This window comes from Triticum urartu, chromosome 6 (genome assembly GCF_003073215.2).
Source record: "Triticum urartu cultivar G1812 chromosome 6, Tu2.1, whole genome shotgun sequence".
Lineage (NCBI taxonomy): Eukaryota > Viridiplantae > Streptophyta > Magnoliopsida > Poales > Poaceae > Triticum > Triticum urartu.
In genome coordinates this window covers 541,646,615-541,718,703 of record NC_053027.1, presented here as the reverse complement: position 1 = coordinate 541,718,703, position 72,089 = coordinate 541,646,615, and the positions used below count along the sequence as shown (strand labels likewise).

Genomic DNA, 72,089 nt, shown 5'->3' with positions numbered 1-72,089 from the left:
CCACAAGAACGACCTTTAAAGGCGTTATACCAGGTGTAGAAGCCAACTGTACAGGCTCAGTAACACTTGACGTGGTCTTCGGATCCCCGGACAATTTCCGAAGCGAAGAGTTAATCTTCGATATAGTCCCGTTTTGCAGTGGCTATCACGCCCTGCTCGGACGAACCGCATTTGCAAAGTTCAATGCGGTGCCGCACTACGCATATCTCAAGCTCAAGATGCCAGGCCCTCGAGGAGTAATTACGGTCAACGGAAACACCGAACGCTCCCTCCGTACGGAGGAGCATACGGCGGCTCTCGCAGTGGAGGTACGAAGTAGCCTTCTCACGCAATTCTCCAGTCCGGCCATTAAAAAGCCAGACACTGCCAAGCGTGCCCGGAGTAACCCACAGCAGGACCTCCTGGCACACTCTGAGCAAGCGTAGCAATGCGGCCCCAACCCCAGCTATCGCGACATAGCGAAACCAGTACCTCACGTACATAACTACGCCCTTGAAATACCATGGGCACAGGGGAAGGGGCACAATAACGGCATGCCCAGAATACGGCTTAAAACGTACTAGGGGCTGCCGGATTCTCTTTTTAATTTTTTTCTTACCTTCAGGACTCCATACTTCGGACGACCTGTTCGGCAATTCGACTGCCGCACAAACGATGCAAGATCCAGGGAGGCAGACAAGCCATGCTGCACTATGGAACTCCCAGGTGGTCTCTGTTACGAGCGGTATACCTGTTTTAAATACAATTCCGTGGCCTGCCCCCGGTCAGGACATACTGAATAGTCCAATATCTTTTGCTTACCGCACTATTTGTATTGTTCGGCTTTGATAAATAGCCTTTATATAAAGAATGCATAGCTTTTGTCTATTTTCTGCATTACTCTCTTTTATATATGTTCATTAATGACATGTTGCACCCGTACACTGTGGTACGGCAAGTACGCCAGGGGCTTCAGTACCCTTTAATATGGTGTGAGAAGTCCGTACACTTTCACAAGTGCGGCACCCCGAACTTATAGCACTATATGCATCGGCTCCGAATCATGATTTGGGTCAATAGTTGGGTTTGCCCGGCTCCTATGTTTTGGTGCCTTACGTTTCGCTATATCGCCTAAGGTAGCACTAGGAGAACCACTGCGATTGTGCCCCGGTTGAGCTGGGTTAAGCACCTCAGTGGAGAAAGCTAAAACTGACTATCATGATGAGGCGAGAGACCGGTCGCTGTTCGAGAGGTTTTTTCAAGTCCCTAAAGACTTATGCCGCTTCGAGCGAGGAGCCGGATTTGTCCGGCCAAGGCGTGGATAGCGCCCCGAACTCGGTCTTCCGGACTAGGGGCTTCGCCGAAATTTAAAATTATAAAGTTCTATGGCTAAGTGAGAGTGTTCAAGCATTATAGTCCGATTTCCTGGTTCGTTGTGCTGAGCGCCTCCCTCGAAGGACCCAACTATGGAAAAAGAGCGCTCAGGTTTATCCTGAACACCCCAGCACTAGTGGCATGGGGGCAGAAGACGACGACTGGCCATCTCTCAATTTTTTGATAAACGGACGCACAGAAAATAATATTTTAAATTCAACAAGCATTGCTTAAGCGCCTATGAACAAGTTTTCAGCGCACAGTATAAAAACGAGCAAGTTTATTCAAAAATTACATCCTTGGTACATTCATCTGCCACAAGGCGGGCACCCGCAAGAACATCCTTGTGATAGTTCTCGGGCTTGCGATGCTCCTTCCCCGGCGGCGGCCCATCCTTCACAAGCTTCTCACCGTCCAGCTTACCCCAGTGCACCTTTGCATGGGCAAGGGCCCGACAGGCACCTTCGATGCAGACGGAGCGCTTGATGACCTCGAGCCTTGGACAGGCCTCCACTAGCCGCCGCACCAGCCCGAAGTAGCTCCCAAGCAGGGCCTCTCCGGGCCACAGCCGAACTATGAAGCCCTTCATGGCCTATTCGGCCACCTTGTGGAGCTCGACCAGCTGTTTCAGCTGGTCACTCAAGGTCATAGGGTGTCCGGCCTCAGCATACTGAGACCAGAACACCTTCTCCGTCGAGCTGCCCTCTTCAGCTCGGTAGAATGCGATGGCGTCGGATACGCCGCGGGGAAGATCTGCGAATGCCCCTGGAGAACTCCGGATTCGGGTAAGTAACAAGTAGTTTACTTTTATATTTCTGCTTTGCATAAAGAATGCCTTACCTGTTGCTATCTTATTAATCTCTTCCAACTCTTGGAGGGCCTTTTGGGCTTCGGCCTTGGCAGACTTAGCAGTCTCAAGGGCCGTCGCGAGCTCGGACGCTTGGGTCTTTGACTCAAGCTCCAAACTCTCATGTTTTTTCATGAGGGCCTGAAGCTCTTGCTGCACCTCGCCGACATGAGCCCCAAGTTTCTCTCGCTCGGTGCGCTCCGCGGCCGTTTTCTTTACTGCCTCGGACAGCGCCTGCTTGAGGGTCGCCACCTCAGTCGTGGCCCCTATAATAAGCAGTGCAATCCTGTTATTTTTTGCAATCACGCCTCTCTATAGGCACTTTTTCTGTAAGGTATTTCCTACCTTCTTTTTCCTCGAGCTGCCGCTTGGCAAGGCCGAGCTCTTGCTCAGTCCGCTTGAGGTCCTGTTTCAGGACACCCACCTCCGCAGTCAGTGCGGCAGTGGATAGCAGCGAAGCCTGCACACGCATATTGACTCTTTATTATTAGACTCCTGCGAAATTTACTAGATCCTCTATTTAGCTTTTCTTTCCGAACGCCAAACAGAGCATCAGGGGCTACTGTCTATGCGGTTATATTTTTACATATTTTTACTTACCTCGAAGCCCGTTAGGAGGCTAGCGCAAGCTTCACTCAGTCCGCTCTTGGCGGACTGAACCTTCTGGATCACCGTACTCATAATAGTACGGTGCTCCTCGTCGATGGAGGCGCCGTCAAGCACCTCGAGCAGATTGTCCGGCACCTCCGGTTGGACGGAGGCCGCCGGCTCAGAAGGCTTGCTCCTCTTGGAAGGAGTTCGCCTACCGCGGTCCGGAACTGTTGAAGATTCCGGCGCGGTGTCCGGCGCAAAGCCGGATTTGGAGCCCTGGGGGGTCTTGTCCCCTTTACTCCTGGGGTCCGGGAGGTCGCCCTGCGGCTCCTCCAGGACCACATCCTCCTGCCCCGGAGCTCATTGCGACACCACTTCGGCGTCGTCCGCAGTGCGGGGGGGAGACAACGGGCGGAACTGAGTTCACGTCCGATGAATCCAGGGAGCCGCTCGACGACTCGTTGAGTTCGGCCCGGGGCGGGCTGCATAATTACGTTCGACATTAGGGAAAGCTGTGCAACAAAGGAACATCATGAGTTATTCTGATATCCGAACTTACGATTTCGCCGGACGCTTGGCCCTGTTTGGCCACTCCTCTTTGCCCTCTTCGGTGTTGGGGGTGTAGTCCGGCGGAGGGGTCTTCCTTTTCCTAGACCCCTCGGCCTCCCCCGTTGGGGCGGCCTTCCTCTTCTCTCCTCCCCCCGCTGGGGGGGAGAGGTTTCTTCTTCCTCCTCCTCGTCTTCACGGGGGGAGTGCGTCTCAGACTCGTCGGACGACGAGTCCGACACCACCATATGCCGGGAACTCTTTCGAGTCCCCGTGGCCTTCTTCTTCTTGGCCTTCTTCTCCGGCACCACATAAGGTGCCGGAACCAGCAGCTTCGCTAGTAGAGCGGGGGCTGGGTCTTCGGGAAAGGGAGCCGGACAGTTAATCGATCCGGACTTCGCCCGCCAAGCCTATCAAAGGTAAGGGAGCTTAGATCCCGCATAGAGTCAAACTATGAAAAAACTTAACATCCTGTAAAAGGTGAAAATAGCTTACCTCGCTAGCGTGACGCTGCGAGCTGTATCCGCGGTCCTCGAAAGCGGATGTGGGACCCTCGGCGCCTTTGGTTAGCACCTTCCAGACATCTTCATACGTCGTGTCGAAGAGCCTGTTAAGGGTTTGGTGCTGCGCCAGGTTGAACTCCCACAGATTAAAGCCCCGTTGTTGACACGGGAGGATCCGGCGGACGAGCATAACCTGGACTACATTGACGAGCTTGATCGGCTTGCTCACCAGGGACTGGATGCATGTCTGCAATCCGGTCACCTCTTTTTCGTCGCCCCACGACAGGCCCGTCTCTTTCCAAGACATAAGCCGCGTGGGGGGTTCGGATCGAAACTCGGGGGTTGCGATCCATTTCGGATCGCGCGGCTCGGTGATGTAAAACCACCACGATTGCCACCCCTTCAGGGTCTCCACGAAGGAGCCCTCAAGCCATAGGACGTTGGCCATCTTGCCCGCCATGGCGCCTCCGCATTCCGCCTGGCTGCCGCGCACCACCTTGGGCTTGACGTTGAAGGTCTTGAGCCAGAGGCCGAAATGGGGGCGGATGCGGAGGAAGGCCTCGCACACGACGATAAACACCGAGATGTTGAGGACGAAGTTCGGGGCCAGATCGTGGAAATCCAGGCCATAGTAAAACATGAGCCCCCGGACAAATGGGTGGAGTGGAAAACCCAGTCCATGGAGGAAGTGGGGAAGGAATACTACCCTCTCATGGGGCCTTGGGGTGGGGAGAAGCTGCCCCTCCTCGGGAAGCCGGTGCGCGATGTCTTTGGACAAGTATCCGGCCTTCCTTAGCTTTTTGACATGGCCCTCCGTGACGGAGGAGACCATCCACTTGCCTCCCGCTCCGGACATTGCTGGAGAAGGTCGAGGTGGGAAGTGCGGGCTTGGGCGCTGGAGCTCAAGTGCGCAGGAGATGGATAGGCAAAAGAGGAAGAAGGCATAGGTAAAAGGGTGGATCCTTATCCCCTTATATGGGCGGATGCGGTTGTGCGTCCCCACCAGCCTAGTAAAACTTGCTTGCCTCCCAAGCGCCGTGATAAATGGCGCGGTTGGGTTACCCACGTCCGTATTGATGAGAATCCCGTAAAGGGGGTACACGATCTCTGCTTTGACAAGACGTGCCAAGAAAACCGCCTCGCAAAACATGCTGAGGTGGAAAAGTAAAAACGATTCGAGTAAAGAACTTGGCCGTAGTGTGATGACGCACTGCGGAATACGTCGGCAGATTTGATTTGTGTCAATATTATTCTCTCTATGGCATTATGTGGAAACTTATTTTGCAGACCCGGACACTACTCTTGGTGTTTTCAATCTTCTACGAAGGACTTGGAGGAGGAACCTGCCTTGCAATGTCGAAGACAATTTGCGCGCCGGACTCGTCGTCATTGAAGCCTGGTTCAGGGGCTACTGAGGGAGTCCTGGATTAGGGGGTGTTCGAGTAGCCAGACTATACCTTCAGCCGGACTCCTGGACTATGAAGATACAAGATTGAAGACTTCGTCCCGTGTCCGGATGGGACTTTCCTTGGCGTGGAAGGCAAGCTTGGCGATGCGGATATTCAAGATCTCCTACCATTGTAACCGACTTTATGTAACCCTAACCCTATCCGGTGTCTATATAAACCGGAGGGTTGTAGTCCATAGGCAATCAACTCCATACACAACAATCATACCATAGGCTAGCTTCTAGGGTTTAGCCTCCTTGATCTCATGGTAGATCTACTCTTGTACTACCCATATCATCAATATTAATCAAGCAGGAGTAGGGTATTACCTCCATCGAGAGGGCCCGAACCTGGGTAAAAAACATCTTGTCCCTTGTCTCCTGTTACCATCCGGGCTTGACGCACAGTTCAGGACCCCCTACCCGAGATCCACCGGTTTTGACACCGACAGTTATCATTATTCTTTAAAGCATACATGTCATCACAATAATCATCATAGATAGGGGCATGCTTTCATCATAATAAATTTGCTCACCAAAACTTGGGGGACAAAAAATATCATCTTTATCAAACATAGCTTCCCCAAGCTTGTGGCTTTGAATATCATTAGCATCATGGATATTCAAGGAATTCATACTAACAACATTGCAATCATGCTCATCATTCAAATATTTAGTGCCAAACATTTTATAGATTTCTTCTTCTAGCACTTGAGCACAATTATCCTTTCCATCATACTCACGAAAGATATTAAAAAGGTGAAGCGTATGAGACAAACTCAATTCCATTTTTTTATAATTTTCTTTTATAAACTAAACTAGTGATAAAACAAGAAACTAAAAGACTCGATTGAAAGATCTTAATATATACCTTCAAGCACTAACCTCCCCGGCAACGGCGCCAGAAAAGAGCTTGATGTCTACTACACAACCTTCTTCTTGTAGACATTGTTGGGCCTCCAAGTGCAGAGGTTTGTAGGACAGTAGCAAATTTCCCTCAAGTGGATGGCCTAAGGTTTATCAATCCGTAGGAGGCGTAGGATGAAGATGGTCTCTCTCAAGCAACCCTGCAACCAAATAACAAAGAGTCTCTTGTGTCTCCAACACACCCAATACAATGGTAAATTGTATAGGTGCACTAGTTCGGCGAAGAGATGGTGATACAAGTGGTATATGGATAGTAGGTAATAGTTTTTGTAATCTGAAATTATAAAAACAGCAAGGTAACTAATGATAAAAGTGAGCGTAAACGGTGTTGCAATGCGTTGAAACAAGGCCTAGGGTTCATACTTTCGCTAGTGCAAGTTCCCTCAACAATAATAACATAATTAGACCACATAACTATCCTTCAAGATGCAACAAAGAGTCACTCCAAAGTCACTAATAACGGAGAACAAACGAAGAGATTATGGTAGGGTACGAAACCACCTCAAACTTATTCTTTCCAATCAATCCGTTGGGCTATTCCTATAAGTGTCACAAACAGCCCTAGAGTTCGTACTAGAATAACACCTTAAGACACAAATCAACCAAAACCCTAATGTCACCTAGATACTCCAATGTCACTCAAGTATCCGTGGGTATGATTATACGATATGCATCACACAATCTCAGATTCATCTATTCAACCAACACATAGAACCTCAAAGAGTGCCCCAAAGTTCCTACCGGAGAATCACGACGAGAACGTTTGCCAACCCCTATGCATAGGTTCATGGGCGGAACCCGCAAGTTGATCACCAAAACATACATCAAGTGAATCACGTGATATTCCATTGTCACCACAGATACGCATGGCAAGAGATACATCAAGTGTTCTCAAATCTTTAAAGACTCAATCCGATAAGATAACTTCAAAGGAGGAAACTCAATCCATTACAAGAGAGTAGAGTGGGAGGAGAAACATAAGATCCAACTATAATAGCAAAGCTCGCGATACATCAAGATCGTGCCAAATCAAGAACACGAGAGAGAGAGAGAGAGATCAAACACATAGCTACTGGTACATGCCCTCAGCCCCGAGGGAGAACTACTCCCTCCTCGTCATGGAGAGCACCGGGATGATGAAGATGGCCACCGGAGAAGGATTCCCCCTCCGGCAGGGTGCCGGAACGGGTCTAGATCGGCTTTTGGTGGCTACGGAGGCTTCTGGCGGCGGAACTCCCGATCTATTGTGCTCCCCGATCGTTTTAGGGTATATGAGTATATATAGGAGGAAGAAGTACGTCAGGGGGGGCACGAGGGGCCCATGAGGGTGGAGGGCGTGCCCAGGGGGGTGGGTGAGCCCCTGCCTCGTGGCCTCCTCGTAGATCCCCTAACGTGCAATCCAAGTCTTTTGGGCTTCTTCTGATCCAAAAATAAGTTCCGTGAAGTTTCAGGTCAATTGGACTCCGGTTGGTTTTCCTTTTCTGTGATATTCTAAAACAAGGTAAAAACAAAAACTGGCACTGCGCTCTGGGTTAATAGGTTAGTCCCAAAAATGATATAGAAGTGTATAATAAAGCCCTTAAACATCCAAAACAGTAGATAATATAGAATGGAGCAAATCAAAAATTATAGATACGTTGGAGATGTATCAGCCTCCTGCATGTGATCCTCCTAAACTACTCCTGGTCGTCGTTAGCGGGCTGCACGTAGTAGTAGGCACCTCCCGAGTAGTAGTATTCGTCATCGACAGTGGTGTCTGGCTCCTGGGCTCCAACGTCTGGTTGCAACAATCGAGTATAGAAAAGGGGGAAAAGGGGGAGCAAAGCAACCGTGAGTACTTGTCCAAAGTACTCGCAAGCAAGGAGCTACACTACATATGTATGCATTGGTATCAAATGGAAAAGGGGTATCATATGTGGACTGAACTGCAGAATGCCAGAATAAGAGGGGGATAGCTAGTCCTTTCGAAGACTACGCTTCTGGTAACCTCCATCTTGTAGCAGAAGAAGAGAGTAGATGGTAAGTTCACCAAGTAGCATCGTGTAGCATAATCCTACCCGGCGATCCTCTCCTCGTCGCCCTGTTAGAGAGCAATCACCGAGTTGTATCTCGCACTTGAAAGGGTGTGTTTTATTAAGTATCCGGTTCTAGTTGTCATAAGGTCAAGGTACAACTCCAAGTCGTCATGTTACCGAAGATCACGGCTATTCGAATAGATTAACTTCCCTGCAGGGGTGCACCACATTTCCCAACACGCTCGATCCCCTTTGTCCGGACACACTTTTCTGGGTCATGCCCGGCCTTGGAAGATCAACACGTCGCAGCCCTACCTAGGCATAACAGAGAGGTCAGCACGCCGGTCTAAATCCTATGGCGCAGGGGTCTGGGCCCATCGCCCATTGCACACCTGCATGTTGTGAGGGCAACCGGAAGCAGACCTAGCCCCCTTAATACATGAGCATGCTTATGGTCCAATCCAGCACGCGCCGCTCAGTCGCTGACGTCACGAAGGCTTCGGCTGATACCACGACGTCGAGTGCCCATAACTGTTCTCGCATAGTTGGTTAGTACGTATAGGCCAGTAGCCAGACTCAGATCAAATACCAAGATCTCGTTAAGCGTGTTATCTTGAAGTCAACGCGAACGCCGACCAGGGCCAGGCCCACCTCTCACCTAGGTGGTCTCAACCTGCCCTGTCGCTCCGCCACAAAGATCCACATAGAGGGCCGTCGGGAAAGTATGTCCTTCCAGCCCCCAATTAGTGAATCAACCGCGGGTACTCAACGAGCCGACCCGACTTTAGTCACAACATATATATGTGTAGTAGGTATAGTATATACCTGTGATCAACACCCGACATGATCACGGCCCGATAGTATAGCATGGCAGACAGAGAAGAATGTAGGGCCACTGATGATAATCTAGCATCCTATACTAAGCATTTAGGATTGCAGGTAAGGTATCAACAGTTGTAGCAACAATGACAGGCTATGCATCAGAATAGGATTAACGGAAAGCAGTAACATGCTACACTACTCTAATGCAAGCAGTATAGAGGAGAGTAGGCGATATCTGGTGATCAAGGGGGGAGGGCTTGCCTAGTTGCTCTGGCAAGAGAGAGGGGTCGTCAACACCGTAGTCGTACTGGGTAGCAGCGACGTCGGTCTCGGTGTCTAGCGAGAGAAGAGGGGGAAGAAACAATAAATATTAAGCAAACAGATGCATGACGATGCATGACATGAAAAAGTGTGAGGCTAGGTGTGCCCTAACATGGTATGAGGTGGTACCGGTGAAGGGGGGAAACATCCGGGAAAATATCCCCGGTGTTTCGCGTTTTCGAACACACGAACCGGAGGGGAAAATTTGCGTGTTCGCTATGCTAGGGATGCGTGGCGGACAAACGGGCTGCGTACCCGAATTCGTCTCGTCGTTCTAAGCAACTTTCATGTACAAAGTTTTCCCATCCGAGCTACAGTTTATTTTATATTAATTTTTAAAGATTTAAATCATTTTTAGGATTTAATTAATTAATTAAATTAACATTATCCAGAATAGTGTTTACTAACGTCAGCATGACGTCAGCAGTTGACCTGGTCAACCTGACAGGTGGGCCCCACCTGTCAGTGACCCATGTTAATTAAACACATTAATTAACCTTAATAAGGATTAATTAGGGGGTGGGCCCCACTGTCATTGACTAATTAATTAATTAACTAATCAGGTTAATTAGTTTAGTTAATTGATTAGTTTAATTAATCAAAATTAATTAATTAATTAATTAATTAATTAGTTAATATTTTTATTTATTATTTATTTTATTTTTAATTTCTTTTTAAAAATCGTTTTCGTTCATAGGGGGGTGGGCCTCATTTTTCATAGGCCCGAGGGGCTTAGCGGGCACCGGGTTCGCGAACGGGCGTGGGCGCCAGGAGCGGGCGAACCCGACGGGCGCGGGCGGGGCGCTGCCCGAACGGGCGCTGGCCCGCGGGGGCGCACCCGACAGGGCGTGCTAGGCAGCGGCGAGCCGGGACACGCGCTCGCCGGAGACAGCGACAGGGGGGCTGCGGCGCGGCCGTGGCGGAGCAACGGAGTGCATGGGACGACGTGGGCGCGAGCGGAGGCCGCTAGGGCGCCAGGATGGTGTGGAGCAGCAGCGGGGAGGGGGCGGCGAGCGAGGCCACGACGCAGGGCGGGCGCGTGGTCAGGGGGAAGCGGGGCGGCGGCGGTGCTGGGAGCGGCGGCGGGAGAACGGGGCGAGGGCCGGCGGCTGGAGCCACGACAGCGGCCAATGGGCACGCGGGCATGGCGCAGGGCGACGCTGGAGGTCGTGGGCGAGGCTGCAGGCGGCGGCGAATAGGGCAGCGGTGGAGCGGGCGATGCGCGGCGAGTGCACGCGTAGGGGAAGGCATGGCGCGGGCCGGGGCAAGCGCGCGGGGGGGGGGGGGGGGGGGGGGGGCGGAGTGCGGGCACGAGCGCGGTGAGCGGGGTAGGTGCACGGACGATGTGAGGAGAGAGAGAGGGGGAGGTGTTGCTCACCCCCGTAGCAGGGGTTCGTCGGCGAGGCTTGGGGAGGTCCGGCGAGGGAGGGGATGAGGAGGTCCGGCGCGTCGAGGCGGCGGGGGCGTCCAGCGAGGTCCGGTGATGTCGAGGACGGGGAGGAGGAGTTGCGAGGCGGAGACGACGGTTCCTCGGGGGCGGGCGCGCCGGCGGGGGCGGGGGTCCGGCGCAGGGAGCGGGGCGGCGTTGGAGAAACGAGAGGGAGTGGGGAGGGAATCGTGCGGGAGGATTGGGGGAAGTGGGCGTGGTTTGGGGGGTTAGGGTTTCTAGGTGGGGAGGGCCATATAGGCCAGGGGGACTGGGCCGGCTTTGGCCAGATGGGCCATTCGGCCCAGTGGAGGGGGGCCTTTTTAATTTTTATTTTTGTTTACAGTTTTTGCCTTTTTCTTTTTATTTATATTTCCTGCATTGTTTTCTCTCATTTCCTAAATATTTTAGTTCTGGAAAAATACAAAAGTTGTACCTAATTTAGTATATTTAATTATGTCACATTCCGAATATTTTAGTTTTAATGGTTGAAAACTTTTACCGTTTGAAAACTTTTACCGGTTGACTTTATTTTAAAATTGAAATTTTGAACTAGGTTTCGAACCGACATGAGTTTATCAACAGTAACCGAGGTGACGTGGCATCATTAGCAGGGGGTTACTGTAGTTTAATTATCCGGGCGTCACAGAAGGGTCAGGTTTCATTCTAGCATTTAGAGATTGCTTGTTCCATTTAGCTAATAACCTCTTAAGTTCGTATCTATCTTTGCAAGCAAAAATAGCTAAAGAAGCTTCTTGATCAAAAACATAACCCTCATGAATAACAAGTGATTCTTCATCATCACTTTCATCAGTATTATCAGATTCAATATTTTCAATCTCTCTAGCCCTAGCAAGTTGTTCATCAAGAAATTCACCAAGTGGCACAGTAGTATCAAGCATAGAAGTAGTTTCATCATAAGTATCATGCATAGTAGAAGTAGCATCATCAATAACATGCGACATATCAGAACGAATAGCAGAAGCAGTTTTAGGTGTCGCAAACTTACTCAAAACAGAAGGTGAATCAAGTGCAGAGCTAGATGGCAGTTCCTTACCTCCCCTCGTAGTTGAGGGATAAATCTTGGTTCTTGGATCTTTCAAGTTCTTCATAATGATAAGCCGATATAAATCCCAAGTGACTCAAAGATAGAGCTATGCTCCCCGGCAACGGCACCAGAAAATAGTCTTGATAACCCACAAGTATAGGGGATCGCAACAGTTTTCGAGGGTAAAGTATTCAACCCATATTTATTGATTCGACACAAGGGGAGCCAAAGAATACTCTCAAGTATTAGCAGCTGAGTTGCCAATTCAACCGCACCTGGAAACTTAATATCTGCAGCAAAGTATTTAGTAGCAAAGTAATATGATAGTAGTGGTAACAGTAACAAAAGGTAACAGTAGTAAAAGTAATGTTTTTGGTATTTTGTAGTGATGATAGCAATAGTAACGGGAAAGTAAATAAGCGAAGAACAATATGTGGAAAGCTCGTAGGCAATGGATCAGTGATGGAGAATTATACCGGATGCGGTTCATCATGTAACAGTCATAACCTAGGGTGACACAGAACTAGCTCCAATTCATTGATATAATGTAGGCATGTATTCCGAACATAGTCATACGTGCTTATGGAAAATAACTTGCATGACATCTTTTGTCCTACCCTCCCGTGGCAGCGGGGTCCTTACGGAAACTAAGGGATATTAAGGCCTCCTTTTAATAGAGTACCAGAACAAAGCATTAACACATAGTGAATACATGAACTCCTCAAACTACGGTCATCACCGGTAAGTATCCCGATTATTGTCACTTCGGGGTCAACGGATCATAACACATAATAGGTGACTATAGACTTGCAAGATAGGATCAAGAACACTCATATATTGATGAAAACATAATAGGTTCAGATCTGAAATCATGGCACTCAGGCCCTAGTGACAAGCATTAAGCATAGAAAAGTCATAGCAACATCAATCTCAAAACATAGTGGATACTAGGGATCAAACCCTAACAAAACTAACTCAGTTACATGATAGATCCCATCCAACCCATCACCGTCCAGCAAGCCTACGATGGAATTACTCATGCACGGCAGTGAGCATCATGAAATTGGTGATGGAGGATGGTTGATGATGATGATGGCGACGGATTCCCCTCTCCGGAGCCTCGAACGGACTCCACATCAGCCCTCCCGAGAGGTTTTAGGGCTTGGTGACGGCTCCGTATCGTAAAATGCGATGAATTCTTCTCTCTGATTTCTCTCTCCCTGAAACACAATATATAGAGTTGGAGTTGGAGTCGGAGAGGCACCAGGGGACCCACGAGGTAGGGGGGGGCGCCCTAGGGGGGCAGGCGCGCCCCCACCCCTGGCCTTCATCTTTTGCAAGTATTTTTTATATTTTCCAAAAAGTTGCTCCGTGAAGTTTCAGGTCATTCCGAGAACGTTTGTTTCTGCACATAAATAACACCATGGTAATTCTGTTGAAAATAGCGTCAGTCTGGGTTAGTTCCATTCAAATCATGCAAGTTAGAGTCCAAAACAAGGGCAAAAGTGTTTGGAAAAGTAGATACGACGGAGACGTATCACTCCCAATGTTTTACCTCAAGGCTAATGTCAACAATAATAGTTCATGAAAACTCACATCCAATTAGCCATATATACCAGGATCTTTCCAACATACTGTGCTTGCCAAAGGATAAAATGTAAAAAGGAAGGGTGAAGATCACCATGATTCTTATGCAAGGTAGGAGATAAAAGTGAAAGATAGGCCCTTCGCAGAGGGAAGCAGAGGTTGTCATGCGCTTTTATGGTTGGATGCACAAAATCTTAATGCGAAAGAATTTATATTGCCACTTGTGATATGGACCTTTATTATGCAGTCTGTCGCTTTTATTTCTTCCATATCACACAATCGTATAAAGTTTATTTTCTCCCACACTAATAAGTCATACATATTTAAAGAGCAATTTTTATTGCTTTGCACCGATGACAACTTACTTGGAGGATCTTACTCAATCCATAGGTAGGTATGGTTGACTCTCTTGGCAAAACTGGTTTAAGGGTATTTGGAAGCACAAGTAGTATCTCTACTTGGTGCTATGAATTTGGCTAGCATGAGAGGGAAAGGCAAGCTCAACCATGTTGGATGATCCATGACAATATAATTTATTTCAGATGTAAGAAAACATAACCCATTACATTATCTTCCTTGTCCAACGTAAACTCTTTAGCATGTCATATTTTAATGAGTGCTCACAATCATAAAATATGTCCAAGATAGTATATCTAAATGTGTAGACCTCTCTTTCTTTATTACTTCCTATTAATTGCAACGATGACCAAAACCATGTTTGTCAACTCTTAACAACTTTTATTCATCATACTTTTTCTATGTGAGCTCATTACTCTCCATCAGATCCATATGATCTCTTTGTTTCTTTTTATTCATTTCTCTTTTCTTTTATTCCCTTAGGATCATGGCAAAATAATCAAGCCCTTGACTCAACACTAATCTTTATTATATAGGTCATGGATTCGATTACATAGAAGGATTATAAAGCAAAACTCACAACTAGATCATACTAAAAACTTTTATTCTACTAGATCAAGATATTACCAAAAGGATCGAACTAAGAAAAACGGTAAAGGTAAAAGTGACGGTGATACGATACCGGGGCACTCCCCCAAGCTTGGCAGTTGCCAAGGGGAGTGCCCATACCCGATGCTCAGTTCTTCTTTGTTGGTGAAGAAGGTGGAGTTGTTGATGATGGATAGTCACACATCGAGCGTAGGAGGTCTTCTAACTTGCGGATAATGCCTTTGAGTGCAATCATATGCTCCTTCAACAAAATATTTTCACATGTGAGATACTTATTTTGCATACGAGCTAACTCAATCATCTTGAAAGCTTCGATCTCAGTTGGGGTAAGAAGATTGTGATCAAGTTGAAGGATGTCTTCTGTTGCCGGAACTTGGTCCTCCGTGGCCTTCTTGATCCCTTCATCCTTGCTGATCTCCATGGGTTCTTCTCTCTTCAGCTCTATCTTCATTAGCCAAGCATCATTGCCCTCATGGTTGGAGGAGGAGGGAGACAACATAGTGCCTGGCCTTGATAACCCTGACAGAAAAGAGCTCGAAACAAAGACATGAGATTTTTGTGTGATACGGCAGTCAAAACCCCCGGGAGATTATATAATGAATTTTTACCGACCAAAATACGTGTCGTGTAAGAAAACGGAGTCCGGAAAGCGCACGAGGTGCCCATGAGGTAGGGGGAGCGCCCAGGGGGGTAGGGCGCGCCCTCCACCCTCGTGGAGCCCTCGTGTCCTTCCCGGACTGCTACTTATTTTTCTAAATATTCCAAAACGGAGAAATATTGCCTTAAAAATTGTTTTGGAGTCGGTTTACTTACCGTACCACATACCTATTCCGTTTCGGAGTCTCAAACGTTCCGGAAAGTGTCCCTTATGTATTCCTTTGGGGTTACGGTTTCAATAACATTGGTTTCAACATTTATGGGATTACCTGAGATATAATGTTTGATTCTTTGACCGTTCACCACCTTCGGATTTGTGCCTTCAAAGTTGTTGATTTTTATGGCACCGGAACGATAGACCTCCTCGATAACGTACAGACCTTCCCATTTAGAGAGAAGTTTTCCTGCAAAAAATCTTAAACGAGAGTTGTATAGCAATACATAATCACCTACATTAAACTCACGCTTTTATATCCTTTTATCATGCCATCTTTTTACTTTTTCTTTAAACAACTTGGCATTTTCGTAGGCTTGGGTTCTCCATTCATCGAGTGAGCTAATATCAAATAACCTCTTCTCACCGGCAAGTTTAAAATCATAATTGAGTTCTTTAATAGCCCAATATGCCTTGTGTTCTAGTTCGAGAGGTAAATGACATGATTTTCCATAAACCATTTTATACGGAGACATACCCATAGGATTTTTATATGCAGCTCTATAGGCCCATAATACATCATCAAGTTTCTTGGACCAATTCTATCTGGATCTATTAACAGTCTTTTGCAAAATTAATTTGAGCTCTCTATTACTCAATTCTACTTGACCACCATCATAAGGAGATGCAATTCTTTAAGCATCTATGATTAACATCATACTTAGCAAGCATTTTACGGAAAGCACCATGAATAAAATGTGAACCACCATCAGTCATTAAATATCTAGGGACTCCAAATCTTGGAAAAATAACTTCTTTAAGCATCTTAATAGAGGTGTTATGATCAGCACTACTAGTTGGAATAGCTTCTACCCACTTAGTAACGTAATCAACAACAACTAAAATATGTGTATATCCATTAGAGGAAGGAAAAGGCCCCATATAGTCAAAGCCCCAAACATCAAATGGTTCAATAACAAGTGAATAATTCATAGGCATTTCCTGACGTCTACTAATATTACCAATTCTTTGACATTCATCACAAGATAAGACAAACTTACGGGCATCCTTGAAGAGAGTAGGCCAATAAAAACCATATTCCAGTACCTTATGTGCAGTTCTATCTCCAGCATGGTGTCCTCCGTAAGCTTCGGAGTGACACTTGCGTATGATCTGTTCCTGTTCATGCTCAGGCACACAACATCTAGTAACACCATCTACTCCTTCTTTATAAAGATGTGGGTCATCCCAAAAGTAATGCCTCAAATCATAGAAGAACTTTTTCTTTTGCTGGTATGTGACACTAGGTGGTATGAATTTAGCAACAATGTAATTAGCATAATCAGCATACCATGGAGCAGTATGAGAAGTATTTATGACATTTAATTTCTCATCAGGAAAGCTATCATCAATAGGTAGTGGGTCATCAAGCACATTTTCTAACCTAGACAAGTTGTCTACAACGGGGTTCTCAGCTCCCTTTCTACCAACAATATGTAAGTCAAATTCTTGTAGCAAGAGAACCCTTCTAATAAGTCTAGGTTTAGCATCTTTCTTTTCCATAAGATATTTAATAGCAGCATGATCAGTGTGAATAGTTACTTTAGAATCAACAATATAAGGTCTGAACTTATCACAAGTAAATACAACTACTAAGAATTCTTTTTTAGTAGTAGCATAATTTCTTTGAGCATTATCTAGGATTTTACTAGCATATTGAATAACATTTAATTTCTTTTCAACTCTTTGCCCTAGAACAGCACCTATAGCATAATCACTAGCATCACACATAATTTCAAAGGGTAAATTCCAATCAGGTGGCTGAACAATAGGTGCAGAGATCAATGCTTTCTTAAGTATTTCAAATGCTTCTACACAATCATCATAAAAAACAAATGGTATATCTTTTTGTAGTAAATTAGTCAGAGGCCGAGAAATTTTTGAGAAGTCCTTAATGAACCTCCTATAAAATCCGGCGTGACCAAGAAAACATCTTATACCTTTGATGTCCTTGGGACATGGCATCTTTTCAATAGCATCAACCTTGGCTTATCAACCTCAATAGCTCTTTCAGAAACTTTATGCCCTAGGACAATACCTTCATTAACCATAAAGTGGCACTTTTCCCAATTCAAGACAAGATTAGTTTCTTCACATCTCTGCAAAACTCGATCAAGGTTGCTTAAGCAGTCATCAAAAGAAGATCCATAGACGGAGAAATCGTCCATGAAAACCTCACAAAACTTTTCACAAAAGTCAGAGAATATAGCCATCATGCATCTTTGAAAGGTAGCAGGTGCATTACATAAACCAAAAGGCATACGTCTATAAGAAAAAGTACCAAAAGGGCAAGTAAAAGTAGTCTTTGATTGATCTTTGGCCGACACAGGTATTTGAGAGAAACCAGAATAACCATCTAGAAAGTAAAAATGTGTATGTTTGGATAATCTTTCTAGCATTTGATCGATAAAGGGTAAGGGGTAATGATCCTTTTTAGTGGCCTTATTTAATTTGCAGAAATCAATTACCATCCTATAACCTCTAATAATTCTTTGAGGGATCAATTCATCTTTATCATTAGGAACAACAGTAATACCTCCCTTCTTGGGGACACAATGGACATGACTTACCCACTGACTATCAGCAACGGGATAAATTATACCTGCCTCAAGGAGCTTTAGTATTTCCTTTCTTACCACTTCTTTCATTCTAGGATTTAGCCGTCGTTGATGATCATGAATTGGTTTAGCATCTTCTTCCAAATTTATTTTACGTTGACATAGAGTGGGACTAATGCCCTTAAGATCGTCAAGAGTATACCCAATAGCAGCACGGTGCTTCTTCAGAGTTTTCAATAATCTCTCTTCCTCATGCTCTGAAAGGTTAGCACTAATAATAACAGGATATATCTTTTTCTCATCAAGATAAGCATATTTAAGAGTATCAGGCAACGGTTTAAGCTCAAACACGGGGTCACCCTTGGGTGGAGGAGGATCCCCTAGGATTTCAACAGGTAAATTGTTTTTCAGAATAGGTTCATTTTTAAAGAATACTTCATCTATTTCCCTTCTTTCATTCATAAACATATCATTTTCATGGTCTAGCAAATATTGTTCTAAAGGATCGCTAGGAGGTACGGCAATAGAAGCAAGACCAATAATTTCATCCTTACTAGGCAATTCTTCTTCACGGTGTTGTCTACTAAATTTAGAGAAATTAAATTCATGAGTCATATCATCTAAACCGATAGTAGAAACATCCCTTTTGCAATCTATGGTAGCATTAACAGTGTTCAAGAAGGGTCTACCAAATATAATGGGACAAAAGCTATCTTGTGGGGAACCAAGAGCAAGAAAATCAGCAGGATATTTAGTTTTCCCACACAAGACTTCAACATTTCTAACAATTCCCATTGGTGAAATAGTATCTCTATTGGAAAGTTTAATTGTGACATCAATATCTTCTAACTCAAGAGGTGCAATATCATGCATAATTTCTCTATAAAGGCTAATAGGTATTGCACTAGCACTGGCACCCATATCACAAAAGCCATGATAACAATGATCTCCTATTTTAACAGAAATAACAGGCATGCCTACCACAGGTCTAGGTTTATCTTTAGCACAATGTTTAGCAATTCTAGCAGTTTCATCACAAAAATAAATAACATGCCCATCAATATTATCAGACAAGAGATCTTTAACAATAGCAATATTAGGTTCAACTTTAACTTGCTCGGGAGGTGTATATGTTTTAATATTGCTTTTACGAACCACAGTTGAAGCTTTAGAATGATCCTTTATCCTAACAGGGAAAGGTGGTTTCTCAACATAAGCAGTAGGAACAATAGGATCATTATAAGTGACAATCTTTTCTTCAACTTTAATAGGTGCAGCTACTTTTACTTCTATGGGAGGATGATATTTAAACCACTTCTCCTTGGGGAGATCAACATAAGTAGCAAAAGATTCACAGAAAGAAGCTACTATCTCAGAGTCAAGTCCATATTTAGTGCTAAATTTACGGAAAACATCGGTATCCATAAAAGATTTAACACAACCAAACTTAGGTGTCATACCTGACTCCTTGCCTTCGTTGAGATCCCAATCTTCAGAGTTGCATTTAATTCTTTCCAATAAATCCCATTTGAATTCAATAGTCTTCATCATAAAAGAGCCAGCACAAGAAGTATCGAGCATGGTGCGATTGTTATCAGAAAGCCGAGCATATAAATTTTGAATAATCATTTCTCTTGAGAGCTCATGATTGGGGCATGAATATAACATTGATTTAAGCCTCCCCCAAGCTTGAGCGATGCTTTCTCCTTTGCGAGGACAAAAATTATATATATAATTGCGATCATGATGAACACGATGCATAGGATAAAACTTCTGATGAAATTCCAATTTCAATTGTTGGTAATTCCAAGACCCCGTATCATCACATAGCCTGTACCATGTCGATGCATCTCCCTTCAAAGATAAAGGGAAGACCTTCTTCTTAACAACATCTCCGGGTACACCTGCAAGCTTAAATAATCCACAAATTTCATCCACATATATTAAGTGCTCATCAGGATGCTTTGTTCCATCTCCTACAAAAGGATTAGCTAGCAGTTTTTCTATCATACCCGAAGGAATTTCAAAGCGACATTTTCATTTTCAGTACGTTCAGTCGGTTCAGGAGCAACTCTTTGCTATACTGGTCGGGGTGAAGATACCCCAAACAAGCCCCTCAGAGGATTACTTTCCATAGTAACAGGTGACAGTAAATTTCAGCACACTATATAAATTTTTCCTTACCAAATTCCACCTACCAAAGGCGCTTCACTCACCGACAATGGTGCCAGAAAAGAGTCTTGATGACCCACAAGTATAGGGGATCTATCGTAGTCCTTTCGATAAGTAAGAGTGTCGAACCCAATGAGGAGAAGAAGGAAATGATAAGCAGTTTCCAGCAAGGTATTCTCTGAAGGTACTGAAATAAGTGGTAACAGATAGTTTTGTGATAGGATAATTTGTAACGAGCAACAAGTAAAAAAAGTAAATAAAGTTCAGCAAGGTGGTCCAATCCTTTTTGTAGCAAAGGACAAGCCTGGACAAACTCTTATATAGAGAAAAGCGCTCCCGAGGACACATGGGAATATCGTCAAGCTAGTTTTCATCACGTTCATATGATTCACGTTCGGTACTTTGATAATCTGATATGTGGGTGGACCGGTGCTTGGGTACTGTCCTTACTTGGACAAGCATCCCACTTATGATTAACCTCTATTGCAAGCATCCGCAACTACAACAAAAGTATTAAGGTAAACCTAACCATAGCATGAAACATATGGATCCAAATCAGCCCCTTACGAAGCAACTCATAAACTAGGGTTTAAGCTTCTTTCACTCTAGCAACCCATCATCTACTTATTACTTCCCAATGCCTTCCTCTAGGCCCAAACAATGGTGAAGTATCATGTACTCGACGTTCACATGACACCACTAGAGGAGAGACAACATGCATCTCATCAAAATATCGAACGAATACTAAATTCACATGACTACTAATAGCAAGACTTCTCCCATGTCCTCAGGAACAAACGTAACTACTCACAAAGCATAAACATGTTCATAATCAGAGGGGTATTAATATGCATATAGGATCTGAACATATGATCTTCCACCAAATAAACCAACTAGCATCAACTACAAGGAGTAATTAACACTACTAGCAACCTACTAGCACCAATCCCGGACTTGGAGACAAGAATTCGATACAAGAGATGAACTAGGGTTTTGAGAGGAGATGGTGCTGATGAAGATGTTGATGGAGATTGAGTAATTAACACTACTAGCAACCTACTAGCACCAATCCCGGACTTGGAGACAAGAATTGGATACAAGAGATGAACTAGGGTTTTGAGAGGAGATGGTGCTGATGAAGATGTTGATGGAGATTGCCCTCTCCCGATGAGAGGAGCGTTGGTGATGACGATGGCGATGATTTTCCCCCTCCCGGAGGGAAGTTTCCCCGGCAGAACAACTCCGCCAGAGCCCTAGATTGGTTCCGCCAAGGTTCCTCCTCGTGGCGGCGGAGTTTCGTCCGAGAAGATGGCTTATGTTTTTTCCCATCGAAAGACTTCATATAGCGGAAGATGGCCATCGTAGGGCCACCAGGGGGCCCACGAGGTAGGGGGGCGCGCCCAGGGGGGTAGGGCGCGCCCCCCACCCTCGTGGGCAGGGTGTGGCCCCCCTGGTGAACTTCTTCCGCTGAGTATTTTGTATATATTCTGAAAACGTCTTCCGTGAAGTTTCAGGGCTTTTGGAGCTGTGCAGAATAGGTCTCTAATATTTGCTCCTTTTCCAACCTAGAGTATTAAGTTAATAAAAACAGAGTAACGCCTTAAGCAAGATGACATGATGTAGAGGGATAAACTCATGCAATATGATGAAAACCCCATCTTGTTATCCTCGATGGCAACAATACAATACGTGCCTTGCTGCCCCTACTGTCACCTCAGTGTGTTTGTTGAGACCGATGAATTGTGGGTTTATGATCAAGTCTATATATGAAAATTATTTGAATCTTCTCTGAATTCTTTTATGTATGATTGGTTATCTTTGCAAGTCTCTTTGAATTATCGGTTTGGTTTGGCCTACTAGATTGATCTTTCTTGCAATGGGAGAAGTGCTTTCCCAGTGACAATAGGGGCAGCAAGGCACGTATTGTATTGTTGCCATCGAGGATAACAAGATGGGGTTTTTATCATATTGCATGAATTTATCCCTCTACATCATGTCATCTTGCTTAAAGCGTTACTCTGTTCTCTTGAAATTAATACTTTAGATGCATGCTGGATAGCGGTCGATGTGTGGAGTAATAGTAGTAGATGCAGGCAGGAGTCGGTCTACTTGTCTCGGACGTGATGCCTATATACATGATCATACCTAGATATTCTCATAACTATGCTCAATTCTGTCAATTGCTCAACAGTAATTTGTTCACCCACCGTAAAATACTTATGCTCTTGAGAGAAGCCACTAGTGAAACCTATGGCCCCCGGGTCTATCTTCATCATATTAATCTTACAACACTTAGTTATTTCCTTTGCTTTTTTACTTTGCTTTTATTTTACTTTGCATCTTTATCATAAAAATACCAAAAATTATTATCTTATCATATCTATCAGATCTCACTCTCGTAAGTGACCGTGTAGGGATTGGCAACCCGTTATCGCGTTGGTTGCGAGGATTTATTTGTTTGTGTAGGTGCGAGGGACTCGTGCGTAGCCTCCTACTGGATTGATACATTGGTTCTCAAAAACTGAGGGAAATACTTACGCTACTTTGCTGCAAGTGCTCAAGAGGTAGCAGTGTACGAATATAGTCGTCCAATATATCAATCTTCATGTCTCGGCTATTTCGAGACTCCTCGTCATGTTCGACATCACATCCGGGACTTCGAACTACCTTCGGTACATCAAAACACATAAACTCCTAATATAATTGTCATCGAACTTTAAGCATGTGGACCCTACGGGTTCGAGAACTATGTAGACATGACCGAGACACATCTCCGGTCAATAACCAATAGCGGAACCTAGATGTTCATATTGGCTCCTACATATTCTACGAAGATCTTTATCGGTCAAACCGCATAACAACATACGTTGTTCCCTTTGTCATCGGTATGTTACTTGCCCGAGATTCGATCGTCGGTATCTCAATACCTAGTTCAATCTCGTTACCGGCAAGTCTCTTTACTCGTTCCATAATACATCATCCCGCAACTAACTCATTAGTCACATTGCTTGCAAGGCTTATAGTGATGTGCATTACCGAGAGGGCCTAGAGATACCTCTTCGACAATCGGAGTGACAAATCATAATCTCGAAATACGCCAACCCAACAAGTACCTTCAGAGACACCTATAGAGCACCTTTATAATCACCCAGTTACGTTGTGACGTTTGGTAGCACACAAAGTGTTCCTCCGGTAAATGGTTAGGAAACAACTCCTTTGTCTATGGTTAGGAAACACAACCATCTTTGATTAACGAGCTAGTCAAGTAGAGGCATACTAGTGACACTTTGTTTGTCTATGTATTCACACATGTATTATGTTTCCGGTTAATACAATTCTAGCATGAATAATAAACATTTATTATGAAATAAGGAAATAAATAATAACTTTATTATTGCCTCTAGGGCATATTTCCTTCAGTCTCCCACTTGCACTAGAGTCAATAATCTAGTTCACATCGCCATGTGTTTTAACACCAATAGTTCACATCACCATGTGATTAACACCCATAGTTCACATCGTCATGTGACCAACACCCAAAGGGTTTACTAGAGTCAATAATCTAGTTCACATCACTATGTGATTAACACCCAAAGAGTACAAAGGTGTGATCATGTTTTGCTTGTGAGAGAATTTTAGTCTATGGGTCTGCCACATTCAGATCCGTATGTATTTTGCAAATTTCTATGTCAACAATGCTCTGCACGGAGATACTCTAGCTAATTGCTCCCACTTTCAAAATGTATCCATATTGAGACTTAGAGTCATCTGGATCAGTGTCAAAATTTGCATCGATGTAACCCTTTACGATGAACCTTTTGTCACCTCCATAATCGAGAAACATATCCTTTTCCACTAAGGATAATTTTGACCGCTGTCCAGTGATCTACTCCTAGATCACTATTGTACTCCCTTGCTAAACTCAGTGTAGGGTATACAATAGATCTCGTACACAGCATGGCATACTTTATAGAAACTATGGCTGAGGCATAGGGAATGACTTTCATTCTCTTTCTATCTTCTGTCGTGGTCGGGCTTTGAGTTTTACTCAATTTCGCACCTTGTAACACAGGTAAGAACTCTTTCTTTGACTGTTCCATTTTGAACTACTTCAAAATCTTGTCAAGGTATGTACTCATTGGAAAAACTTATCAAGCGTCTTGATCTATCTCTATAGAGCTTGATGCTCAATATGTAAGTACCTTCATCGAGGTCTTTATTTGAAAAACTCCTTTCAAATACTCCTTTATGCTTTCCAGAAAATTCTACATTATTTCCGATCAACAATATGTCATTCACATATATTTATCAGAAATGTTGTAGTGCTCCCACTCACTTTCTTGTAAATACAGGCTTCACCACAAGTCTGTATAAAACTATATGCTTTGATCAACTCATCAAAGCGTATATTCCAACTCTGAGATGCTTGCACCAGTCCATAGATGGATTACTGGAGCTTGCACATTTTGTTAGCACCTTTAGGATCGACAAAACCTTCCGGTTGCATCATATACAACTCTTCTATAAGAAATCCATCAAGGAATGTAGTTTTGACATCCATTTGCCAGATTTCATAAAATGTGGCAATTTGCTAACATGATTCTGATAGACTTAAGCATCGCTAAGAGTGAGAAAATCTCATCGTAGTCAACACCTTGAACTTTGTCAAAACCTTTTTCGACAAGTCTAGCTTTGTAGATAGTAACACTACTATCAGCGTCCGTCTTCCTCTTGAAGATCCATTTATTTTCTATGGCTTTCCGATCATCGGACAAGTCAATCAAAGTCCACACTTTGTTATCATACATGGATCCCATCTCAGATTTCATGGCCTCAAGCCATTTCACGGAATCTGGGCTCATCATCGCTTCCTCATAGTTCGTAGGTTCGTCATGGTTAATTAACATGACTTCCAGAATAGGATTACCATACCACTCTGGTGCGGATCTCACTCTGGTTGACCTACGAGGTTCGGTAGTAACTTGATCTGAAGTTACATGATCACCATCATTAGCTTCCTCACTAATTGGTGTAGGAGTCACAGAAACAGATTTCTATGATGAACTACTTTCCAATAAGGGAGCAGGTACAGTTACCTCATCAAGTTCTACTTTCCTCCCACTCACTTCTTTCGAGAGAAACTCCTTCTCTAGAAAGGATCTATTCTCATCAACAAATATCTTGCCTTCGGATCTGTGATAGAAGGTGTACCCAATAGTTACTTTTGGGTATCCTATGAAGACACATTTCTCCGATTTGGGTTCGAGCTTATCAGGTTGAAGTTTTTTCACATAAGCATCGCAGCCCCAAACTTTAAGAAACGACAACTTTGGTTTCTTGCCAAACCACAGTTCATAAGGCGTCGTCTCAACGAATTTTGATGGTGCCCTTTTTAATGTGAATGCAGCTGTCTCTAATGCATAACCCCAAAACAATAGTGGTAAATCGGCAAGAGACATCATAGATTGCACTATATCAAATAAAGTACGGTTATGACGTTCGGACACACCATTACGCTGTGGTGTTCCAGGTGGCATGAGTTTGTGAAACTATTCCACATTGTTTTAATTGAAGGCCAAAGTCGTAACTCAAATATTCGCCTCTGCGATCAGATCGTAGAAACTTTATTTTCTTGTTACGATGATTTTCCACTTCACTCTGAAATTCTTTGAACTTTTCAAATGTTTCAGACTTATGTTTCTTCAAGTAGATATACCCATATCTGCTCAAATCATCTGTGAAGGTCAGAAAAATGATGATACCCGCCGCGAGCCTCAACACTCATCGGACTGCATACATCAGTATGTATTATTTCCAACAAGTCTGTTGCTCGCTCCATTGTTCCGGAGAACGGAGCCTTAGTCATCTTGCCCATGAGGCATGGTTCGCAAGCATCAACTGATTCATAATCAAGTGATTCCAAAAGCCCATCAGCATGGATTTTCTTCATGTGCTTTACACCAATATGACCTAAACGGCAGTGCCACAAAATAAGTTGCACTATCATTATTAACTTTGCATCTTTTGGCTTCAATATTATGAATATGTGTATCACTACGATCGAGATCCAACAAACCAATTTCATTGGGTGTATAACCATAGAAGGTTTTATTCATGTAAACAGAACAACAATTATTCTCTAACTTAAATGAATAATAGTATTGCAATAAACATGATCAAATCATATTCATGCTCAACGCAAACACCAAATAACATTTATTTAGGTTCAACACTAATCCCGAAAGTATAGGGAGTGTGCGATGATGATCATATCAATCTTGGAACCACTTCCAACACACATCGTCACTTCACCCTTAACTAGTATGTGTTCATTCTACAATTCCCGTTTCGAGTTACTAATCTCAGCAACTGAACTAGTATCAAATACTGAGGGGTTGCTATAAACAGTAGTAAAGTACACATCAATAACATGTATATCAAATATACTTTTGTTCACTTTGCCATCCTTCTTATCCGCCAAATACTTGGGGCAGTTCTGCTTCCAGTGACTAGTGACAAGTCCCTTTGCAGTAGAAGCACTTAGTCTCAGGCTTAGGTCTAGACTTGGGCTTCTTCACTTGAGCAGCAACTTGCTTGCTGTTCTTCTTGAAGTTACCCTTCTTTCCTTTGCCCTTTTCTTGAAACTAGTGGTCTTGTCAACCATCAACACTTGATGCTTTTCTTGATTTCTACCTTCATTGATTTCATCATCATGAAAATCTCGGGAATCGTTTCCGTAATCCCTTGCATACTATAGTTCATCACGAAGTTCTACTAACTTGGTGATGGTGACTAGAGAATTATGTCAATCACTATTTCATCTGGAAGATTAACTCCCACTTGATTCAAGCGATTGTAGTACCCAGACAATCTGAGCACATGCTCATTGCTTGAGCTATTCTCCTCCATATTTTAGCCATAGAACTTGTTGGAGACTTCATATCTCTCAACTCGGGTATTTGCTTGAAATATTAACTTCAACTTCTGGAACATCTCATATGGTCCATGACGTTCAAAACGTCTTTGAAGTCCCGATTCTAAGCCGTTAAGCATGGTGCACTAAACTATCAAGTAGTCATCATATTGAGCTAGCCAAACATTCATAACGTTTGCATCTGCTCCTGCAATAGGTTTGTCACCTAGGGGTGCATCAAGGACATAATTCTTCTGTGCAGCAATGAGGATAATCCTCAGATCACGGATCCAATCCACATCATTGCTACTAACATCTTTCAACTTAGTTTTCTCTAGGAACATATCAAAAAATAAAACAGGGGAGCTAAATGCGAGCTATTGATCTACAACATAGATATGCTAATACTACCAGGACTAAGTTCATGATAAATTAAAGTTCAATTAATCATATTACTTAAGAACTCCCACTTAGATAGGCATCCCTCTAATCATCTAAGTGGTCACGTGATCCAAATCAACTAAACCATGTCCGATCATCACGTGAGATGGAGTAGTTTTCAATGGTGAACATCACTATGTTGATCATATCTACTATATGATTCACGCTCGAACTTTCGGTCTCTAGTGTTCCGAGGCCATATCTGCATATGCTAGGCTCGTCAAGTTTAACCTGAGTATTCCGTGTGTGCAACTGTTTTGCACCCGTTGTATTTGAACGTAGAGCTTATCACACCCGATCATCACGTGGTGTCTCAGCACGAAAAACTTTCGCAATGGTGCATACTCAGGGAGAACACTTATACCTTGAAATTTAGTTAGAGATCATCTTATAATGCTACCGTCGATCTAAGCAAAATAAGATGCATAAAAGATAAACATCATATGCAATCAAAATATGTGACATGATATGGCCATGATCATCTTACGCCTTTGATCTCCATCTCCAAAGTACCGTCATGATCTCTATCTTCACCGGCATGACACCATGATCTCCATCATCGTGATCTCTATCAATGTGTCGTCACATGGTCGTCTCGCCAACTATTGCTCTTGCAACTATTGCTATCCATAGCGATAAAGTAAAGCAATTGTTTGGCGCTTGCATCTTATGCAATAAAGAGACAACCATAAGGCTTCTGCCAGTTGCCGATAACTTTAACAAAACATGATCATCTCATACAACAATTTATATCTCATCACGTCTTGACCATATCACATCACAACATGCCCTGCAAAAACAAGTTAGACGTCCTCTACTTTGTTTGTTGCAAGTTTTACGTGGCTGCTACGGGCTGAGCAAGAACCATTCTTACCTACGCATCAAAACCACAACGATAGTTTGTCAAGTTAGTGTTGTTTTAACCTTCTCAAGGACCGGGCGTAGCCACACTCGGTTCAACTAAATTTGGAGAAACTGACACCCGCCAGCCACCTGTGTGCGAAGCACATCGGTAGAACTAGTCTCGCGTAAGCGTACGCGTAATGTCGGCCCGGGCCGCTTCATCCAACAATAGCGCCGAACCAAAGTGTGACATGCTGGTAAGCAGTATGACTTGTATCGCCCACAACTCACTTGTGTTCTACTCGTGCATATAACATCTACGCATAAAAACCAGGCTCGAATGTTAGTGTTGGGGAACGTAGTAATTTCAAAAAAATTCCGACGCACACGCAAGATCATGGTGATGCATCGCGTTAGCACAAGGCGGTTGATGTAGTCGTACGTCTTCACGATCCGACCATCAAGCACCGAACGCACGGCACCTCTGAGTTCTGCACACGTTCAACTCGATGACGTCCCTCGAACTCCGATCCAGCCGAGCTTTGAGGGAGAGTTTCGTCAGCACGATAGTTCGGTGACGATGATGATGTTCTACCGATGCAGGGCTTTGCCTAAGCACTGCTACGATATGATCGAGGTAGATTATGGTGGAGGGGGGCATCGCACACGGCTAAAAGATCCAAGAGATCAATTGTTGTGTCTATGGGGTGCCCCCCTCCTCCGTATATAAAGGGGGGGAGGAGGAGGGGGCCGGCCAAGGGGAGGAGGCCCGCCCAAGGGGGGGCAATCCTACTCCAAGTAGGTTTTGCCCCCCTTTCCTATTCCAACTAGGAGAAGGGGGAAGGAGGAGGTGGAGAGAAGGAAGGAGAAGGGGGGCCGCCACCCCTTCCCTTTCCCAATTCGGATTGGGGCAAGAGGGGCCGCACGTCACCTCCTACTTCCTCTCCTCTTCCACTACTTGGGCCCATGAGGCCCAATAACCCCCGGGGGGTTCCGGTAACCCCCCGGTACTCCGGTATATATCTGATAACCCCCGGAACCATTCCGGTGTCCTAATATAGTCGTCCAATATATCAATCTTCATGTATCGACCATTTCGAGACTCCTCGTCATGTCTGTGATCACATCCGGGACTCCAAACTACCTTCGGTACATCAAAACACATAAACTCATAATATAACCGTCATCAAACTTTAAGCGTGCGGACCCTACGGGTTCGAGAACTATGTAGACATGACCGAGACACGTCTCCGGTCAATAACCAATAGCGAAACCTGGATGTTCATATTGGCTCCTACATATTCTACGAAGATCTTTATCGGTCAAACCGCATAACAACATACGTTGTTCCCTTTGTCATCGGTATGTTACTTGCCCGAGATTCGATCGTCGATATCTCAATACATAGTTCAATCTTGTTACCGGCAAGTCTCTTTACTCGTTCAGTAATACATCATCCCGCAACTAACTCATTAGTCACATTGCTTGCCAGGCTTATAGTGATGTGCATTACCGAGAGGGCCCAGAGATACCTCTCCGACAATCAGAGTGGCAAATCCTAATCTCGAAATACGCCAACCCAACAAGTACCTTTGGAGACACCTGTAGAGCACCTTTATAATCACCCAGTTACGTTGTGACGTTTGGTAGCACACAAAGTGTTCCTCCGGTAAACGAGAGTTGCATAATCTCATAGTCATATGAACATGTATAAGTCATGAAGAAAGCAATATCAACATTATAAACGATCAAGTGCTAAGCTAACGGAATGGGTCAAGTCAATCACATCATTCTCCTAATGATGTGATCCCCTCATGTCTATGGTTAGGAAACTTAACCATCTTTGATTAACGAGCTAGTCAAGTAGAGGCATACTAGTGACACTTATGTTTGTCTATGTATTCACACATGTATTATGTTTCCAGTTAATACAATTCTAGCATGAATAATAAACATTTATCATGAAATAAGGAAATAAATAATAACTTTATTATTGCCTCTAGGGCATATTTCCTTCATGTAATACTATAACATGACCATTTCTCTTTCTTTATTGGTCACGTGGGAGGGCATTTTCCTTTTCCAACCTGGGGTTTTTCTTTTCTTGTCATTCCGTTTTTCTGTTTTCTTTAAATACTTCTGCCAAAACAAAAAAAATAAACAAAAAGTAAAAAACAACACAAGCCGGCCCAAATCAGTCAAGCTCACAAAAAAGAGAAGACAGAAGGCAACTGAGCCCACAAACTAGCCCAACAAGTGAACAACGGAAAAACAACGGCAGAACCAGCGATCAAACATGGCGATCACACATGGGTGACGTCATTCAACAAGTGAGCGAAGTCTCAGTCGACTGAGGCCTAGACGGTCACATTTTCAATTGCTTCTAAATGATCCCATGATCATCGGAATTGAAGTTTTCATGACCAAGTTATGCTTGTTGTAGTATCATGTCATTTGTTGTCCTCGGATATTCGGTACAAACCGGAGCTCCGGTGTCCTGGGACTAGAAGGTGTCCAGAAAAATGCTTCTCTAGGACCAGATGACCTCGATGTGGCTGTCTACCTCTTGGCTTGGAAGTGTTTAAGAGATGATGTTACTTGGTTTGAGTGTCGGTGTTGGAGATGCCCTTAGTTTTATGTAATCTCATGGCTAATTATCGGTATCCAAACAACCACTTAGCTAATTGAGCTAGCTCATGAGCTACCGTATTGCAATCCCCCTGTTGCAATCACTAGATTCCCCACACGTGAACGATTAGAAACTTTCATTGATTTGAGAATCGTATATTTATACAGGAATTTGAGTCGCATCGAATAGGCTCCTCTACAGATATATGCGTCGGTACGACGCTTGAACACTAATAACCGACTAATGACAGTCGAAATGATGGTTCGCTAATAAGTCTAACAAAACACTCTCCAAATTCCACTTCCTCCTTAACCATAGTAGCATTATTAGTACCCACCAGAATCCCTCCCGACCTACCTCTGGATGGTGAAATATTCCAATCAAAACTTTCATGTCCACCCAACTCAGACAATTCTACTGAATTAAACTCAGTTTCCATTGTCTCTTGGATGCCCACAAAGTCAAGACTGTTTACATTGATATGATCTTTGATAAAATTCTTTTTATCCTTATCACCAATACCTTTACTATTCCATATTAACCCCCTCAACATTTTTATAATTACCCTCTTTTCTCTTTTATATCTTTTTCCTCAAAAAATAGAAAAAAAAACTGACCCGAGTGAAGCAGAAGGTAGGGAAAAGGGAATATTTCAACTAGTGATTATTCTTCCTTTTCCTGTTTCCAACGCAACTAATGACAGTGCCTAATGACGGTTTGCTAATGACATCCTTCGTAACTGTCGGTTCGTAACACAAACAACCACTTAGCTAATGGGGCTAGCTCATGAAGTCATGAGCTACCCATATTGCAATCCCCGTTGCAATCACTAGATTCCCCACACGTGAATGAAATTCGGTTGCTGCTCACTCATTCAAATCTCTTTCACTTTTTACAGAATTCACAAGTCTCGTACAGTTGAACGCCCCGCCGCTTCCCCTGCTACCCAAAATAACTCTACCGTCAGCTTGCCCGAAACGCAGTGAGCTCCAAACCCAACCGGAGCCCCACGGCCCCGCCCCAAGGGGACGGCACACGGGGCTCGCTCGCCCGCCCCACGGCTGTACCGGCCGGCCGACCGGCGCGGTCAGAAATGGGTGGACGCGTCGCGTCGAGCGGGATAGTGAGATAGCCGGAGAGCTGGTGGCCGCGCTGCAGATAGGACACGGAGGCGTGGAGGCTCGGAGATTGGGTGAGATGGGGATTGGCTCCGGGGTGACGAGATGAGGGGGCGGCCTCTGGCCATTGGTTCTGGTTCCCTCTCGGGATGCCGCCAAATCCCCTGAGCCCCGTCGCTCTCCCCCGTGGCCAGCGCGCCCGCCCGCCCGCCCGCGCGTACACTGCACTGCGGTGCAGCTGGGGACGCTCTGCGCCATTGGTTTCGTACCGTCCAGACCTTCTCTACTGACTGGAGTTTACTAGCACTTCAGTCATTGAAGGTTTGGAAACCTCTGTCAGTACGGTTCAAGTAACGCCCGGATGAATCTATGATGAATTTATTACTGTGCTCTCTCACCTTGTATTTAGCCTGATACAATTTTGACATCACTAGTTCTTTTAATCGAAAGAAGGAGAAGAAGAAGACATCACTAGTAGTTCTTGGATCCAACATTTTCGTGGCGTACGTTATTCGTACACGGATGGCGGTAAAAGAACTCTCACCCGCGTTCTAGAGCCCCTCCAGGCGCCGTGAATGGAAAACCTGCAAGTGGATAATTATGCGCCATGAGTTTTTTCAGATAAACAAAAGTTGCTCCAGAAGAACCGGCGAAATACATGTCATCGCACATGAGAAAGTAGAATTAACAAAAAACACCATTCTTTTCGCCATATCAGCTCGTTTCTAATGTTAGCCACTAATCACTTGCACAGACACATGAAACTGCACGCACACACTCATAAAAACTTCACCATTTGGCCGACAGAAGACTCGTGCCCAGTCTCCCCTGCTCTCTGTAACCACAACATTTTGCATCCACTATTCCTCTTTTATTCCCAGACTGGAGTAATCTCAACATTCTATCCACTATTCATATTCACTCGCTCGCTCCCTTTGCTGCGCTCTTGTCCTCTTCCCACTCCGCCTGCGCCTTCAACTTCAGGTTCACAGAGCCAGTGGAAGCTGTTCAGCTCAGCTCAGCTAGCTAGCTCGTAGCAGCATCTAGGCGCTGCTATATATCACCTTATCCTCTCTCTAGCCCACCTCTCTCGCTCGCTCCCTCGCTCGCCCGCTCGCTATCTCCTCTCCTCTTCACCATCTAAATGCCAAGAGCACGGTAGCTACCTTGAGAAGTTGAGATTCTCATTCGTTGGGAATTTCGGGATAGAAACTGCAAGCGAGCCGTCGAGGTTTGTGGAAGCAGCAGCAGCAAGCTAGCGTTGCGAGGGCCGGGCGGGCGGCATGGCGCCCAAGGCGGGGAAGGCCAAGCCCAAGGCCAAGGGCGACAAGAAGAAGAAGGAAGAGAAAGGTGCGTGCGTGCGCTAGTTGTAAACTCGATTCTCCTACTCTGTAGAATTCAAATCTTTGCTGAATTGCAAGTTCAGAAGATGATGAGTTTTTGCCGATTTTCAATCGGTTCTGAATGATTTTGTTTGTGAATGAACGTACGTGTAAACTGATGCAGTTCTGCCGACGGTGCTGGACGTGACCGTGGAGGCGCCGGACTACACCCACCTCACGCTCAAGGTGAGAAGACCGACCGCCCCGCCCCGCCTGGCTAAGCTTATCTTCTTCCCTCCACGAGGTTTTACGTGGGGAGAGGAGAGCTCCATCAGTTACGGCCCACGCGATATATACGCCTTTGGCATTTTCTTATCTTCCTTTTGCGCCTGCGGCCGTGCATTCCTACCGTTTGTCCTTCTTCCGCTATGCACAACAATCTCATCACGTGCTTAGAATTCACGCTCGTATTTACACGTTCACACAAAAAAAAACCACGGAAAGATTTAAATTCGGGGCACAAACTCTGCCAAACTCTCTGTAAAAAGGAGCTCCCAAATTTCAAAACAAAATGGTCCACAAAACAACATCCGTGCCATGCATGCCAGGTGGAACACCGTACAATTGGAGCAGGTTAATTAGAGGTCCAAGTGACTTCCGAAACATTTTTGCTTAGTTTTGACCCAGTTTACTAAAATTAACCGAGCAACTCTCTTTTTGCTTATTCCCGCAAAAAAAACCTCTTCTGCTTAATGGATGGATTGATGAAACAAACTTTTTGCCTCGGTTTAAACAAAATCACCATCGGAGTAATAATAAGCTAGTAAGAGAAATGAGTATTGTAACAGCAACTGATGAGCAACCAATGCATATGCGCCTTCTTGCACTTTCAGGGCATATCGACGGACAGGATCCTCGACGTGCGGAAGCTCCTGGCCGTCCACGTGGACACCTGCCACATCACCAGCTTCTCCCTCTGCCACGAGGTACACGTCGCAGACCCGAGCGGCTGAAAACTGCTTCAGAGTTCGAGCCAGCTGACAGGCTGTACTTGTTACGTGGGCACAAATGCAGGTCCGTGGGCCCCAGCTCAAGGACACGGTGGAAATCGCCGCCCTCAAGCCCTGCCACCTCAGCATCGTCGAAGGTAAGGACGAACCCGCGAATAGCGCGTACGTCGAGGGCCAAATCGCAAAAACCGCGCGCTGACACGCTCCGTCTCGCAATGGCGCCGCAGAGGAGTACACGGAGGAGCTCGCCGTCGCGCACGTCCGCCGGCTGCTCGACGTCGTCGCCTGCACCACCGCGTTCGGGGTCAAGAAGCCCGAGCAGAAGCCCGCGCCCGCCACCGATGCGGCCGCCGAGGCCGCCAAGCCAGGCTCGCCCGGCGCCGTGGTCGCCGGTGGCGGCGGCGGCGAGGAGCCCATGTACCCGCCGCCGAAGCTGGGGGAGTTCTACGACTTCTTCTCCTTCTCCCACCTCTCGCCGCCGATCCAGTGTAAGTGCCAGTGCTAGTCATTTTCTTCTTCTTCTCTCTGTATTTTTCTAGCACATTTCGTACAGGAATGAGTAGTAGGTTCGAGTTGTATTTGGAGAACAAAATTCTGTTAGGGTTTTCCATTAATGTGATTGTGATCCATTGCAGACATCAGAAGGTCGACGCGCCCGTTCGTCGATGACAAGAGAGAGGAGGACTTCTTCCAGATCGATGTGAGGTTCCTACTGAATATTGTTACTGATTCGATGATAATATACAACAGTGACAACTAATAGTAGCTACTGTCTACTCTTATGTCAACTGTGTTGAATGTACCAGTAGATTTAGCTCGTCATATGAAAATTGTAGCCATGAGTAATTCAGTGTTGTCAGTATCACTGTAATGTCTAATGGTGCCAAGGTTTTCAGCGTAGCTGTATAGTATCAGTTGCAGTTATAGTTCGCTGCCTTGTATGTTCTTGAAAAAAAAAACGTTCGCTGACTTCGCTTGAGTTTGGTGCCGGTACTCAGGTGAGGGTTTGTAACGGGAAGCCAGTGACGATCGTGGCATCCCGAGCTGGATTCTATCCGTCAGGGAAGCGAGCACTCATTAACCACTCCCTTGTTGGGTTGTTGCAGCAGACGAACCGTGGATTTGAGGCAGTAAGTAAAATATTGAGCTTGTTTACTTTATTTCTTATCAATGGTTGATCATTAATATGGAAAATGTGTTCCAAATCTGCAGGCTTACAAGGCTCTTATGAAGGCTTTTGTTGAGCACAACAAGGTGAGATTCGCTAATGCTTGGTTTCTAACCAAAAATAATAATAATTAATCAGATGTGCTTCAACATGTTACACTTTCAGAATTTGAACCAATATTTTTGGGCAAGTGGGGGCGTATGCTAGTTTGCATCTAAAATAGAATTCACAACTGCAATTTGGAAGTTTGAAGTTTGCTCTTTAATTCTCATTTCTTTCCAGTTTGGAAATCTTCCTTACGGATTCCGGTCAAACACTTGGGTCGTTCCCCCTGTTGTTGCGGATTCACCATCAGTGTTCCCACCCCTTCCAACAGAAGATGAAACTTGGGGTGGCAATGGGGGTGGCCTGGGAAGAGATGGGAAACATGACCATAGACCGTGGGTGAAAGAATTTGCCATCCTTGCTGCAATGCCTTGTAAAACAGCTGAGGAAAGGCAAGTCCGAGACAGGAAGGCATTCCTACTCCATAGCTTGTTTGTAGATGTTGGTGTCCTTAAAGCTATTGCAGCTATCCAGAATTTGATCCCCGATGACAAGAGTTCACATGAAAAAACAAATGGCACAGCAAGTTCAGTTCCGCACACACAACAAATTGGGGATATGAAAATAACGGTAACAAAAGACAAAGCAGATGCAAGTTCTAAGTCAGATGTTAAGTTAGATGGAAGTCAGGCTCCAGGAGTATCTTTTGATGAGCTTGCTAAGAGGAACCTGCTGAAGGGAATCACTGCTGATGAGAGTGCAACAGTACATGTAAGATCTTTTCTTCGATACAGACGATTACAGGATGCTTATATTTATTTTTTCTGTTAACTAAAGAAGTATTTCAACTGGTCTACAGGATACTGCTACTCTTGGTGTGGTTGTTGTGAAGCATTGTGGGTATACAGCTGTTGTCCAAGTTCCATTGGATGCTCAACTGACAACCGTTGTTCCAGCGCAGCAGGACATTCACATTGAAGACCAGCCGGAGGGAGGTAGCAATGCTCTCAACGTCAACAGGTTAGTACTGGGAACATTTACATGGTGTACGGTTATTTTCTTGTGTTTATTTAACAACATGAGTTCGCCCAATACCAATTCCAAGTCATTTACTTCAGCTCCCGTGCACTTGGTCCTTTTTTATTTTAATTTTCTGCCACTGTATTGGTTAGATAAAACCAGCAATGACCGCTTTTCCCTTTGTCAGCTTAAGGATGCTGCTTCAGAAGTCATGTGTTCAGTCACCTGGAGCAGTTCAGCGGTTGCACAGTTCTGATCCTGAAGAGAACGAGGCTACCACAAATTTTGTCCGGAAAATAATTACAGACAGCATGCAGAATCTTGAAGGTGAGGCTCCAAGAGAAACAAGACCAATCAGATGGGAGCTTGGTGCTTGCTGGGTACAGCATCTACAGAATCAAACTTCTGAGAAGGCCGATGGTAAGAAAAGCGACGAGTCTAAGGATGTTCCTACAGTAAAAGGCCTGGGAAAACAATTTGGCCAGCTTAAGGAGATCAAGAAGAAGTCAGATGACAAGAGTGGAAAGAGTGCGTCCACAAAAGATAGTACTTCGCCAAATACAAACGATGCACATTCAGACAACACTGCCAGCACAAAGGAGGATAAAGAGGCTATTCTGCAGAAAGCGCTAACAGAAGCTGCTTTCCAAAGACTAAAAGAATCTGAGACTGGACTTCATGCTAAGGTTTTTCCCTCATCATGTTGGCATTGGAGTTTCCTTAAATATTTTCAGGCAAAATGAACTAATTTTGTACTAGATCCCACTTCTCCAAACAACATCACACCAAGTAGATGTCCAAACGAAATTTTACATTAGTCCACGGGTGACCTTGCTGTGACTCAACTATCATTGTAGTTAGTTTGTTCATAAATTATGTTTCTCCCTAGCCCCTCATCAGTTAGTGAAGAATTTGCCCATTTGTTGATTGTTCTGTTGCTACAGGAAACATACTGATATGGTACTCTATGTCGGTGGCTTTTATGTCTCTCAACACGCTCTTCCCATTCTTTAACGTTATAGTATGCTTTACGATCAGATGTTTTTGTGCAGTCCCCCGATGAATTGATTGAGATGGCATACAAATATTATGATGATACTGCCCTGCCAAAATTGGTAATATACTGTACTCATGTAGCAGCTACAATAACGTATTACGGGTGGCACATTATTTTGACTGTCATCCTTATCCTGTTATCAGGTAGCAGACTTTGGCTCACTTGAGCTTTCTCCTGTTGATGGAAGGACATTGACAGATTTCATGCACACCAGAGGCCTCCAGATGCGCTCACTGGGACAAGTGGTACATACTATGTAGTTCGGTCAAGTTCAAGAACATATCTTCATCTATCTGAATAAATAAAAGAACATAAAACATCTTATAAAAATCACAACTGAAGCACTCTTTTATTTTGCTGTGTTTCAGGTTGAGCTTTCTGATAAGCTCCCGCATATACAGTCACTGTGTATACACGAGATGGTAGTTCGAGCATTTAAGCACATAGTTCGTGCAGTTATTGCAGCTGTCGATGATATAAATGACATGGCTCAATCAGTTGCATCATGTTTAAATATATTGCTGGGACCATTTCCAGAAGAAAATAATGATGTCAAGTGCGGAGAGGATCATAATCTCAGGCAGAAGTGGTTGGAGGTCTTTTTGATGAAGAGATTCGGCTTGGCATGGAAAGACGAATATAGCCTTGATCTAAGAAAGTATGCCATTCTTCGTGGCCTCTGCCATAAGGTAATAGTTTAGATGTCACATAACTTGTTATTTTTAGGTTCAACGATTCTGATTATTCCTGTTCACTCCTGGAACCATGATTCCAATAGGTAGGACTTGAGCTAGTTACTAAAGACTACGACATGGATACACCACATGCATTCAGAAAGTCTGATATCATCAGTATTGTTCCCATCTACAAGGTAAATTTTAAACTTATGAAAACTGCAAATGCCTGAGAAATGCATAAATAATTAATGGTTATTAACCATGATCTATTATCTGCAGCATGTTGCATGCTCATCAGCAGATGGTCGCACCCTGTTGGAGTCATCCAAGACTTTCCTGGACAAAGGAAAACTTGAGGATGCTGTTAACTACGGCACAAAGGTATCCTGATCATACTATTACATCCATACGTTATGATTTCTTAAACACTACGCTAACTACTTCATACAATCTGGACATGACTGTATATGATGGTGCAGGCTCTTGCAAAACTGGTTGCTGTTTGTGGTCCGTATCATAGAATGACCGCAGGAGCATACAGCCTCTTGGCAGTAGTGCTTTATCATACTGGGGACTTCAACCAGGTACCAAAATTTTGGGACCTTGCTGCTAGTTCTCTTTCACAGTATTCAGTAACACTGCCTAGCCTAATTTACATGAGCATTAGCTTATGTACAAACATTGTTAATTCAAGGAATCACACTAGGATTCTAATTTTTTTGGGGGTATTATAATTGGAACAAATGCAGAATCATTTTGGCAACACTGAAATGTGATGATCATGTGGGATCTGTAGATCATAAGCTGCTTTAGTGTAACAAATGCAATAATATTGCTCATCTGAGTGACCTGGAGCTGTCATGCACTTGTCACACGTTTAGCTTTTTAATGCATATAACTATCTGTTAGTATCCCCTGTTGCGCTGTGTTGTGGAGCTGGCTTTATAATTCTTGTTGCTCTTTGGACCAGGCAACTATCTATCAACAGAAGGCTTTAGATATTAACGAGAGGGAACTTGGACTTGATCACCCAGATACTATGAAAAGCTATGGAGATCTTGCTGTTTTCTACTATCGCCTGCAACATACAGAATTAGCACTAAAGTAAGTGCATGCTGTAATTTATTGAAATTGCATGCTTAGTAGTTTGTTTTTGTCTCAGTTACCTATAATTTGTGTATTCTTCTTCCTGTGTTAACAACCTTATGTTCTGATTTGTATATTTCAGGTATGTGAATCGTGCCCTATATCTTTTGCACCTGACATGTGGCCCGTCTCACCCTAATACTGCTGCAACTTACATCAACGTTGCTATGATGGAAGAAGGGTTGGGTAATGTCCATGTAGCACTCCGTTACCTGCATGAGGCGCTAAAATGTAACCAACGGCTGCTTGGTGTTGATCACATACAGGTATGCAACTCAACCTTCCCTTGTGTTTCAGTGTGACTGTATGTTGCGCTCTGGCACATACACTAGTGCCCACTTACAAGGCTACACTGAAAGCTCATCTTTATTGACAGACGGCTGCTAGTTATCATGCTATTGCTATTGCTTTGTCTTTAATGGAAGCATACTCGTTGAGTGTCCAACATGAAAAAACCACTCTACGAATACTTCAATCAAAGCTCGGATCAGAAGATCTTCGGACACAGGTAATCAGAAATAAAATGCTTCTGATGGTGAATTCTTCCACTTAGTCTTCAGTTTTTTTCCCCAATAATCTGCCTTTCTCATAGCAACAAGGAAATCTGATGACCCATATTTTCCACAGGATGCTGCTGCCTGGCTGGAATACTTTGAGTCCAAGGCACTAGAGCAGCAGGAAGCAGCACGCAACGGTACTCCAAAGCCTGATGCTTCAATAGCAAGCAGAGGCCATCTGAGGTAGACGACATAATAGCTTGTGATAGCTAAATATTTTCATTGAAGAGATGGCAAAGATTTTTTTTTTTTGAGTCGGTTTGCTAGTGAACATCAATATTGTGAGTGTCAACATGGATTCTCAATAAAGTTTAATAGAAGTGATGACCTGATCCAAAGTGGAAACTTTTATCTTTATAGCTGTTCGGTTGGAGACAGTGCAAAAGGAAGAGAGTCTACTGAAAAATCTAAATGCATGGCTGTATTTACTGAATAATCAATTTTGAATACTGTCTGCTTCTTCAGTATGGATCTTATATTGTCCTTTTGTCAGTGTATCAGATCTTCTAGATTATATCAATCCAGATGATGAGCTCAAGGCTAAGGAAATGCAAAAGAAACAAGCCCGTGCTAAGGTAAGTTCATCATCAGGACCTTTCTATATGTTGTCTTATCTCTCTAGTGGTCATCCTCATGCATTTACATTATGTATCGTAGATAAAAGGTCGTATCGGGCAAAACCCATCTGAATTAGCCGATGATGAAGATCAAAGGAGCCCTCCACCTAACAGTGACCGTTCATCAACTGAGAAGGAAAACTCTGAAGTCAAAGAGAAATTAACTGAGAAGAAAAATTCTCAAGTCAAAGAGAATGGAACCATTGTTGAGCATGTGAAAGTGAAACTGGAAGAGGAAAAACCAGGTAACACTGTGGTCCACATGCCTCAAGATGACTATACTGAAGAGAACATATCTGAGGAGGGGTGGCAAGAGGCTGTTCCAAAGGGACGTACCACGGGGAATCGCAAAACTGGTGCAAGTGTGAGGAGGCCAAACCTGTCAAAGATCAGTACAAATGCCATCAATAATAGTGAGAATGGAAGATACAAAGGCAGAGTTCCATCCAACTCTTCCCCTCGAGTTTCACCTAATGAGGCTGCAGCTTCTGTTGCTTCCAGCCCTCTTGCAAAGAAATTGGCGAAGAGTTCGAGCTTCAATTCCAAAGCAGGTAATCCTACTATCTCATCAAACAGTGGGGAGAATTCACCCAAACCTAAATCCATGGCAGCAAGCTTAGCCACCACCCCTGCAGCTGCCAAGGTGATGCCATCTGCAGCACCAATTGTCAGTCAAACAGTAAGGAAGTCACTGTCATACAAGGAAGTGGCAATAGCTGCACCAGGAACTCTTGCCAAAGCGTTGAATGATGTGCATACAGAGCAAAAGGATGCAACTGAACCAGCTGTAAATATTGAAAGTGCCAAGGCTCCCAAAGAAAGCAATGTTCGCCCTTCTGAAGAGAAAAATGGGGCAATACAAGTGTCACCAAAGGATAATAATTTGCAAGTATCAAAAGCAACAGATGAGCACAAATCTCCCAGTTCTGATACTGAACAAGCCAATGGTTTGGTAGGATCAAATCAAGCTGAGAAGACCTCAGATTCAGCAGAGACATCTACAGAGAAGAACCAATCACCAGCAGCACTAGCGGACGTCCCAAATGAAGAAGCAGCAACTTTGACTGAAGCAAATGATTCTTCCTCCAATGATGATGAAAGAGGTCCAGGAGAGGATAATCAAGAACAGCTGTCTAGTGGGGCCGAAAATGAGAAATCTTCACCATCTGGAAGTGAAAAGAATGATTCACCAGTAGAAGGTGCGAAAGAGACAGCCAGTAAACTTAATGCTGCCGCTGCTCCATTCAGTCCAGCCACCGTGCCAGCTTTTGGTTCAATGGCCGTACCAGGTTTCAGAGAACACGGAGGACTATTGCCATCACCAGCCAATGTGCCCCCAATGCTGGCCATCCCTCTCCGTAAGCACCCTCACCAGTCTGCAACCGCAAGGGTCCCTTATGGTCCACGTCTAGCTGGAGGGTTCAACAGATCAGGGCACCGGGTGCCTCGTAACAAGCCTGTGTTGCCGAGTGGTGAAGTTCTTCCAGAGGCAGCCACATCCCCTAAAGTGATGAATCCTCATGCAGCGGAGTTTGTGCCAGGTCAATCTCGAAGTCCTGATGGCCATCCATCATCTCCTAATGAACCTCTGGCATCGCCAGCTGGTATTCAAGCATCACAGGATGGGCTTCCATCATCTCCAGATAGTACTGTCGAGTCACCCAAGACTGCTTCCCCACAAGTGTCTGAAACTAGTGAGACTAGTCCTGAAGGAAATGATACATCTAGTGGAATTGATGTTGAAGCTGAGACTGAGAGCAAGAACACGGAGGAGAAGAACAACCATGTGGAATGTGAGGACAGTGAAGTGAAGCCTGATGAAACTATAGTTTCTGGAGGTGCTGAAGTTGATGCAACGGCCCCGATAGATGCTCAAGATGATGCTTCAGCCCCAAAAGATGCTCCAGATGATTCAAGCGTGACTGAAAAGCCGAAGTCCTGGGCTGATTACAGTGATGGAGAAGTCGAGGCCGTTCAGGTTGCGAGCTGAGAAAAGGTGGTCTTCTCAGCCTCTCAGGTAGTTACAGGAAGTTTTATTCATACACAGATGAGCCCTCCTTACGGGCTATAAAAGTATGCTAATGCAAACTGACACGCTGCTGTTTTTGCTGAAAGGAGGAGATGCTGGTTTTCTCGTTAGAGAATTAGTTGCTTTCTGATCTATTTCATGGTTTCTAGTACCTATTTGTTTCTGCCGCCCTGCACGGCTGCACCGGTGCTATGGTATTGCAAGGGTTCGCATTGCCATGGAACTTTAAAGGTCTTCCGAGTGTCCAACTGTCATCATAGTGACCTTGTTTCAGCTTGCTTTGTCATTGCAAAGGAGCTTGTGAAGATCAGAGAGGTGGTAAACACGCCATCGTTCCCCACATTTTGCTCGGCGTTTTCATTTCCTTTGTCGATGAACTGGACACACTGCCGACTTGACATCTTTGTATGTAGTTATTTCTTTTGAATTTTGATAAATTAGACTGTTGTAAAGAAAATCGATACTTCCCTGAGCAGGAAGTTTGTATCAAGTGTCCCTGTAATCAGGTTGTTGCTTTTTGGACAATTTTGCTTGTACAAGAATCCATGAGACACCGATCCATTTTGTGATTATTACTCAATTCAATTCTATTCGAAGAATAAACATGCCAGTGACACTCTGCTTCAGCAACTAAAACAAAAGGATAGCAGCATTGTGTCAATGAAAAAGACCAATTATCTTTTGTACAACGACTGAGAGAAAAGGATCATTGAGTCTATCAAGAAGGCCAATGGGTCTCTGCTGCAGCGACTTGCTGGAAAAGATAGTGCCATTGGGTCTATCAAAAATATCAATGGTGAGAAGAATAATATCATCAAAAAGCTCCCAGCTTAGGGTGGGATAATTCACTACATATTGAATCTTCAATGACAATGCAGCTTCAGCATATAGTTACTGAGCTGGACATAACTCTTCTTAATGTGCAGAACATTTGCGAGTATCTTGACCAGAACACAGTTCTTGCTACTGAATATCTGCAGTTCACTGGCACATATCCATAGGATCCAGAACCAAGTTTCCCTGATGATGAAGAGTTGCCATCCACGGGCTATGGAAGCCCTGAACATGTACCTTATATGAGGAGCTCTCTAGATGAGGAGATCTTTTTGACAGTGAGGACAAGTGCTCTGCGGAGGTCCCACGATGATCACCGATTCTACATTACCACCTCATCATCATGACTATCTGAATGATCGTTTGGTACTTCCAGTTAACCATCTTAGTATATGTAACCTCCGTGCATTTGCTTTCTGATGAGATGCAATCGATGCCCTACTATGCAGCACCTCCTCCTATACTAGACTTAATTATGTAAATATATGGTGTGTACTGATACTCTACTATGCAATCCCTCGTCCTAGCAAACTTATATGGTGTGTGTTTTCTATCTTGATCAGAGATAATTATCTTAGGTAAATAGTGTGGTTCACAACGCTGCTATTATGTGTGTGTGAATGCATTTTATGTACAAACTTTATTTTTTGTTGAGCGGTCATCAACATGATTTATAATTATATGTCCACCAAAATTCCCAAAATCAAATGTGCTCCCAACTCTATCATATTTGTTGGCCGACCGTTCGGCGGTCAACGCGCAGCTTGCCGCGTCCCTTATCTAGTTGGCTTGAAGCTATAGAAGACAAGTGCACAACATCAACTCTTCATCTATGTGTGTCTTCAGGTTGGGTTTTTTCAATCAACGCTACACTTTATCAGCGGCGGTTGCTGTTCTGGTTTGCTGGTCCTATGGGGTCTGAACACGACGACTTCCCAACTGTCTACTGTAATAAATTTTGGCCGACTCCGGCGAGGGAGGAGTAATGATGGTGGCGCGCCTTCGACTCGCTTCAATGTTTATAGTCATCGCTAGGTGGTTATGTTCATTGTACTGCTATGATTGAAGATGAATAGGTAGGAAGGTTTCCCGCAAAAAGAAAAAAACGCGCACAACATCAACGAGCTAGCCAATTACAGGTGGACAAAAAAGCCCTACCAAAGCCCCGATGTAACAGGCTAGCATTCCCATTTTCTTTTAAATGGAGGCACACGTTTTGCCTCATCCATTAGTTGAGCGGAGAATAGAGTTTGTTACATAAGAACCCTTACACAGTATGGGAATTAATCTCCAAAATAATTGACCCTGGTTTCTTTGCACCGGCGGTGACCTAAAGGTTTGCCTCACAAATGATAGTGTTGAACAAAGTTGACGGTGGAGCACTCTTGTGACGAAACACCCGGGCGTTCCTTTCATTCCAAATAGTCAAAGATACTAGCATAGGTAGCGATGCTCTGGTTTTTCTATTGGGAGAGCTAACATTCTCATGGAGAATTTAAGAGATAGAAACCATACAGCAGGTGACTCACAGATTCAGTTCTTTATAATATTATGAAACAAATAAATTAGGTAGAGATAGAGATTTATAAAATTCCTAGTTATTAATACAATAATTTATATTAATTAATGATAAAACAATAGTTGCTAATAATACTAAATAATAATAATATTGTGTCAAATAGTATATCAATATAGCTAGTCATGTTTGCCAAACCAATACACACATATACATTAGTTAGTAATAGTAGTGTTTATATGTCTCGTCGATCACCCGTGAGCATGAGTAGTGGCTGGGCCAGTGGTGAAGATGGTGACGGGGGCGCTTACGAAGAACATGAGGACCCCTGGCGCCTTATATGAATCGTACGTCCCTGGAGGCAGCTTGCGGCAATGCACAATAATGTGCTCTAGAAGATTTTCCACGGTAATGGTGCACACCGCAGCCGCAAACATGACATGTAGCATCACCTGCAACGATCCACCATGAAAGTGTTGCAATTCCGATCCCCGCTAGTCAACCTGCCAATCCATCTCTGCTCCAGCTCTCCTTCAATGTCATTCATGAAAAGAGAGGGGGCCAATGCCCCCCCCCCCACTAGACACACCCACCTATGATTCCCAAAGTGTGTTTTCCTTAGCGGCTAATCTGAGGAACCCAGTCACTCCTAATCAAGATGCTAATTGGTACATGGGAGAGATATGATAGCGATCGTTAACTGATTAAGCCGCCGTGACCCCTCGTCTATTTAGGCTTGTGACTAGGGGGAGAAAGCCCAGGATATTAAATCCCGATAGGGGAATTTCCCGAGCACACAGGATCCCCTTCCTTCCACATGGGAGATCTACTCTTTGGAATGGTCATTTGATGGTAGAGGAGAGGGGAATAGAAGAGCATCGGAAGGCAATACCCGGGGGAGATAGAGCGAGGTGGCGGAGGGTCGCAAGCTCAGATCGTGCGAGGGAACCATGCATCTCAACCATTCATTCTGTTTTATCTACTCAACAAAATCACCCGGCATCTCAATTAATGCCCACACACATCTTTACAACAGAAAACAATCACACTAGCTCATGAGTTGAATGCTACAGTTTGGCGAGCAAAGAAACAAAAGCCACAAGTTGAAACTTTCAGAGACAATAAATATGAGCCAAACTAACTACAGATCAGAATTCTACATGTGCACTTATCAACGTCACACGCTAAAACAGATGCATCATCCCTCGAAGTATGGTATGAGATGCACTTCAGCTTCACGACCGTAGAGTCCCCAATGGACCTTGAGCATATCAATCAAGATCTCTCGGAATGTACCATCTACAACTTCCAGGTTCCTCTTTTTCCTGTAATATTCAAATAATCGGGTCAGGTCTCTGAAGACGGCACAAGGCAAGGAAAAGATTATGACAAAGAATCAGACATATCACAAGCACTATATCATCCCTCCTAGTCCCAGGTATGAATTCATCTTACTTGTCAGTTTTGGAACAGAAATAACAACATAGAATCAGAAAGGCCACAAGCATTAACTAAATCATCGGCTCGATGGCCATAGCAAATTAGCTAGACCAAAACAAAGCATAATAAATCCATTCTTATCACAATACCATGATATTTCGTCCAGCAAGGCAAAACGCAACCATATCAATTCTTTCTCGTTACATCCAACAAGACCATGAGATATGAAACACACAACCATATGACATGCATTCTTAGACGTATAACGAACCCGTAGCATGGACGCAATTAGCCTAGTTGATTGTGTACAACAATATGAGTGCTTTTATATAGTTAAGTCTAACTAGTGAGCTACCATAAACTTGATCATGCCAATTACAAGGTATATCTGGTGAATCAACAATGGCATCTCCAACGCCGACCCACAAATTTGCTCCAGTATCGTTGGTGGATAGGGGTGACCAGTCTGCGGACACGGATGCCGGAGCCGACCATCCAACGCTGCCCGCATACATTTCAAGCCGGGTTTCGACTTAGTGGACAAAATTCATGCAAACCGGCTGATATTCATCAAAGTTCAAAAAAAATAGCACAAATCATCTATACATAACATGCAAATAAGTATAGTACAACAATGTCCCAAATTCAATGTACAAATCATCCATATATAGCATGCAAATTTGATGTCCCAAATAAATCTCGCGACCAGGTTGCAGGATGCAACCGCGGCAATTTTAGATCAAAAAACTTTGTGGCTTCTCTCCAAAATAGTTTGGCGTGCTCACACTGAATGAGTGTATGAGAGAGAGACTCCTCATCATGCCCACACAACTGGCAGACTGCATTATCCTCAATATGACATCTCTGTAGCTCTCCCCTTGATGGCAGAAATCCTTTAGGCACTCGCCACCAGAACACACGAATTTGGTTGAACCCGCAATCGCCATAATGCTCTCTAGCTCTCCTGGTCATATGTGCAGCTACCAATCTGGTTCAACAAATTCTCGCGGTCTTCTATGACCATCTGTTAGGTAGTCCTCACCGTAAACACTCCAGTTCTCTCATATCCCCATGCCCAGAAATCCTACATGGCCACTCTCGACCTAGGCATGCATATTCAGTATAGCTGCTGCATCTGGAGCAATGAAAGTTCTCCGGACCAGCTCCTCATTCCAGCCGCCCGTTTCCTCCAACAGATCTGCCACTAGGTGTATCGGTTCATTACCAATATTGCATACCGGCCTCAGAGTTGGTGAACCGTGGATCCAGTTATCATGCCAGACTTCAGATGTCCGCCATTCCAAATCCTTCGGATTAGACCTCTCTGCAATGTCTCTCTTCCTATGGTGATCGCCTTCCAAGTCGCCGAGGCACTTTTGGGACAACCAGCATTCAAAAAATCCCCATCCGGGTAGTATCTTCCCCTAAGTACACGTGCACATAAGCTCTCAGGCTTGTCCAACAGGCGCCAGTCCTGTTTCGCTAACATAGCATCGTTGAACACTTGCAAGTCACGAAAACTGAGACCTCCCTTTGATTTTGAGACCACCATCTTTTCCCATGACTGCCAATGCATTCCTCTCTTATCTAGTGATCCAGCCCACCAAAACTTTGACATAATTATCGTAACTTTCGGGCATAAACCTTTTGTGAGCTTAAAACAACTCATAGAATAGGCCGGTAAAGCTTGGATCGCTGCCTTGAGAAGAACCTCCTTTGCTGCACATGATAGCAACTTCTTGCAATATCCTTGTACCGTGGATCTTGCCTGCTCTTTGACATGGACAAAATTTTGTTCTGTAATCCTTCCTGTTGCCATGGGCAGACCCAAATACTTCTCTGACGGGGCCTCTCTGTGGATCTGCAACGATTTTCTTACCCCCACTCTAACTGATACCCGACAATTTGGGCTAAAATATACGGAGCTCTTTGCCTTGTTAACGCATTGACCAGAGCCTACATTGTAAGCTTGCAGTATATCATTCAACAGTTGGGCACTCTGAGAATCAGCTTTAATAAAAACCAAGCAATCGTCTACAAACAAAAGATGCGATATCCACGGATATCTCAGTCCCGGACGAATACCGCGATCAACCCAGCCCCCATCATAATTATTAAAATACATGACAGCCCCTCCCCGGACAACGGAAAAAGGCACGGTGAGATCGGGTCACCTTGTCTTATACCTTTTGACAGGCGAAATGATGGCAGAAACTCTCCATTCATCTTGACTTGGAAGGTCACTGAGTTGACTCATTTCATTATCAGCGATACCCACTCCTCCGAGAAACCAAGCTGAAGCATATCCCTTGGAGATATGTCCACTCCACACAGTCATATGCCTTCATCATGTCAATCTTGACAGCGCACCATCCCTGCTTGTTCTTCTTTTTCTTTTCATGACGTGAATTTGTCTGTGATCAACCTGCCTGGAACAAAAGCACTTTGTTCTTCGGTAATTATTTCATCCAGTCTAAGCCTGTTGGCAAGCACTTTTGAACAAAGTTTATAAATCACATTACAGAGAGAAATCGGTCTATATTGGGTATTGTAAGTTGTACTCTCTCCGTATTCAGTATGGTCGGGCCAGGTATTGTAAGTTGTACTCTTTGTGTAAATGCTCTTATATTTTTTCTTGTAACTCATGTTATTCACAAAAAAAGAATTGAAACTCATGTAGTATGTGTTGGTATGTGAGTAAGGTTTTTTGTAGGCCGAGCTCCTTGGTGCCCACTATCTTCACCGTTTAAACTGTGGACAAAAGCATAAGGATATGTGCAAAGCTCTAAAACTTTGCAGCTGCGTCAGGGCCACCTATGTTAATAGACTGACATGACACCTGAAAAAAATCTGACATCTTGTCATGCTGCAGTACTACTGTATCCACGTTCTCTCCCTTTCTCGTAAACTTTGCTTGCTCTTTGTTTTATCTCTCTCACTTGTCATCCATCACATGTGAACAAAAAAGGTGGAGAGAGAGAGTAGACTTTGCCATTATAATTAAAAGGAAAGATTCGTTGATGTTATTGCCAACCAGAGAGAAGAGGAGAGAGAGTAGACTTTGCCATTATAATTAACATACACGCTCTCGCTCCTAAAATTTGCATGCATGAAATGCAGGTCTTTGCACGTGGTAACTCTCTCGTTTGGGTTTAACTTTTGCTGCCAATTCCGAAAAACTTCTGGATGCTGGATTCTCTCTCTCTCTCTCTCTCTCCTCTTATTTCTTCTCTCTAAGTGTTGTCCGCTGTGGAGAAAATAAAAGACGACGCCCTGTTTGCATGTGATGGATGAAAAGATAAACAGTGCTCAGTGAGCTGCATGTGGCAAGACAGGACAACTCCTGCTAATGACAGCACAAGCAGCAGCTGCGCGGCCCGTGACGGTGCTTTTTTTCATCAATCCCTGCGCCAACCAACGATCTAGATAAGAGGACCGTGGAGCTCGGCCTACAAAGAAACTTTGCGTATGTGTTGGTGTCTTTCGTGGACGCATTCAGTGATGGCACCACGACAACTTGAACAACCCAGCGATCCTGTCGCCTCCCGTACGAGGCGACTTCTAGGGCGACTAGGGTTTCCGTTGGTCAGCCGCCAACCACCTCTTTGGCCGCGGCGGGGTGGTCGGCGTTTCGCTGTCTAAGGGCGGCGCCGTCTTGTGGCATCATCGCTGGTTTCTCTCTCTCCACAGCGTGAATGATGACCGATGAAGTTCACACGTAGAAGATCAGTTTTTCTTCTCTGATTGCTTTGATGGAATTTGCTGTCTGTCCATGCAAGCTTGAGAGAGACTGTGCCTTTGACCTCATCAGAAGGTGCTCCGTGTCAAGGTTTTGTCGTCCCCTGGCAAGTTAAAAGCTAGGGTTCTCTGTCCTCCGGCGGCTGAAACTACTCAGTTGGAATTGCCGTGGTCTACAGCGGTATGTGGCAAAGAGGGCACTTGTTGATGTCGTTAATCTAAGGTGCCTTGATATCTTGTTTCTGTCGGAGACTCGCCTGGATGAGTGGCCTGTTGGATCACCGGCCGGAGTACACACGCGAGAGAGGAACACAAAGACGCTGGTGTTTTGCGAGGCAGAACTGCTTACCTCTTTTCTTGATTTTCTTTCTTCTTATTCTATCTCTCGGTTACAGAAGGGAAAACGTGGCCGGTAAGGATCCTATCAAAGCGCCACAATCCGGTTAGCTTGTGCCATCCCATGAGCTCCTGAACGTGTCTATCACGCGATGCTAGACTGAAGGAAATGGCCCAATGCAAACGGATGCATCTTAGGCCCATGCAAATGCATGCACGGCTCGCACAAGTTACGGCTCGTGACTAACAAACGAGCTAACAAAAACAAATGCTAATTAGACGTGACAAAACGTGTACGTGCTAGCCTATACTTAACTAATGCAAGATAAAACTTAGAAACAAACATGCACTATTCCCTACGTGCTCGCTAATGCAACATGATTATCTGACATGGCCGACGGAATGTCTTCGGCGACGATTGAAGATGGATCATAAAGAGGTGGTTAGAAGTAATGGGCAAAGTGGTGGACTTCTCTTACTTTGGGAAAAGGAGATTGCAATGTCTCCTAGACATAAAGCAAGCAACTATATTGACATGTATGTAGGCAGTGGTCAGGAGAATTTTTGGCGTCTCACTGGCCTCTATGGGGAACCAAAGTGGGTTGACAAGCACCTGACATGGCAGCATCTTAGAGGGCTAGACGTGTGTGCAACACTCCCTGGCTGGTAATCGGAGATCTAAATGAGATTATGTATCCATTTGAGAAAGAGGAGGGAAGACCCAGGCCAGCTCAATTTATGGAGAAATTCGGCAATTTGCCACTTTCAATATCGGGCTTCGCAAAACTGTCACTCTTAACATTGGCTTCGCAAAAATGCCACCTAGTTCCTGTACACTTTGATTACCATGCCATTTCCTCTTTTTCAATTACTTTTCTTTTTCTTTTCAATTTTCTGGCACCTGAAAGGACTAAAGTACCCTTGTCTCTTTCTACCTTATCCAATCTCTTTGTGGTCTGGTCTGTATCGGATTGCTTTGAGGTTAGCTTGTTCGTGTCGTCATGGTCGCTCGCCGCCGTACCTCGTTGATGCCCGCGCGAGCTACCCAACTCGCCGCCCTAGCTTGAACACGCCTAAGCGAGAAACTGCAGGTTGCCGCCGGTGCTCGACCATGGCTGCACGCGCCGCTGCAACTCGCCCTTGCCGCTGCAACTCGCCCTTGTCACTGCAGCTCTCCGCCGGCGCTCATCCATGTCTGCACACGCCGGCGCAGTTCGCCCTCGCGTCGCGGATGCTTACGTGTGCCAGCGCAGTTCGTCGTGGGTGCTCGCCCCCTTGCGGATGCTTGCGCGTACCAGCGCAGCTCGCTGCGGGTGCTCACCCATGCCTGCGCGCGACAGCACAGCTCGCCCCCCCATGCGTGTGTTGGCGCAGCTCGCCCCACGACATGCCTGAGGAGTGGGTGGCGCTGAACATCAGCATCAGTGGCATGATGGCAGCAGCCGCTGAAGGAGATGGATGTGTGTAAGTTCTTACGATGTTGAATGCAAGCAACATGTAAGTGACGTTTGCTGTAACCTTTAGTTGATGTTGGATTACAACTTGGCAATTACATCAATAATAGCATGTCATGTTTAATTTCATGTCCAGAATCAACTGAGCAACAATACGATAAATAAATAATGCCGCAAGTTTCAGTCCATAAGCTACTTGCCGCAATGTCTTCTTTTGCACTTATTGTAGCTTATTTAGAGACAAGAAATGGAATTATGACTAGAAAAAGTATGCAAACCTCAAATTTTAGTACATTGGCAAGGGAGAGACATATAGACACTTCAACCATGATTGATAGATGAATATGAAATGTGTTTACTTCTCACAAAATAAAGTGATGAGTTCACATAATAAGTTCATAGCTCAAAAAATATATGAGCTCACAGCTCAGAGAAATTGGAGAAATTGAGTTCATATAGAAGAAACTACTTGTGGAGTTCACATCTGACATAACTGTAACATTAATTTCATAGAGATCATTCATCCAATTTGTAGCTTCCTTTTTGGAGTCAGCTTCTTTGCTGGAGCTGCAGTAGGCTTCCTCCTCTTTGGAGTCAGCTTCGGGATGTGGTAGATGACTGTCAGCTATCTGATTTGGGTTTTGTAGGAGATAAATTCACATGGCATAGGGGAGACATCAGAGAACGTCTTGACCGTGCGTTATCTTCTGAAGATTGGAGTTACGGGTTTTCTGATGCCAAGTTGGAAACGCTCCAATATTACAAGTCGGATCACCGACCACTGTTGTTGAGCTTCGACGAAGCACCGGCCTAGGATTTTTTTTCAAAAAAGGGTTTACCCTAGCCTCTGCATCAGAAAGATGCATACGACTCATATTATTAAAAGGATAATCCAGTAACAAAGTCTCCAAGTAATGTGGTGCGAAAATAAACAAAAACTCAAAAGAGCTAAAAACCAAAGCCACAACCGGCTGGCAAATACAATAGGAGCACTACATGCCTATCCTATTACATGACCGCTATCCAAACCGGTTGAAAATATCCCGAGCTACCATCTTCCATCGGGTAGACGCAGTAACCAAACGCTCCCTGGCCTCCGTCGGAGTGAGTAGCGACCACATACGGATGAACGCCGTGGCCCTGAAGATAACCTGCAAAAAGTGAATGTTTGTTGATCTGTTAAAGACTAAATCATTTCTGCAGTTTCATACTGCCCAAAATAAAGCACAAACGCCAACACGAATGTGTCTTGCAGTATCGGAATCGACCCCATCAAGCCATGTTCCAAATAACATGTTGATAGAGGTGGGCTGATTAATATTAAACGCAATATGAATCGACCGCCACAGAATCTTAGCCAACGGACAATCGAGAAAGAGGTGTTTGATGTTTTCGTTATGATCGCAAAAGCTACACCTAGAAGAGCCCACCCAGTTGCGTTTTGCCAGGTTATCCTTAGTCAAAATGACTTGTTTATGCACAAACCACATAAACACTTTGATTCGTAAGGGAACCTTTACTTTCCAAACATGTATCGAGGAAGGGATGACGCTAGAGTTTATGACATCCAGATACATTGATTTGACCGAGAACACTCCGTTCTTAGTAAGTTTCCAATACAGCTGATCTGGCTGCTGGGACAGCCGGACTCCATTAAACGTCTAACAAGATGGAGCCAGGCCTCCCAACAATTTCCAACTAGCGTCCTCCGAAAACTAATATTGAGGGGAGTGGATTGTAAAACAGTTGCAACGTAGGCTTCTCTACGTCGCACAATGTTGTACAAAGTAGGATATTGAAGTGCAAGGGGGGTCTCCCGAAGCCACGTATCCTCCCAAAACCTAGTAGTAACACCATTCCCGACAATAAATTTTGTCTTGTTGAAAAAGAGTTGTTTGACTCTCATCAAACCCTTTCAAAAAGGTGAGTCGGAAGGCCTCACATTCACCTGGGCCAAGGTTTTAGCATAAAGATACTTATTACGCAAAATCTATGCCCAAGTAGCCTCCGTCTCCTAGGATGTCTCGGGCCTATCTGTGCTCAGGTTTGAAGCCTGCTGGTTAAAAGAGTCGGGCTTCTCTGTGATTGTTGAAGAGGCTTGGGCTGCTTCAGGTACTCAGTTCTAGAATTTAAACTTGGTTGCGCGCTTGGCTATGGTTCACTCCCAATTGCAAAGATGGGATCGCAACACTTTGAAGAGAAAAACCAGCTGAGGAAGGCACAAAGGGATCTGGAAGAAGTCACTATGGGTGCTTTGATGCTAGACAATATTAAAAACATAAGGTTCTTGCAGCACAGATCGAGAAGCTTCCAGAGTTTGAAGCAATTCAATGGGCACAACGCAGTACGATTGGCTGTCTCAAGTTCGGGGATAGGAATACCCAATATTTTCAGAATTTTGCGTATGCACGAAGGAAGAAAAACAGAATAAACCATCTTAAAGATGACCAAGGGAATTGGCGTGAAGGGTCCTTGATCAATGAATATTTTGCGTGTTTGTTTGCTACTGAAATTGAAGGGCCGGACCCAGATTTAATTGATAAGGTTGTACCTCGAGTTACAAGGGAGATGAATGATGCAGTAGGTAAGCCATTTTCAGTTGAAGATGTTAAAAAGGCCTTATTTTCCATTGGGGATACAAAAGCTCCAGGTACGGATGGCTTACATGCAATTTTCTTTAAAAGATGTCAGCATTTAATTGGTGATGTTTTGACAAGCGAAGTACTTGATGTCATCAACTCAAAGAATATCCCTCATGGATGAAATGATACCGTCATAGTGCTTATTCCCAAGGTGGACAGTCTGAAGAAAATTTCAAAATATCGACCTATCAGCTTATACAATGTTCTGTACAAGGTTATCTAAAAAATGATCTCATTTCGTCTGAAAGGTATACTCGATCAAATAATATCAGACAGAGGTTCTGACCCCATATGCAGTAGTCATGGCTGAATGTTTTGCGATCGCTCAGAGAATAGGTAATATCACTTTCCAACATTGTCCAAGGGATGCAAATAAGGTGGCCCATAGTCTAGCTAGGCATGCTTATGATTCAACTTCTACTGTTTTCTGGGATGGTGATCCACCCATGTTTATTATGCCCCGTGTAATTAACGATGTAACCATCAACTTATTGCAATTAAGAGCCACGAGACATTCCTTAAAAAAAGCTTGAATAACCCAACCCACTGGCATGGAATCAGTCACTTGATTGGTCATATGCAGACGTGGGGTGGGATGAGCTTTCCTGGATTCATGATGTTGTTGGGATCCAGCGCGACCTTTATCCTTTTCATCGTCCTCAGTGACTCCATCCCCAGCTCCTTCTCTAGGTACTGCCAATGCACACACCAAAGCATTTGTCACTTGTCACTCATGGGTGGTGACTTGTTTATGAATCATGTGGAAATTTGAAATAGATCACGGCCTTGATGAGATAAAGAGTCATAGGTCACCTACCTTCATTTTCCCCGTGCCAACACCATGCTCTCCTGTGCATGTACCTTCCATGGACAGAGCAGTATGAACCATGAGATGGTTTAGTCTCTCTGCTTCCCTTCGCTCTTCCTCCTGGCTTGGATCAAATAGGATAAATGTGTGGAAATTTCCATCACCGGCATGGGCGATAACCAAACTGAAAACATATACAAGTCAGAGAGAAGGTCCTGGATAATTAAAAGGATAGCATACTGCTGGAGCTGCGATAAGAATTGCATGCTACTTCATCAAGAGTTCGAATTTTCAAACTGCCATGCTCTCCTATAAATATAAATCTAATGCAAAAGAGATGACCATGACTTTCCTAGCTACAACAGAAAAACCTAGGTACAGCGTAAGGGAGAATATGTACCAAGTCAATGGTGACGCATCAAGTAGTTGCTTAGACACAGATATGCATTCTGCAAGTCTAGACAATGGGACACAAACGTCCTGCATGAACAACAATTGGGGCGCCATTAGAATTTACAAGACTTGATGCAGCTCATCCACTGAAAAGCGGCAGATAATAAATCTACAATGATCATAATGAATATTAGCCGATCTATATGAGCATATGAGATTAAAAAATGAAGCTGACAAAATCTGCATTTATCACTAATGGACAAAAAAGGCATATGTGTTGATTCAAACAGAGAAGAGAGCGGCGCCAGTTACCCTTACTTAACTGAGAAGATATTTCGTTGCTATTTGCTAAGTACTCTCTCTGTAAACTAATATAAGAGCGTTTAGAACACTAAAATAGTGTTCTAAACGCCCTTATATTAGTTTACAGAGGGGGTACCATATACTAGAATGTGAACTAAAACTGGATCATATTTTAGCCCATATTTTGCCAAATGATGATTAGGGCATGTTGACAAATGCTTCCAAGATTCATAACTAAGGAGGCAAACATAATGGCATATGATGCATGCCACTAGCTAGAGACTAACTATCTCTAACCGATCATACTGAGCAAGCAATCAAACCGTTATCATAGCTTGACGATCAGGTTCCATGGCAAAACCAGCCCAAAGTGCCTCCTTCCTGATCTGCGCATAGAGGAAAATGCCATTAATATATGCTCCAAAACCAAATATCCTATATATCGCAGTACTATTATTGTCCAGAAACCAGGGAACATAATGTCATGCTGTATTACACTGGTATTGCATGGCATGTGCACAATCATGCAGCACAAAGAAACATCTGTAGAGTAGCTCTACAAGTTCAGACGACTGACCTTCCACAGTTCCTCTTTAGCATTTGGCTCTTCCACAAAAACAAAATCAGAACCATGGTGCTCTGCAGCAATCTTTTGAACCAACAACGTTTGTTCAAGTGCATATGCTTCTAAATAGTTGCAATGGAAAGAGATTAACAAAGAAAAGGAAAATCAGTCAGTTCTTGATGTGTAAACTGAAGGAATGTTTGCAGCTTAAGAAGAGCTTTAAGTAACTTGTCTAAGCAAGTGAACAACCAACAGAAGATGATAATAAACTACTGAATATATGTTAATTACATCCCCAAGATAAGGAACAACTGTAAACCACAAGCATGAACTATGGGTATAACTTCTAAAAATTGTCTAGAGTCTACTAAAAAATAGTGTGCACAAAGTGAAGTTAGTTTTAATAGAGAGATTGGGTCTCGCATAAATAAGGAGGGGTCAAAAGGGGTTGCCCAGTCAGCAGCGAACGTGGTCAAAACCAATCAACCGAGTCAAAACCGGGTTCAACTGACCGAGGGGTTGATTTTTGAAACAAGTGGCAAGTTGAGGGTATGAGACAACCGATTTTGAAATTGAGGGTTGAATCCGAAACCGAGTGGCAAGTGTAGAAGTGCATGCTCTAGCCAAGTCAACCAAAAGATCGATCTGATAGAAAAGACTAGGCAATACATTTATACGTCAACACTCCCCCTCACGTGTGGCGCTAGCCGGGTCTTGAATTCAAGACCTCTTGGCTCTGATATCATGTAGAAGTGCATGCTTTAGCAAATGCAACCAAAAGACCGATCTGATAGAAAAGACTAGGCAATACAGTTATACGTCAACAAGAAGTTCAGGGCTATAAAGTGGACTTTTCTCGTACAGTATAATGGCTTAAAAGTGCAAGTTAGGTTACCTGTCCCTATGAATTCAAACATCAAGGTCGGCACTTCAGGCAAGATTTTACCATTTGCCATGTTTATTGCCCTTATCTGAACCTCATCCAACAATTCCACTCTCGAGACCTAACCAAGCAGAAAAAGAATCAGTAACTAACTAGCCAACAACAACCTTAGTGAATTTTGGTTACCCATTGATTCATCTCAACAAATGTAACTTCTACTCAAGCATTTCAATAGAAGTCAACCTAACACCTACAATAGTCCATGAAAAACTTCTAACACCACCACCGATGGCCACTTAATGTGCAATGAACAAATTGTGTCACATGAACAAATACAAGCATGGAAATATGAACGTTCACTCCATATATATGGAACAAAGGATGTTGATTATTTCATATCTGACTTACATTTCTTTTCCAAATGTCATAGCAATGAAAGAAAAACGGAAGGACATGGACGAACCTGTATGCCAGAATGCATTGTTGCAATAGCAACATCAGCAGCATCCTTAACAGTTTGAAAATTGCACATAGCAACCTGAATACATAGAGCATTTAGGAGGAATGAGTTCATAGGCAAAATGAAGATGCAGAAAGAACTACAAATAAAAGGTCGACAAAGCTAGACGAATAAGGTAGCGTCCTATGCATGGGGAAATACACTTCGGTTCCTGGTTGTATATACACCCTATATGTGATTTTATTTAATAATTAAACAAAAAAGTCAAAATAGTTGAGAACTATTTTTAGAATAAACTTGACTTACTTGCGCACTAATATATAAATTTTCACAAAAAAAATCAACGTTGACTTCACAGCAAAAAGACAAAATTTATTTGCTATTATAGGTCACTCTTCAAGCTATTATGATGAAAATTTTGTCTTTTTTGAAAAGTAGTCAAAGTGAAATTTTCTTTTTGTGGAACTTTTTTCAAGAGTACAATGGAAGGTCAAGTTTATTTCAAAAATATTTTCAGATTTTTTTGACTTTTTATTGAATTACTATTTTTTCCCATATAGGGTACATATGTACCCATAGACCAAATGCCCGCTTTCCCTATGCATGCCCATTACTCTTCCACAAATTCAAACCTTGAAAATGGTACATGGTTTGCTACTAGAAATGGCAAAACAAGATGATTGTTGTGGCGACGTGAATATCATACTGGTGCATTGTATGAATAACCGTTTTGCGGTTTATATTTTTACAACTTACAGGATTGCGAACCACCTTTCCACGTGGAGGGCATCCATGATGGCGAAGGTGGGTCACCTCACCTGGGGGCTGGTGCTCCAGTTGTGGAGGATGTGCATTGACCCCGTCCACCCAGGGACAGACCTCGACCTGCAATTCTCGCGCGATGAGCGTGAGGTGTTCGCTGCATCCACTAGGATGGTGGCTGGTGGCAAAACCTCAGCCTTATTCTGGGAGGATTGCTGGCTCAATAGCAGTGTCATTCCTGAGATTGCATCTAACCTCCTAAAATTGGTCTCGAGGCGCATCAGGAAGCGCCGGACAGTCAGCAATGCCTTGGCAGGCCGCCGTTGGATCTCGGATATCAGAGGGGCCCTCAGCCTGTTGGCACTCTGGCAGTATATCAAGGTCTGGCGGTTGGTGTGCGAGATGTCCTCCAATGGCGCTAGATCCTGGATTCCCAATACTCCTCCAAGAGTTGCTACGACATTTGTTCCAGGAGGCGGTCGGTTCAAGTTCGTGGAAGCTTAACTGAAAGACTTCTGCCCCACCTAGGGTCAAGTTCTTCGTGTGGCTTGCCTGCCAAGACCGTTATGAGACTGCTGAGAGACTATCATGCCGAGGCCTTGAACATGCATCGTCTTGCGTGCTCTGTGATCAGTCAGAGGAGACAATGGCTCATCTCCTCACTGGATGTTCCTTCTTGCGCGCGGTGTGGCACGAGGTTCTTTCCTGGTTGCGTTTGATGGCAAGACACCCAGATGCGGAGGACGACTTCGTGGATTGGTGGCATCGAATGGGCCACTCGGTCCCGGCCTCTGCTCCGAAGGGCACATCCACAGCCATCATGTTGGTAGCATGGTGCATCTTGAAGCATCTTGATGGTGTTACTCGTGAGAAATGGCTGTGGAGGTACAACGGCTGGACGACGGCAGGCATCGCAGTTGGGCTACTCGGTGGGCTTCCTTCGCGATTGGCGGCGGTCCCTCAGGTCTCTTCTTGTCGATGGGCGGGTGTCTGTTGGTGACCTCGTGTGGAGCTGTGTTCGCCGCCGAGGTGGGGCGACACAGGAGGTGTCCGGTGGGGAGGCAGACTGGAGGGATGGGAGACACCGACGAGCTCGGGCCACCCGTCGTTGGCACACGGGCGTGCCGGCCCGGATGCGTCCGCTCCCCCTCCTCCCCCTTTCCCTGGCCGTGTGTGGGCTCACACAACTCCGGCATTGTTCGAGGCGGGACGTATGCTATAGTCTCTTCGGTCGGGTGCGCCCTTTGGCCCAAAGCCGGTCACTTTGGTCGGTCCTGGGGGTGTTTGGATGCAGGCGGTGGCCGTGGCAGCGGGAGGCATGGCGTTCGTGGGCGGAACTTGCGCCTCGGGAGCGGGCAAGTGGCCATGGCTATGCTGGTGGGTGGTCGTTGGTGGTTGGCGGAGTAAGGATGCGTCGGAGGGGTGGGTGTGACGGGGTACATCACTTGCCCAATTTTGAATTGGCCGATGGCGGTGGTGTCCGTGGACACCGTATCCTTCATGAGGCTCCGCCGCGGTGCCCTTACTCCTTCGAGTTGCTCCGGGTGAAAACTCGATCTTTGAAATCGGATGGTGGCGGCTATCGATGGTCGTTCCCTTCTAGGAGGCACCATCTTGGAGTCCTTGTTTCGTTGTTTTCCGTCTCACCTCTCCTCGGAGAATTGGAGGTCTCCATTGGCTCCAAGCGGATCATCCTCACGCATGTGTAGTGGCTTGGTAGTCGTTGAGGTGTGTGGCGGTGCTCGGCACCCTTGTATCTTGCCTTGGGTGTGTGTGCCGTGTGTGGTTGTGGCGTGAGTTTGTATCATGATGCTTGTGGATCGGTCCTTTATATATAAAGCGGGGCGAAAGCCTTTTTGGGTAAAGGTTCCGGTAATTGCCAAGTATAGGATAAGATAGACCGAACAACAACAATAACAAAGCCTTTAGTCCCAAACAAATTGGGGTAGGCTAAAGGTGAAATCCATAAGATCTCGCGGCCAACTCATGGCTGATACATGGGTAGCAAGATTCCACACACCCATGTCCATAGCTAGTTCTTTGGTGATATTCTAATCCTTCAGATATCTCTTTACGGACTCCTTCCATGCCAAGTTCGGTCTACCCCTACCTCTCTTGACATTATTAGCACGCTTTAACCGTCCACTATGCACCGGAGCTTCTGGAGGCCTGCTTTGAATATGTCCAAACCATCTTGGACGATGTTGGAAAAGCTTCTCTTCAATCGGTGCTATCTCAACTTTATCTTGTATATCATCATCCCGGACTCGTCCTTCTCGTGTGGCCACACATTCATCTCAACATGCGCCTCTTCGCCACACCTAACTGTTGAACATGTCGCATTTTAGTTGGCCAACACTCAACACAATATGACATTGTGGGTCGAATCGTTGTCTTATAGAACTTGCCTTTTAGCTTTTGTGGCACTCTCTTGTCAGAGAGAATGCTAGAAGCTTGGCGCCACTTCATCCATCCGACTTTGATCCGATGGTTCACATCTTCATAAATACCCTCATCCTTTTGAGGCATTGACCCCAAATATCGGAAGGTGTCCTTCTGAGGCACCACCTGCACATTAAGACTAACCTCCTCCTCCTCGTGCCTAGTAGTACTGAAACCGCACCTCATATACTTTTAGTTCTACTAAGCCTAAAACCTTTCGATTCCAAGATTTGTCTCCATAACTCTAACTTCCTATTGACCTTGTCCGACTATCGTCGACTAGCACCACACTATACACAAAGAGCATACACCATGTGATATCTCTTTGTATATCCTTTTGACCTCATCCATCACCAAAGTAAAAAAGATAAGGGCTCAAAGTTGCCCCATGGTGCAGTCCTATTTAATTGGGAAGTCATCAGTGTCACCATCACTTGTTCAAACACTTGCCACAACTTACCGTGCATGTCCTTGATAAGATAGACCGTTAAAAGAAAATATGGTGTGTTCATACAAATGTTGTTTCCATTCTTAATATGCAGATAACAGTTAAGTCATAGTAATACAGCATGAAGAATGGTGTTTCTCCACAACATGTGCTACATAAAAAGTGTATATCCTAAACAGAGAAACAAGTTGAGTTGTTAAAACTTAAAAGTTAATATTCAAGTATACCCAATGCAGTAAACATAGTTAGCAAAACATTATTTTGACAGTGAATAAATCAAAACAGAAGACCTACCACGGAATGAGATGGGAGCTTTTGAAGTCGTAAAGTCACTTCTGTAATTACCCCTAAAGTCCCTTCACTTCCAATGATCAACCGAGTTAGGTCATATCTGACATTTAACATGGTGCAAAGTAAAAAAAAGTTGTCAATACTAATGGCAGCAACAGATGTAGACATTATGGGAAAAGCAAGCAGCGCAGCACAGCTAAGATTTCACTCCCGAACAAACGAAGTCTTTTTAGTCTTATAAGAAGTAGGATCAGTTCTTGTATACCCAGCTGCACTCTTTCGTGCCCGAGAACCGGTCTTGACAACGTCGCCATCTGGTAGAACAACCTGAAGTACAATAAAAGATTACTACTTGTATGTGAAGTCAAATGTATAAGGTGGGAAAATGTGGATAGTAAAAGGACCTGAAGATTGATCACATTGTCCCGCATAGTTCCATACCTACAAAGTAAGAAGCAAATTCATCAAAGCCATTTAATATTAGTATCATATAAGAATATAACAGATAAACAGGCGAATCGTGCACATTATGGTTGTCCTTCCTCTTTGTGTCTATGGGGTTACAGATGCATCGTAGAAGCCAAAAAGTGGCCCGAAATTATATGGAGAATTACCTCACGGCTAATGAACCAGAACATCGTGTAGCGCACATTCCACCAATAGTGGCTCCAGGTCCTGTAAATCAGACCAATGTAGATAAGCTACGCCACTAAGCTAGTGCAAAAGCAAGTAGTCGTTGATGCTATTTTGGACCTAGAAAGATGATCGAACTTCAGTGCAACTATTGAGTACTACAAACATGCATAATTATCTCCCTGTGACGGTACATAACACCTAAATGTCTGGAGGGTGCAATTAGCATTGATTATAATTTCATATTAGGTTATGTCAATCTGGATTTTGCACCTAAATGTCTGGAAGATGCAATTACACTACACAAATCAGTCGCAAACAAAGCTCTTCAATTGTAGTCGAGTTACACTGAATATGAAAGGGCAAAGGGGGGAATGACATGATGAAAGGTTTTTCTTTTGAACTGTTTTTTTACAAGATTGATCTGTTTGGATCTTGGTCAATGATGGTCTTTTTATTTATGCTGTCGATTGGATAATTATGTACCAGGTTATGTCAATCTGGATTTTACATGGTCGGTTGAAAAGGTAAAAAGGAAGGATAGACCAAGTGCTCTTGGCACAAGTGGGGAGTACTTCACCACTATGCTAGGCCTGTCCTTTGTTGGTTGAAAAGGTAAATGAACAGAAAAAATATTAAAGGGAAAAGGAAACAAGGAGCTTGCCTGGGTCAAGAGGGAAAAAGAGACCATGGGGTTTCAGGTATTCATTCAGCTCAATCCATCCAACTCCTGGTTCAACTACAACATCCATATCCTCAAGATGCAGGGATTTGATTTTCTGCAAAGAATTTATGATACATTAAAATAGATGAAAGTAGCAGATCGTACCCTGCATATGCATAGCTCAGTGCTAAGAAAGTGCTTGCCGGCTTGGTGTAACAAAATATAGTACTCCCTCTGTTTCAGTTTACAAGTCCTGTGCGTATACCTAGGTTGCCAATTTTATCACTCTAATATAAACTATATAACATAAAAATTATACCATTTGAAAATAGAACATCTGAAGTTTATATTAGTATATTTTTTGTAATATATGACTTATATTAGGTTGGTTAAATTGGCGACCTAGGGATACACGCACGCCTGTAAACTGAGAGAGAGGTAGTAAAACCAACAAGCCAAGTATTTTAGTACTTTTTAATGTTATAATTATATGGCTGTTGATTATAAAACTTAGTATTTACCTTCATTGAAGACATGTCAATGCAAACGCCACCATGAGGTGCCAACGTATGGCCCTCAATTGATGTAGCCCCACCATATGGTACAATTGGCACCTGATTCCAAGAAAAGAAAGAAAGGAACACCACGTAGTGTTACTGAAATGGAAAGTGCCAACTCCTTCCACAAACTCCTGAAGAAAACACAGGCTGCTCGTAATAGGAGTATAATAAGTAGGGACAACACTACACATACGTAAATTGTTTTACGTATCTTACGAAGGAGCTTAGAAGGAATGGTTTTAGTGGATAAGAAAAGTGAGGAGCCCCACCGCCTGAAAATCAGAGGGGTGTGTGTATTAGTTTGGCAAGGAAGGTTTCGTAGCTCTTAGTAAAAAATACGTAGGTGTGGCATTTTTCAATAAGTAGTATCATGCATGTCAACTACTGATGGCATGTCAGACCTCATCCTCCACCTCGGCGGCAGATGTAACGATGGGAAGAAATCCCTTGTCGGCTCACGCGGCGGCGCATTCACGTTGTTTCCCATGTTGGTGGCGCTTTCTTCATCACCTACCTGTAACCTGTTGTCCTGTGAAGTGCTTGATATTCTCTGTGAGCTATCTCCAACATTTCCACACACTACCGTTGGGTAGCCCCTCTTGTTGTCTCTCGCAGTTGTGTGTGCCCTTCCTATACACTCCACCTTGGGCAATAACCACCCTCGTGTGGGGATGATTTCATTAACGGCATTCTCTTCAATCATGTCACTTCACCATCATACTCCCCCCTTTCCGGTTTATAAGGCTCAATTCAAAAATCTCACCAACCAAGGGAGATGATGAGTGGTGGAATATTTTTTGTAGTTTGCAAAAGCACCTAATTAATGCTTTTGTTTTCTTCAAAAAAATTGTGTTTACGAATGCATTAATTGCAATGCATGCATGCATAAAATGCATGCATTGGTCAGTTTTCTCTTAATACTTGTATGCAATGATTTAATGCATCTTGAAGTCTGAACATGTGATGTGAAATAACCAACTTAAGCCTTATAAAATGGAAAAAACTAAAATTTTGAGATAAGCCTTATAAACCGAAAATGAGGGAGTAGTTATTTCACAACACGTCCATGGGAATGAGACCCTCCCTTCCCGCGGTGAACTCATGGCTCCCCCTCGTGCATGCTCGTCGAGCAAGATCCATTTCCTTGGTCATCTTTACTGCTACCTAGGCAATGACCACCCTTCCCAAGTGTCGGATGGCTCGGTCTTGGTAATTGCACAACTCTTTGATGTGGCCACCCGTGGTCTACCCCTGTCAGTGGTTGCGGTGTTGTCTTGGTGGTGCTTCCACGTGTATCCCTTAAAGTTTGTTGTTGTGCTATCTCTTGGCATGATATGCTGCTTTAATAGCCTCTCTGCTGCTAGTGCACCATGTATGTTTTTTTTAGGGGTCGTGCATCATGTATGTTGTTATGCCTTAGCTTGTGCTGCACCACAGCCATCTATATTCTTCTGATGTCTAGGCGGTTGATCCTTGCGCTGCGTTGTAACTTGTACTTGGTGTTTTTTTGGGGGGGTATTTTCTACATTCTTGCCTCCGCAAGATGTATTGCCCCTCGGGGCTCGGGCTATCAAGGTTTTTGATCTAGTTTCCCACATGAACTGGATCATGGTTTTCGACCCGGCCCATTTCCCATGTAAACTGGTTCATTTCATTTATTTTGAATTGAGATCAATATAAAAAAGAAAAGGAACAGTTGTCTGGCACAATCATGGAAATGGGCTGTTGTGGAAACCAGAAGTACATGATACAGAATCCAAATCAGGAATTCTTGCAAAGCAGGGAGCATATGATGTTCATTTAGGCTAATGAATGGAAGAGTGCCATGCATGCATGCATACCTTGTACTTGTTACAAATCATCACAATCTTCCGTACCTCATCCTGGGACCTGCAAGTCAGTAATTAATGGAGGCATTACAATACATGGAACGAGCTTGGTGTATACAGTAAATAAACCAGCAAAACGGATCTATCGTCAGTGTGTGCCGGGTGAGATCACTTTGGGAAGACGACGACGTCGGGCACGTTGACCGCCTTGTGGAAGCTGCTCTGCGGCTTCCCGTGGAAGCTCCTCTCCTCGTAATCCACCGTCAGGTTGTCCTGCAAAACAGCAACCCGGCCACCTAGGCCTAGTCAGTGAGCATGTCGTGGGCTGGAGCTGGATTAATCAACGGACAGCGAAAACAACAAACACAAGGTACGCAGCTAGCACACCATGCATCGCCGCCCGCAGCCTTGCCACTAGGGCAATGGCAGCGCGGAACTCGAATTCATTTCACTTACCCCGAGGAAGGATGCGAGCTCTTGCATGAACTCCTGTGGCACGCGCTTGCGCTCCCCACGCACCACCAGCTCGGTGCTGTCTTTCCCACCCACCCTGGGCCAAATCAACAGGCAAGCACAAGGCGCTGTCAGCTCCAGCAGTCAACGATGCGAGAAGTGACGGAACAGTCGCACGTACCGGTGGTCGGGGCCGGCATCGCAGAGAGCGACGGAAGCGGTGGTTCCGCCTGCGGCTGCGGCGGCGAGGAAGGAGAGGAAGGCGGGAAGGCCGCCGCTGGAGTTGGGGGAGGACGGGTCCCGGGGTTGCGGGAGGGGCTGGGTGGAGAGAGGGACGCGGAGGGCGGAGAACGGGAGGAGCGCGCGGCGGGGCCGGGAGAGGCGGAAGAGGGTGGCGGCCATGGATGGCGGCAGGCAGTGGGAGAGTTGGTTTTCTCCTTTTTTTGAGGGGAAGTGGGAGAGTTGGTGGGGTGGGCGGCAGCCTATATTTGCACCCCGGCCGCACGATCCTGGCTGTTGAATCCTGACGCTGTGCCTCGAGATGCGCATCCCATAAATAAGTTTATCTGAATCTATCACCGTGTGAGATGGACGTTACGGTCGTGGGTGTGGTATGGGTGCTCATCCAGCGACACGCTGAATCGACGCGAGCCTAGGCTAGGCTCTGCACACGTTTGGCCGTTTCCGCTCACACGGTATGCGCCGGAGAGGCATGCCCGTGATGCGCGCAGCGACTCGTGTGTGATCTTTTTTTTAGCATCAGTACAGACACATGCGCTTATATACACGCGCACCTTATCCCTATGAGCACCGTAGGCGGCGCCTCGTCGTCGACGACGGGAACGTCTCCTTTCACTGAAAACGCATCGCCGAAAATCCTGAAATAAATTCAAAAATAATGCGAGCATCAGGATTTGAACCTTGGTGGGTTAGGAATACCACTGTCCACCTAACCAACTCAACCACTGATCGATTCGCGACTCGTGTGTGATCTTGTGTGGTCATCTGCACACCATATTCGTATTTTTCTCAATTTCTGCAATAGAAAATCCTGCGCCTTATAAAGCTGCATGTGAAACGAGACCTATCGAAGACAACTTTTCTTCAACACCCGACAGGGTAAATATCCCTAGTCTCTCCCATGTCGCTATTGTTGGACGTGTCATGTGCTTGTTTCCTATCAAGGAAAGAAAAACTTTGTTTTGTTATGCGTTTGCGGTCCATGTAATGCTAATATTCTACATTCAATCTATTCTATTTTGAGCCATGCGTACGTGTATTTAAAACAACAGTTTTGTTAACTCAAAGACTTCGTCATGTCTTAGTCTATGCTATATTCCTTTGATATTGCTCATTTTCTCTTTTCAGTATTTTTTCTTCTTTCTTACATACTATATCACTTAACTGAGACTTAGTTGACTATGTTGGAGTTGTGTCGAATATTATTTACACAAGATAGGTTACAGTTTGACTCTAAGTAGTATTATGTTTACATGATAAGGAGTCGTGTCCTAATAGCATACTTCTATCCTACGCCTCTCATATACAGTGAGAATAGACACGCGATGTAATCTATGTCAACATAATAGTACAGACGCGCAAAGGAAAGACGGGGGCATGTGCTAGCGTATGGAGCGACTTGGCGCTGGAGCAACATTTCATCTGCATTTCGTTCGCCGCCATCTGTTTGGGTCGAGGCGAACAAAAGTGAAGGCCCAACGCACCGACCCATTCACAAATCGCGTTTCGTGAACCCATTTGCGACCCAAATTTGTGGCAGAAATGCGTCAGTGCAGACGGGAAGCGAACGCTTCGCGCGCCTTCTCGGTGTCCGCTGCGTCCCCATCTGGCGGCCGCTCAACTACCACGGTCAGCTATATTAATGATGACCGCCCACCTCAGGCCCACGCATCAGCGATAGAGTCGGCCTTTTTTAATCCGAGCATGTGGTGGGGGGTCGTCCTCGTCCGCTTCTAGAAGCCCCCCGTCCCCATCTCACCACCCCTCTACTCCCCCGTCGGCGACAACCCTAGCCACCGCAAATGGGCTTCTTCTCTAGCAAAGGCAAGGGCAAGGCCCCCGCCACCTCTTCCACCTCCCTCCTCCTCCGTCGTAGTCTGCCCACCGGCCACGGTAGCACGTTAGAGTCTCAGTGCACCAGGCGAGGTGGCACTGGGAGCACCGCGTTCCCCTCCCCTACCCCGACGTAACGCTACCGCGTGACTGACACTTGGATCCGGAGAGGATCCCAGTGCCGGCCATGCCGCGGTCGACGAGGGCGCACGCGGAGGAGGTGCGGCGGCGGCGGGAGTTGCTGACGCCGGAGCAGCGCCGCCAAGCCGTCTAGGCGTTCGACTCCCTGGCGTGGGAGCAATAGTTCATGTCAGGCTCAATTTCGTAATTAAACACAGAATAGCCCAAAGTCACACCAGCCTCAAGATCGGGATTGTTGGTGGACTTCCTTGATATAGATAACTAGTATAAACATAATTACATCGGGTTGAGCCAGAGTGCTCTACAATCTATCACAAACTTGTAAAATAGGTGGTGGTGGAATATGACAGTGGGTGACGGTGATATAGCACCGATACAATAAAGTAAGCCAAGCGTCAGGGTGAGACTTGACTATTTTATTTGTGTAGCGGAAGCACTAGTGGATGATACACGTGGTAGACTCCAAATCCATAGGTGACTGACTGGGAACACCTCTACGCATTGGGCTTGCTAGCGCAGTCCTCCTCCGCAAGCTCATCCTCCTCCAGGTCTAGCCAAGACAGTAGCCAGAGACAAGCCCGTGAGTACGTTGGAATGTACTCGCAAACATCATGACCAAAAGATATAACGAATGCAAATGCTCAAGATGGGCCATGTTAAATGCACATATTGACTGGTTTGAATCGTGGCATGATTATGTCAACCTGGCGTGGATAAATAATCAAATAACAGTAGGGATAGCCAAGATATTTAAAGTGGAACATCGGGCATTAGACCGCCAGAGAATTTCCAAGAAAAACGCCAAACGGGTATCTGGAAGCGATGCCCTGTAAGGTCTTGAAAAGAAATACCAAATGGGTGTCTAAAAGAGAATCGGACAAGACAGGACCGCCCGAGAACTCAAGCGACGCCACATAAGGTCTTAAAAATAAAATTGAGTATCCGGGTAGTCTAGCCATCCCAAGTGATACTCAGAAAAGAAAATAAGGCTAAGTGCACTGGTAGTCTAGCCATCCCAAGTGACACTCAGTACAGTTGAATAAGAGAAATGGGTTAGTCCATCGCAACAATAATATGCATAACAATAATATTCATGACAGCCTCGGTGGTGCCCATAATTATCCTGCAAGATGGATTAAGCTCAATTTAATTATTTTCCTCCAAAGACCGACACCGGGACTGATACTTGACCCATCCCAACTGTGTCCTTGACCGTGGACACGGCTATTTGAATAGATGCAACTCTACGGAGGGTGTACTCTTTACCCACATGTATGGAATTTATGTAGCAAATGTTTAGACCTTGACTAATTTCCATTACGGTTTTTGGGTTGGAAACACACCTGACCAGCACACACCAAAATAACTTTCCGGATGCTAGGAATCACCCAAAGCATCTTTCAAGAAAAACTCTAAGTCAGGGAGACCATTGTCTCGAATAGCATGGGATCAGTATTAATACGCGGATATTACAAGGGGTGCCCCCCTCTCGGCCCAGCCGGATACACCCATGCCCCCTGACCCGGTGACTGGCATTAGTCCATGGCCATGGAACCCTCATTGTGGGCTCTCTACGTGGTGTGTACACGGAAAGGGGTTAACAACTTACTAAATCGCACTCCCCTTGCGGGAAGACAAGTGGCAACACGGTGTGTAGTTAGGCTTAATGGAACAAGACTCAATTCTAGGTCGACTCAGGAGGTGTTGTTATTAAGACTGGCATATCTCTCATGCCACAATGACACCGTCGTGTCATAGCACAGCCCGTGCCCATCGGCACGTCCAAGGCAAGATATACACTCCTGGATTCTTACCACATTCATACGTTAGCAAAAAGAAATATGATGAATGCAATAGTGCTCACATGACATACAATAGGGTTCATGCAATAGTGCTCAAATTGACGTGATCGATGCATGCTTCTACTATTACTACTATACGGTGCAAAACTACTCCGATGCAACCATGCAGACAATTCATTATAACCCAAATCCAATAATGCTTGCCTTCACCAAAGTAATCAACAATAGGTTCTTCAAAACTCTCGGTGTAGTCCCCCTCTTCGTTTTGTGGAAATAAAAGTCCAAATTTAACTTTTTTGCAACAACACAAAAAGTTGTCTCAAACTATTTTTAAATAAATACTAAAATAAACTAGAGTGAAAAACAAGAAATTCAGAAAAAAAATCAATTGAAACTAATCTGTGGTTTAAAAGTTATTAAGGATTTAAAACCAAGGACCTCTATGTAACAAAATAACTACCAGCGGGTCCCTACGGTAATAACTGAAAGCGCCTCGGATAGAAATACGCTTCCCATAAAAGAAAGCGTAAAGTGGCAAAAGATGCTTTCGACAATAACGAAAAGAATAGAATACTAATGGGTGGGCCCCACCTGTCAGGTTTGAAATTCAAACATGCTCTACACGCGCGTGTACAGAGGGGAGGCGGTGGTCACCGGCGGCGATCGCCGGTGTTTCAGGAGGCGGCGATGGTCAGGACATATTGGGGATGGCACCTGATAACCCACAAGTATAGGGGATCGCAACAGTTTTTGAGGGTAAAGTATTCAACCCAAATTTATTGATTCGACACAAGGGGAGCCAAATAATACTCTCAAGTATTAGCAGCTGAGTTGTCAATTCAACCACACCTGGAAACTTAATATCTGCAACAAAGTAATTAGTAGCAAATTAATATGATAGTAGTGGTAACGGTAGCAAAAGGTAACAGTAGTAAAAGTAATGTTTTTGGTATTTTGTAGTGATGATAGCAATAGCAACGGGGAAGTAAATAAGCGAAGAACAATATAGGAAAAGCTCGTAGGCAATGGATCGGTGATAGAGAATTATGCCAGATGCGGTTCATCACGTAACAGTCATAACCTAGGGTGACACAGAACTAGCTCCAGTTCATTGATATAATGTAGGCATGTATTCCGAATATAGTCATACGTGCTTATGGAAAAGAACTTGCATGACATATTTTGTCCTACCCTCCCGTGGCAGCGGGGTCCGTACGGAAACTAAGGGATATTAAGGCCTCCTTTTAATAGAGTACCGGAACAAAGCATTAACACATAGTGAATACATGAACTCCTCAAACTACGGTCATCACCTAAGTATCCCGATTATTGTCACTTCGGGGTTAACGGATCATAACACATAATAGGTGACTATAGACTTGCAAGATAGGATCAAGAACACTCATATATTGATGAAAACATAATAGGTTCAGATCTGAAATCATGGCACTCGGGCCCTAGTGACAAGCATTAAGCATAGCAAAAGTCATAGCAACATCAATCTCAGAACATAGTGGATACTAGGGATCAAACCTCTAACAAAACTAACTCGATTACATGATAGATCTCATCCAACCCATCACCGTCAGCAAGCCTACGATGGAATTACTCATGCACGGCGGTGAGCATCATGAAATTGGTGATGGAGGATGGTTGATGATGACATGGCGACGGATTCCCCTCTCCGGAGCCCCGAACGGACTCTAGATCAGCCCTCCCGAGAGGTTTTAGGGCTTGGCGGCGGCTCCGTATCATAAAACGCGATGAATTCTTCTCTCTGATTTTTTCTCCCCGGAACACAATATATAGAGTTGGAGTTGGAGTCGGAGAGGCACCAGGGGGCCCACGAGGTAGGGGGGTGCGCCCCCCACCCTCATGGAGAGGTGGTGGGCCCCCTGGCCTTCATCTTTTGCAGGTATTTTTTATATTTTCCAAAAATTTGCTCCGTGAAGTTTCAGGTCATTCCGAGAACGTTTGTTTCTGCACATAAATAACACCATGGTAATTCTGCTGAAAACAGCGTCAGT

At 44.5% G+C, this 72,089-nt stretch overlaps 2 protein-coding genes across 3 annotated transcripts; one reads left to right on the top strand and one right to left on the bottom strand.

Moving 5' to 3' along the window:
* Positions 1-32,932: 32,932 nt before the first annotated feature.
* Positions 32,933-43,164, top strand: LOC125515075 (protein REDUCED CHLOROPLAST COVERAGE 2). Of its 2 annotated transcripts, XM_048680494.1 has the most exons (24): positions 32,933-33,294; positions 33,451-33,512; positions 34,160-34,252; positions 34,341-34,413; positions 34,504-34,764; positions 34,912-34,976; positions 35,275-35,406; positions 35,489-35,530; positions 35,727-36,260; positions 36,349-36,509; positions 36,697-37,195; positions 37,562-37,624; positions 37,710-37,811; positions 37,935-38,255; positions 38,345-38,437; positions 38,523-38,624; positions 38,723-38,827; positions 39,214-39,347; positions 39,472-39,655; positions 39,766-39,897; positions 40,017-40,129; positions 40,440-40,521; positions 40,604-42,580; positions 42,679-43,164. In XM_048680494.1, exons 1-23 carry the CDS (start codon positions 33,228-33,230, stop codon positions 42,551-42,553), a joined length of 5,370 nt encoding a protein of 1,789 aa, XP_048536451.1. In that variant the 5' UTR covers positions 32,933-33,227; the 3' UTR covers positions 42,554-42,580; positions 42,679-43,164. The 2 variants fall into 2 exon arrangements, with proteins under 2 accessions (XP_048536451.1, XP_048536450.1); XM_048680493.1 differs by having other exon boundaries at positions 40,604-43,164.
* Positions 43,165-54,694: 11,530 nt separating this feature from the next.
* On the bottom strand, positions 54,695-66,505 carry LOC125512793 (D-lactate dehydrogenase [cytochrome], mitochondrial-like). The gene is made up of 17 exons (XM_048677875.1): positions 66,228-66,505; positions 66,050-66,143; positions 65,766-65,866; positions 65,606-65,654; positions 63,726-63,818; positions 63,205-63,319; positions 62,522-62,582; positions 62,312-62,348; positions 62,173-62,234; positions 61,911-62,007; positions 57,968-58,042; positions 57,517-57,625; positions 56,634-56,743; positions 56,380-56,442; positions 55,761-55,840; positions 55,370-55,544; positions 54,695-55,245 (listed from the first exon to the last, which is right to left on the bottom strand). The coding sequence occupies exons 1-17, from the start codon at positions 66,446-66,448 to the stop codon at positions 55,126-55,128; spliced, it is 1,662 nt and encodes a 553-aa protein (XP_048533832.1). The 5' UTR covers positions 66,449-66,505; the 3' UTR covers positions 54,695-55,125.
* Between the last annotated feature and the right edge of the window lie 5,584 nt (positions 66,506-72,089).

What these genes read in the sequence shown, in the direction of transcription:
- LOC125512793 (XM_048677875.1), bottom strand. Translation starts at nt 66,448, where the DNA reads ATGGCCGCCACCCTCTTCCGCCTCTCCCGGCCCCGCCGCGCGCTCCTC. An exon ending in ACAATGTGATCAATCTTCAG is followed by an intron (nt 62,235 to 62,311) that starts GTCCTTTTACTA and finishes ATTGTACTTCAG; the next exon opens with GTTGTTCTACCAGATGGCGA. An exon ending in ATCGTCAAGCTATGATAACG is followed by an intron (nt 55,841 to 56,379) that starts GTTTGATTGCTT and finishes TTGTTCATGCAG; the next exon opens with GACGTTTGTGTCCCATTGTC.
- LOC125515075 (XM_048680494.1), top strand. Translation starts at nt 33,228, where the DNA reads ATGGCGCCCAAGGCGGGGAAGGCCAAGCCCAAGGCCAAGGGCGACAAG. An exon ending in ACACCCACCTCACGCTCAAG is followed by an intron (nt 33,513 to 34,159) that starts GTGAGAAGACCG and finishes TTGCACTTTCAG; the next exon opens with GGCATATCGACGGACAGGAT. An exon ending in CATACAGAATTAGCACTAAA is followed by an intron (nt 39,348 to 39,471) that starts GTAAGTGCATGC and finishes TGTATATTTCAG; the next exon opens with GTATGTGAATCGTGCCCTAT.